Source organism: Chrysoperla carnea, chromosome 5 (assembly GCF_905475395.1).
Source record: "Chrysoperla carnea chromosome 5, inChrCarn1.1, whole genome shotgun sequence".
Taxonomy (NCBI): domain Eukaryota; kingdom Metazoa; phylum Arthropoda; class Insecta; order Neuroptera; family Chrysopidae; genus Chrysoperla; species Chrysoperla carnea.
Genome location: NC_058341.1, coordinates 69,836,898 through 69,908,986, shown reverse-complemented (window position 1 = coordinate 69,908,986; position 72,089 = coordinate 69,836,898). Strand labels below are relative to the sequence as shown.

General features: G+C 28.9%; 3 protein-coding genes across 3 annotated transcripts; 2 read left to right on the top strand and 1 right to left on the bottom strand.

Moving 5' to 3' along the window:
* The first annotated feature begins 5,669 nt into the window (after nt 1–5,669).
* LOC123301363 (vanin-like protein 1) lies at nt 5,670–13,152 on the top strand. Its single transcript, XM_044884100.1, has 6 exons — nt 5,670–5,746; nt 9,358–9,477; nt 9,538–9,672; nt 10,096–10,283; nt 12,033–12,256; nt 12,581–13,152. Exons 1-6 carry the CDS (start codon nt 5,678–5,680, stop codon nt 13,150–13,152), a joined length of 1,308 nt encoding a protein of 435 aa, XP_044740035.1. The 5' UTR covers nt 5,670–5,677.
* Nucleotides 13,153–29,196: 16,044 nt separating this feature from the next.
* On the top strand, nt 29,197–40,928 carry LOC123301362 (vanin-like protein 2). The gene is made up of 8 exons (XM_044884099.1): nt 29,197–29,255; nt 29,557–29,670; nt 29,731–29,865; nt 30,564–30,751; nt 37,722–37,945; nt 38,894–39,467; nt 40,149–40,455; nt 40,812–40,928. The coding sequence occupies exons 1-8, from the start codon at nt 29,247–29,249 to the stop codon at nt 40,926–40,928; spliced, it is 1,668 nt and encodes a 555-aa protein (XP_044740034.1). The 5' UTR covers nt 29,197–29,246.
* Nucleotides 40,929–44,956: 4,028 nt separating this feature from the next.
* LOC123301448 (muscarinic acetylcholine receptor M4) lies at nt 44,957–67,436 on the bottom strand. Its single transcript, XM_044884186.1, has 2 exons — nt 66,989–67,436; nt 44,957–47,488 (listed from the first exon to the last, which is right to left on the bottom strand). Exons 1-2 carry the CDS (start codon nt 67,132–67,134, stop codon nt 45,622–45,624), a joined length of 2,013 nt encoding a protein of 670 aa, XP_044740121.1. The 5' UTR covers nt 67,135–67,436; the 3' UTR covers nt 44,957–45,621.
* Between the last annotated feature and the right edge of the window lie 4,653 nt (nt 67,437–72,089).

Genomic DNA, 72,089 nt, shown 5'->3' with positions numbered 1-72,089 from the left:
TAAAATATTTTTCCCAGCAAAGTGTTTTTTTTTCCTCAAAAATTAATATTTAATGAAAAGCGATTAAAATTACATTTTCTTATGTCCAACAAAAAAACACATTTGCAATACTACCTGTTTGATGTAATTTCATTTATCATATGTCTGGCCCCGGGAATATAAAACTATATTTTTCAAATATATTACTTGTCACATTTAGTTGTAAAGCAATAAAGCAATAAATATTTCATGTTAAAACGAATCAATAAAGGTTAAAATTTATCTAAATGGTCAATTACAATTGTAAATGATTCAAAAATCTCCTACTATTTAAAAAATATTTGTATATGGGTAAGCCCTTATGTATGTAAACTACGCCTCCTTAAAACACGTGATGTACCAGTTTTACAGATTAACCCTGTATAAGTTTTTAAAATTTTTAAGTCATATTTTGTTAAATATTAGTAAATTATTCAAAATTTGTTTAGTTTTGTCATGATTATTGAATAATACATATCTATCAGAGAAACTGATATAGTCTCTGTATCTATTTATGTATATTTTATATTACTTTAATTATATGTTCTAGAATACTTGGTTACTTATACCAATACAGTTGAAATTAAAATTTTAAATCTGATGCAAATATACTTCCTAATAATCAAAGAATAATAAGGGTCCCCCTAATAATAATACAATGCAAAGCTTCCTGATTTTCTGGTAATTTGTTGTTGTTAATTTTGATTTTTAATCCTATTGTATTTTGTAAAATTTCGCTTATAAATTTACAAAATCTAAATTAATCAAATTCGTTAAATTAATTATATACTGTGATATTACCATAATATCACAGTATATAATTTTTAAAAATTTACTTTTGTTTAGCTTTAGATAGTTGAAATACGTACCTACCATAGTAAGTATAGATATTTTTCAAATTTTTGGTACTTAATCCCTATCCTTATCCCTATATATTATAAATGTGAAAGTAAGCATGGTTGTATGTTAATGAAAATGTACAGCAATATAACTGTACATTTAATGAAACTGTACAACAATATATTTTTAAAAAAATTAAAAAATTAAATTTGACCATTTTTTTAATTTTTACAGCAATCTTTAATTTATGGTTCAAAATTATGATTATAGATAGAGCAGATCTATGATCATGGTTTTGAACCGTAAATTAAAGAATTTTGTAAAAATTTTAAATAGTAAATGTCAAACAAACCATGGAAAACTATTTTAATATACTCAAAGAACTATGACTAGTTTACATTTAAAAAAATGGAAAACTGTGTATATCAAGAGAGGGTGGAGGCTGTAAAGCGGTCGTTTTTACTTTTAAGCCCAGTGAAGCGGGCGGGTATCAAGGAGTAAGTTACGAAATTATCGAAAAATAATAAAATATAATAACTATATGGGAATCCCTAATGTTTGTAGTTTCTCAAAGCACATGAACATTGGTATTTGTTTCGGCTTTCGTCAGTCGTCAACGAACACTATTTAGACCTAGGTTCGAGAAAATAGATATGTATCATAACATTTACTTCTAGATTATGACGAATGCTAATAGATGGTACTGATTAAATGATACAAAATAAAAAATTAATCGCGTATAATAAATTTTTCTTCGTACACTGTAACTTGCAAGTATTATGACAATGTCTATGAATATATATGGTTGATCGAGCCCTAGATTTGCAGCCCCACTATGCATATCGCCCTCGTGCGCCTTGTACGCCTAGCACGCCCGCTAACGGCGGCTTTGCATGGTCCCAATGCTACACCAATGCCATCTTAATTTAATACAATTTTAAAGTTTTTTTTAACACAGAGATTGTATTTCTTATCTCTACATTCCATAAGTTCCTAGTACTAGTCAAATTGATTCATACAAATTAATTTTTTTTTCTTCTAAAAAATAGCTACTAGGTTTAACTTATAAATTATTATTGTCCTTATATTTTATAAATGTGAAAGTAAGATTCTTTATTTGTTTGTTTGTGTGCTTGTTACGATTTCAAGCAAAAACTACTGAATGGATTTGAATGAAACTCTATAATAATAAAGTTCATATAAAGATATATAAAAAAATTAAACTTATTCATTGACATTTCATTGCACCATCTATGAACATCATTTTAAATTAAAAATAAAGAACAAATTATGAATATATATATTTTTTTAAATTGAAAACTGTACAACAGGGTGTTATGGAAGGGGGATAAGTGAGAGCAAGAAAGATGCTATCAAGCTAGTAAATTATATACACCTATTACGGAAAAAATTATATAATAAATTGAATAAATAATTATTACGGACTTGTCTAGAATGACAGTATAAATATGAAATTTTCAATTTTTTTTTTAAATTCATGATTTATATTATGCGATAACGTAAATGGTATTTCCTTATTAATGTAATTAATGTAATATTAAAAAATTTAATTACCTACACGTGGTCTAATAAAAGTACCAATTCATTTAAATCCTTATATATTATAACTAGCTGTGAACTACCCGCTTTGCTGGGCAACATCCCCACTTGTACCCCTCCCTCCACATTTCCTTGCGTGGGATAACAGTTTTGTAATATACAGGTCATGCTCTTTTATTTGATACCCCACTTAGGTATATTTGTAAATACACCTTTCTACCCTCCGAAGGTTAAAAGTAGATAAAAACAATAGATCTTTGAAGCTGGTTGTATATCGTGTCAATATTTGAGCTTAATCGATGCACAACTTTTTTAGTTTTTGAAACGTATCCCTTTCAACCCCTATTTCAACCCCTTACTCTACTATAATATGGATGTATTATACATAAAAACCTTCCTCTTGAATCACTCTATCTAACAAAAAAAACCGCATCAAAATCCGTTTCGTAGTTTCAAAGATTTAAGCGTACAAAGGGACATAGGGACATAGGGACAGAAAAAGCGACTTTGTTTTATAATATGTAGTGATAATGATTGTGAAATTTTTACCCGACTGAGCAACGCAAAGGAGTCGTAAAGTGTTTATCGGCTATATATATGTATTCCTATCTGTCTCACTAGAGACCAAATGGCAGTCATGAAAATTTAATGTGACAACCACCAGACGCCATATTGTGAAATGTGTGTTCCTATGTGGCTGACTAGAGACTAAACGCGTGTTTCGATTTTGATGATTCAGACGTCAATCGATTTGTCTTAACTTTGTGAGTGCTACTGAAGATATGGCAGTCATGAAAATCACATATATCGACCACCAGACGTCATATTGTGAAAAGAATGTATGTGGCGCAATTGAGACCACACGCGTGTTTCGATTTTGATGATTCTGACTTCAATCGATTTCTCTTAACCTTGTAAGTGCTACTGAAAACACGACAGGAATGAAAATTCAATATGGCGACCACCAGACGTCATATTGTGAAAAAGAAAGTATGCGTGTTTCTATCTGTCTCACTAGAGACCAAACGCGTTGGCCGATTTTGATGATTCAGACGTCAATCGATTTTTCTCAACCTTGGGAGAGCTATATGGTAGTCATGAAAATTCAATGTGGCGACAACCAGACGCCATATTGAGAAAATAGGTGTTTCTAGATGGATTACTAGAGACCAAACGCAGAGGCCGTATTGTGAAAATGTGTGTTTCTATATATCGATTTGTTTTAACTTTGTAATTGCTACTGAAGATATCGCAGCCATGAAAATTTTATATGGCGACCACCAGACGTCACATTGTGAAAGGAATGTTTTTTTATGTCAATCGATTTGTCTTAACTTTGTGAGTGCTACTGAAGGTATAGCAGTACCTAATGAAAATGCAATATGACGATCAACAGACGCCATATTGTAAAAGGAATGCATGTGTGTTCCTATGTGGCGCACTAGATGCCAAACGCGCGGGCCGAATTTGATTGCCGACGAACTATGTCAAGTAGTGTATCATGGAATAGCTGCTAAGTAGACTATTCGACTGACGTTATACTCATCAAGAAAAATAAAACTGAAAGGAAAAGAACTTATTATAAATGGCTTATACTGTATAGTCGTTTGTATAGTAGTGACTTTAACAATCGTAATCGATTAAAATCTAGACCGGCTGAAATCATTCCAAGAATGGGTCGTGACTCTTATTACAGGGAATGTGTTTATAAGCCAATATGTATACATGTAATTAATTGAGGGAGCTTCACTTTATGGAACTCCATAATTAGGATTTTAAGAAATTAAACTTCCAAAACTGCCTCAGGCTGTTTATGTAGAATTTGGTGTCAAAATTATTAAAGAAAATGTACCTGGAGTAGGAGATGTACCTGAAGCAGAATCGAACCATCGACGACAGAATATGATGTACTTCGTTGCCAGGGCAGAATATTGTGTTGGAGTTTTACTGTACATAAATTAGAAGGAACTACTTTAGATCAACGTGTAGTTGATTTAAGTTCACGTATTTGTGCGAATGGTCAAGCTTATGTAGCGTTGAACCGATGAGATATCTAGATGGAATAATCAGTAGTTTAGATCATCGTAAGTTACTTAATAAACCCAATGGTATTAACTCTCTCAATGAAATGATAAGATTGCGAAATTTACCGCCTTATAATCATAACTAAAAAGGGTAAAATAAATAAATAAATTTAAAAATCAAAAAACCCGACTGAGTAAAATGTAAACCAAACTTCATAAAAAATGAACTGAAAAGAAAAAATCAAAAAACCCGACTGAGTAAAGAGTAAACCAAACTTCATAAAAAATGAACTAAAAAGAAAAAATCAAGTCCAGCAGTTTACATAGCGACTTTAACAGTCGGGACCTCAAATCTTCCTAATAATGGATTCCGACTGTTATCGCGAGTCGCTATGTAAACTGCTGGACTTGATTTTTTCTTTTCAGTTCATTTTTTAAGAAGTTTGGTTTCCTCTTTTAATATTATGAGCGAAAATCAATAATTTTACCAAAAAACCACCTTTTTTCAAGATTTTTCAAAAAACCTGGCAAAAAGGTCGTTCCATTAAGAACTCATCCCCCCTTGGTAACGAAGTGTATATCTCAAAAAAGCTAACCTTGTTTTTTTTGGCTCATAGGGGGCTGAACTACTCTCATATTATCTGTTAATACTACTCTTTTGAAGTTCAACCACCTGCCTGTCATATACTGTCACTCTAATGTTTCTCGGCCAGAAAATGAAGAAATAATATCTTCAGGAAATTCATCTGCTGTGGACTTTCTCTTTCCTACCCTCTTTGTGTCCTTTTCATATTCTTTGACTATTGTTCCAAGTTTAAAGTTCCTTGCTATTTTTTTTTATTATAATTTTGCCTTTGCGCAAATTATATGTCATAACTTTACAAAAATGTCAACTTGCACAATTAATTTTATATTTGCTTAAAAGCTTTCACACTCGCACCCTTTTGTAGCCACGTGCCTGTAGAGACTTTGCCTCTGCTTAGCAAATAATTTTATGCTATAAAACTTACTAAAAAACTGGTACAAGTTGTAATCATAAAATCATTAATTTTAATCTTAAAATGTTATTAATCGTCATAAAGACATATTCATTCACAAAGAGTTAATTCATTCATTAATCGTCATAAAGATAGGCATAACCAACAGAACGAATAATTGTTTTATTGAAATGAAAAATTAAGAAACATTCTTTCGAGTTTAAGATAATTGTTACCTAAAGTAAAAAACGCGAATACATGTTTAGAAAAATTATGAATTTTAATAATTTATTAATTTTGATTTGTTTGTCATGTTTTTATCTTCAGGTATGTACAATGTTATAATTAGTGTTTATAAAAATCAAATCAAATGTATATTTGTTGATAAACCGACTGGAAACAATCTTTCATACTAATAGTGAAAACGTACTTTTTTTAACAAAAAAATTCGTTACAGCTGAATGTTTGACGGTGAAGAGGGGTGGCGGTTTAAAGGTTTTTTGCGATTTGTGGCGTAAATACTCGCCATATCAAAAAAAGTTAAATGTAATAGTTCTCAACAATAATAAAATTCTTCAAACATTCAGCTGTTGGATTTTTTACCCAACATTTGTAGCCCCTTTACCAACCATTTCCCGCTGAGTGTGCCCTGTAACGAATTATTTAGTAAATTGACTACTTTTTCAGGTAGTACGCTTAGTCTATAAATAAACACTTTGCGGTGCGTTTTTAGTAGCCAAAATAATATTAGCTATTTTTTAAGAAAAACTCAAACCACTGAATACAAAAATCATAATAAAATTTTTACGTCATATTATTATTTTTTTTAAATTTTTTCATTGTTTTAATTTTTTATAGTTAAAAGCTACATAAAAATAATTTTTTCAAATTTTTTACTCATAAACAATGTATTTGTTTATAACAATTTTTTAAAAAACAATTGTAAAAAATTTGAAAAAATTATTTATATGTAGCTTTTAACTATAAAAATTAAAACAATTATAAAATTTAAAAAAAATAATAATATTTCTTAATATTAATAATTAGTAGCTAAAAGAGATTGTTAATTAACAAACGCGTTTTTAAGCAACAAATAAATTTTTATAAGAAAAAATTTTTTTATTTTAAATCATAATTTGTGTTAATGAACATATTGCAAAAAAAAAATTTCGATTTACTCATAAACAATGTATTTGTTTATAACAATTTTTTAAACAACAATTGTAAAAAATTTTATAAAATTATTTTTATGTAGCTTTTAATTATAAAAAATTAAAACAATAAAAAAATTTAAAAAAAATATTTGTTTTCATTACTTTTTTTCATTTTTTAATATTCAAATGTTAATAACAAATTGAAAAATCAAAATTTTAAAATTTTATAAACGGTAATTTATTTGTAAGCTTAATAAGAATAACTTCACGGAGGGAAAAAAATTCTGGGGTTTTAATTTAATAATTATCGGAGATTTTATGTTAACATTCTATATAGAAAAAATTGTTAGTTAACAATTACATAACTAATTCAAAAATTAGGAAAAAAATTTCTCAACCACGGATTATTGTTTATTCATGTATCTCAAAACTACATTAATTTTTTTATTTATTAATATTCATATTTTATATGTTTAAATAATTTTTTTTGTTAGTATGTCTCAAAGACAGAACGCGCGCGAGAGCCAAACTTGTCATATTTTGCGCTATTTTCAAGGCTCTGTAAAAATTATAAATATTAGATTACTTACTCACTTAATTGTTTATAACTTTTGCAATTTTTTTTAGCGCCATTTCATTTTTTTCAGTAAACTTTCTACATAAAATTACGAATCGAATGACACCTATTTCGTAATATTCGGAGAATATACAAAAAAGTTAGAAAAAATCGTGGATGTTAACTAGACTATTATATGTGTGCACTCATATGTGTGAGTCATACGTGTGTGCGTTCGTATAAATACAATAAAATGCCACTGGCACATAAGAACGCATAGAAAGACTAACTTAAGACAGTGTCTTTTAAAACACGACAAACTACGAGATTTACCGAAGCAGCTTCGTTTCTTATTCATTTAACACTACAAGTATTTTATTGATCAGTTGTGAATTGATCTCTTTTATTTATAACGCTTAGTGATGTACGCACATAAACCACTATATCTTTTTCGGCTTATTGCTTTTATACTGAGTCGAGTCCAATATTGATTGTTTTGATTTGTTTGTGGTAATATTATCAGGTGTTTAAGATTTTAACTTTGATAATAGAGGAAATGTATAATATTCACTGCCAAACTTGTTCAGATGATGTGTGCATAGAAAACAAATTATGCGTTTTCAAGACGTATCTTTCGATGAAAAAAACAAATGATCGTGAAAGGCCGATGTACACCGGATTTGAAATTAATACAAACTAAAGATAAAGTGAATCGCAAATTCAACACAAAACGATCTGATTCATAATGTTGGCTGACAGGTTGCAAAGACAGCAATCGGTTGTTTTGTTTCCCTTGTCTACTATTTGCCAACAATAAAACCATCTGGGACGATACCGGTTACACGATCAATCTGAAATGCATTTAGAAGCTTCCCTTAAGTGTCACATCTTTGGAAAAAATCCGTATACTCACACTACCATCTTTTAACTACTATTATTTTATTATAATCTTTAAAGATCAGCCAATCTATGGATATTTGTGGTAACAAACACGCCTTTCCATCGATTTGCTTTTGTTTCGGACAGTTGTCAAAAAACTATTCAACTAAAGAAAATATATATTTCATCTTTATCATACAACGCTTTTTGACTAGGATAGAAGATACGTGATACGTCTTTACTTGATTGAAATTTGTCCGAAACAAAAAATAATCATTTTGTAAATGAAAGCCTTATACCTACATCGTTATTTACTCACCACGACGATGAACCAAAAAAGTCCATAGAAAACCGGTATTTTGAGTTCAGTGCTGGATTAAGTAAGCACAAGGCCCGCACTAAATTCTGTCGATGCGAATAGAATTTACTACGAAGATTGAAGTACTCTTTAACTACTAAAAATTTTACTCGCATTATAAATCCACTATAAGTTTTAATAATTATCACCTGAAAGCGTGCTGGTTGATACGCTTATTTATTAGATAATTTTTTGTTTCATTTCCGTAATTTCAAATTTAAACTTGCAGTAACCATAGATAATAAATATTTATATTATACTATAATTTATTGTCTATGGCAGTAACTATGTCAAATCTGTATTTAGATAAATTTTCTGATACAAAACATGTTTTAAAATTAATAATCCATTCAAATCTGTTAAAAAAATAAAAGGAGTGCCATTTAAGAAAAGCTAAGTTGTATCCCGTACGGGCGTACCCCAAAGATTACAAACTTAAAATTTTCAGAGAATAAATATTTCGATACTTTCGTTAACAATTCATTCCTAACAGTTGTAATTGTTCTTTAACGAAATTATTTAAATACACTCCTACATATATTGGGAGCAATTTTTTGAACCGTTTCTCTTATTATCTGTTTAAAGCAGTTTACATTCCTAAGCGACCATTAACATTCCTATTGAACTTTCTCAATTTGTGGAAACTCGTATATTCGATGTCTAAAGTGAATAGCTGAATGTTAATATTTTTGAAAGCAGAGCTTTTTATAAAGAATACATTTTTTTTTTCGTAAACCTTATAATAAAAAAATTTTCCATATGTTTCCATACAGGGTTGCCAACTTAGTTAGGCACCCTGTATATCACTTATTGTACCTACGGTAATACCCATGGTCCAATTGACCTATGCTGCTTGTTTAAAAATTGTGTTTGTACCATCAAAATTTCTAAGCGCTACAAACTTTGACTTACTGCACTTAAAATACTCCCAATTTTTTACATAAACACAGGGCATAAAAATTTGGATAAGATATGGATAAAATTGTTTTAGGTGTATTCAACATATATTGCTGGAGTTTACGAACAGCATTTGGATGATCAATGGATCAATAGATCCGTGGAGTATAATTTAAAAACATATAATTCGGTTGCATCTGACGCTAAGAAATTGGTGAGTTGTAAAGCGCATGTAAATTGGAAATTTTAATATAAAATATCTGAATTAATTTAGGGAGTGGATATATTAGTATTCCCTGAAGAGGGAATATATCCAGATCCAGATCGAAAAGCACTTACTAATTTTTCATTGTACGTTCCAAATCCAGTTCAGAAAATTAGTCCATGTTATTACAATAATTTTTCTAGCGTAAGTGTTCCATTTCTTATTTAAGAGCAGTTTTTACTTTGCGTATTTTTAATTTCTTGATAGAAAATATGTACTACCATATTTCTGCCTAAGTCAAAAATAATGCAATCGAAAAAATGTAAAAATTGTAATTCCGAGATTTATTCAGCACTCTAATTTTCTGATGTGAATTCCGTACCTTTGGTCCAAGGCTCCGAATGAATGTGACCCCATCAAATTTTATGGTCAGCACCCATATTTTTTTTTTTTTATATATAAATAAAATTACAGGACGAACGTAAGATCATAAAGTTTTTTATTTCGATATCTGAGGAAGTTAAAGCAAGTTGATAGTGCTATCAATATAAACATAAAACTATAGTTATTTAAATAGTTTTAAGGATATTTAATTTTCAATAAATTATTTTGACATGTTTTTTACAGGTGTTGAAAAATTTATCGTGCTTAGCGAAACAGTATGAAATGTATATCGTGGTTAATGTTAATGAAATATTTGATTGTAACAATATCACACAAAAAGAGTTAAATGATACTCGTGATTGTGGCTTAGATAAAGTATACTTTTTTAACACAAATATTGCTTTTGATAGAAATGGAACAGTCATCGCAAGGTATCTTTGAATATTTACTATGAAACTGTTAACAGAGTGAGATAATAAATAAGAGAGCGTGGTTATTAATGCACATGTCTTAATATACAATTAAATATACTGGCGCGTATTTACAGCACAATAATTGCCATTTAATAAATATTATTTACTAATTAAACTTTACTAATCTATGATATATGTCTGATTTAAAACATTCCTTGCAAATAAAACAATATCTAACCATTTTTTAGAACTTTTATACAGAATTAATTAAACAAACAGTAACTATTGAAGCAGTTAACTTCCATCAATACGATCATGCGCATTGAATACCATTATCTCTTATTGTGTTTCTTTGTCAGTTGTTTGAATATTGTATTGTTGTCTTTGTTAATCTTCTCTGTGAAGCAAAAATGTACATACTTGGTACAAGTTGGGCCTATCTAGTAAAAATATATGGTCAAAGCAAGGTATGTATGTAGAAGTAAGGCAATTTCCAAAACAAGTTAGAAGAGTTGCATTGCGTTTTACAAATCACAAGAGAGTTGATGACAATTTCGGATTAAAAATTTTACTTTTTTTGTATATAAAGTTGGACTAAGTCTAAATCAATTCTGAAAATTTTAGGGGGCTTACTCGATTATTTAAATAAATTATTTCAAAAGTAGGCATATTTAACATTGGTCTTATGGGAATACGATAGATGGATATGTTACCATAGATTTCTATTAACTATTTAAAAAAAACTAAAAAAACTATTTAAATTAAAGTAAAAACCGTTGTGCCTGTCTTATTAAAAATGTATGTGCACGGTAGTGAGGACACAAATTAAAAAATTTTTTTTTTTTCAATTTTAACTAATGGTGAAATATGTTATAACTTGACAACAAGACAAAAAGTAAAAATAAAAATTTTCGATATCTGGAGTAATTTTCAAAATATCGAAAATTGAAAATTTTGATTGATTATTTAGTTTTCGATATTTCGAAAACTAAGGAAGATATCGAAAAATTTTATTCTTACGTCTACATTCATAAAGTTATTAGAAAATTCATCATCGAAGTTGAAAATAAGGTGCAATTAATTTCAATCACAAGTCTAAACTTGCCTCGTACTACCTTAAACACAAAAATAACTAAATTTGAAGGTAGTACCTATATGGCAGTATCGAAGATCTTTCAGAGAAAAAGATTGATCTCTCTTGATTGTCTTTGTTCTGCAGTTTTACCGGAAATGGTTTATGTATGCAAAATTGGCATTGTTCATTTATAGTAAAAAATATCTTGATGTATCAAATAGCAAAAAAAACGAATTTTTGTTGAATTTCAACATGATTTACCGTATATTTTTTTAAAAATTAACAATATTTACTTGGCGTTTGTCTTTGTTTTTCCTTCTACAGTCATATTATAAGTTTTTGGACTCTGCTAGAAGACTTTTTCAGAATTAATCAGACATTTTATGAAAATTTAGCTCAAGTATGAGCAAGATTTTGTCGACTAAGAGTAAAATTTAAGCCACTTCATATTTTCGAAAAATTAATTACTGTAGGTTTTATCATATTTAATACTGATCAAATAATGTTGTAATCAAATGTGCTGATCAAATAATGTTGATCTCAACCGGTAAAAATATAAGGTGAAGTGTTTCGCTTGTTTTGGCGTTGTGCCTAACGTACTAATATCTAAACAAGATAATTTTCTTTGTAATTATATTTTTTATAAACAACTCTTTATAAATACTATTTCTGAAAGCCATATTAAATTCTAGATACCGCAAGCATAATTTATTTGGAGAATATGGAGAAGTTCTATTGAATTCAACAATTGTTCCTACAATTTCTATATTCAACACTGATTTTAATGTCAGCTTTGGACTGTTCACTTGTTTTGACATTCTATTCGATAAACCAACGCTAACGTTAGTTAAAAATTATAATATCAGACATTTTATATTTCCAGCAAGATGGATGTCAGAACTTCCATTTTTAACAGGTAAGTTTTTGAAGTGAAGTTTTGAAGTGTGAATAAAAATTCACACAACCAATTTATTAAAGGAACAAAATTTTTACACAAAATTTTACCTAAATTTCAAACAGCTGAATCTCCGCGAAAAATAATCGAATTTGGATTAGTGCACGCCTTTGTTTCATAATATAAATATTATTACTTAATCGAACAGATTGTTGATATTAAGGTTTCGTCTTCAAACATTTAGTACACTAACAGATAATAAGTTTAAAAATATTAATTTTATTTTTAATTATTCTTAAATAGAAATTCCCTTCGTTGATAGTGATTCTGATATATTTGTTTCAGCCTTACAAATTCAAGATGGATGGGCGTACGTAAATAATGCAACTCTGTTAGCCTCAAATGTAAATGATCCTAAATATGGATCAACTGGTTCTGGAATTTTTCAAGCCCGTACAAAGAACAATGTTTATTATGCAACAGAAAAAGAAGAATCGACATTGATTATTTCAGAAGTATCAAAAGATAATCGTTATCTTCCACACTCAAAATATATTTATAAAATTTATCCTAAATTTGGAGAATCCATTTTATACGAGAATAAACATCCACCTGCTAATAATAACGAATCAATTTCAATACAAACGGTTCCGTATCAAATGAATAATTATAGTTTTAAGCCGTTGCCATTAAATAAAGATAAAATACATGAGACAGTTTGCCAAAATACTGTTTGTTGTGAATTTAATGTTAGCCTAAGTCGAAATACGAGGCTTATGAATTTAAATTCGACTAATTATAAGTATCAATTCGCAATAGGGGATGGAGTTCGATCATTTAGTAGTATGACTAACGGAGGAATACAATCGTGTGGAATTGTTGCCTGTACTACAAATAATACTAGTGGATTAAGGTAATAATTAGCCAATTAATGAAATGAGCTTTTAATGCTAAGACGTCAGCGCTACGAGTAAAAATAATAAACTTATAAAAAGTAAACTTATTTTGTTTGACTCAACTAATTTTTTATGATAAATATACCTACTTAATTCTTACACTCTGGTACACACACTTCGAAATTATTTTATTCAAACTTGCCTTTTGTTAAACATTATACTCAACTTTTTTTCTTGCTAATTACACTTTGGGAATTTATGAAAACTGAAATCTTCACATTGGGACACCAAAACGATTTTTAAACGACATAATGATCCAAATTAAAATAAAATCAATTATTTTAATGTTATAATTCTAGAACAAAATTTTTTGTAGTGAAAAATTATTACATTAACCTATTTTATATATTTATCTATGGTATGTAATATATACAACATTGAAAACAACGATCCTGTTACATATTGTATATCTACGAGAGCAAACAATATTAGTTCATTTTTCTATTCCTAGATAGCGCGTCTTCTTAACATTAAAATTCCTTAGGAATGTAAAGGATAGGTCAGAGTTAAGACCGGATCATTTTTTAAAGAGTGTCACACTCTCTTTTACTTAATAAAAATCATCGGAACAAATTGCCATCAGGCAATATATAATTATAATACATTATTGTATAATTCTATGCCGTATAAATTTTTAATTACAGATTTCCAGATTATAATAAAATTGATTGGCCAATTACATTTGAAAACATCACAATTCGAGCAAATTTTCCAGGGAAGAAAAATTTAATACATTTTCCAAATACACTTAATGCATCAATAATGCCAATATTATCATCGTCTTGGTCTTGGGAACGGAAAGATACGAACACAATTGTATATAAATTAAACAAACCACAAAATTATTTACTCACATTTGGTATATTTGGTAGAAATTTTGATTTTGATAGCAGTCCAAGAGAACTACTCTCAAACATTTCAGATAACAATAGTTTAGGATTTGCTTTAAAAGCTTGTGGTGTTTTATTGTTTGCAACAATAATTTTCCAGTATTTTTATTTAGATATTATTGTATTTTAATTTTAATTTTTTTATACGTTAATAGTCGTGTCAAAATATATTTAAATAATGAATATCGATTTTGAGGCAGGATTGGCGAATCGACTTGATTTTTTTAATACATTTGTTAATCCAAAATGTGTAACCTTAAAAAGCGCACTTTTCCAAATTCAAAATCACGGATCCATAATGATAATGATAACAATTGTTAAAGGGAAATTGCTATTTTAAACATCGCTCGCCTCTTAGACTGTTATATAGTCGCTTTGAAGAGAAACCAGAGAGGGAATGATTTCTTCGCTCTGAAAAGAAAACAGTGTGATTGTAAATTTCCATATACAATCCTCGCACATGAGGTATGTCGAAGTCACGTTTATATATACTATGAAACAAATGTTCAATCACTCAGGTTTATCTTCAGAGTAAATAAATACGTCAGAAAACTTTAAATAATTCTTTTTACAGCCGCACAAATTTTTATTACTATCACTTTTTATAAGTAAAATCAAAAGTTATTCCGAGTTTATAAGACTTTTTCAAACTTTTTAAGAAAAAAGAAAAATTTAAGAACTATTATTCGGAGTTATTTTTAGTTTTGGCAGAGAAATTTTCCACAAGGGCATTATTGCGTAAATGACCTCAAATTTGATTATCCTTTTACATCCCTGGTGGAAAAAATATTTGAAAAAAGAATAAGTCTTAATAAGTCTTAGAAAACTCTGAAAAAGTCCTAGAAACTTTAAAAAAGTATTAAGAACTCTGAATAACTCTGAATTAGACTAGTCCGAAAACGTTGAGAAATTCAAAGTTCCTAAGACTTTTTTTAGAATTTCTTATTCTTTCTTCAAATATTTTTTCCACCAGGGATTCCTTTATTTCAGCAGATACAATTAAATTATTTAGCTTAATTTAGCAGTCAGAATTGTAATCTACGATCTCAGAAACTCATTATTGGCAATTTTATTTGACGATTATTTGTATTAAAACCACAGTTTCTCTTTATCAGGCTATTTTGGATCCGCCATTTTGAATATTGAAAAGTAACTTTTCAAGAACCTGCTTGCAGATGGCAAGCATCCTGTAACAATGAGTGTTTCCGAATGCTTACTAAAAGAATAAAGTGCCATTCGTCGTCTTAGTCGTAACAGAAGTACTATTTGGGTACCACCATAATTATAAATAATTATTATTTACTGTAGAAAAAACAGAATTAATTTTAACAATGGTTTATTCACACATATGGGCATGATGGGCATGCCCATCACCTACATAGACATGCTTTAGGTAATAAAATGAAATTTAAAAAAAAGAAAACAGTGAATCGCTTCAAATAGTTAGTCTATTGTTCCTAATTTTTTTGTCTAAAAATTGGTTTCAAAGCATGCAGACTCACAAAATCGAAAACAAATCGTAGCGAAATCGGTAGAAGAGTATTTTGTGAAATCAATTGTATACCCCTATTAGATTCCGTTATCACTGATTTGGGGCAAAGATTGTCTCCGCAGGTACTAGATCAATTTCAATTGTGAATTTTACTACCTGAACCGAATTTTGGTGTCAAGTACTTGAATATCGATATCCAGGCAGTTAAAAAAGTGGTTAAAATGTACCGGCGATTTGTTTATGATGGGGAATTAACTGTTATAAATGAATCCAGGCTCTGGATGACCAAGTGGAAAACAGAATCAGAAAACAATTCCGATATAGAGTCGGTAGCTCATCTCATTGAAGCATGCGACCAAGATTTGACCGCCATAATACAGGGTTGGGCAAAGAAGTATGGGTGATTTGAAATAACAGAAACTCAAAATTTATTTTTTTTAATGTGTATGGATGTTGCCATTATAAAAATTAAAGAGCAAAAAATTAAAACATTCATTACGTACGAAAAATAACATCTGTTAAATGCTGTCCGTTTTTGTCCATACAGTTGATAATGAGTGACAAAGCCCATTTTCATTTGTCAGGAGTGGTAAACAAGCAGAACTTTAGGTGTTGGGCTTCTGAAAATCCACGTCAATTCCATGAAAAACCTCTACACAGCGACAAATTGACTGTTTGGTGTGGCATTAGTCAAAACTTCATTATTGGCCCTTACTTTTTCTAAGAAAACGGTCGAACCGTCACTGTCAATACAGATCGTTACCTAACGATGCTGCGTGAGTTTTTTCTGCCACAATTGAGAAAACGACGCATCAACCTCAAGACAGTATGATTTCAACAAGATGGGGCGACATGCCATTCATAAAGAGCAGCTATGAATTTTTTGAGGCAGACCTTCCATAGGCGTCTTATTTCGTTACGTGGAGATGTGGAGTGGCCTCCTCGGTCACCGGACCTGTCGCCTTGTGACTATTTTTTATGGGGCTACCTAAAAGCACGTGTATACATAAACAAACCACGAACACTTGAAGCCCTGAGTGAAACAATAACACAAGAAATTCGAGCGGTACCACGTGCAATGAGTGTGGACAACTTCTCACAACGTCTACAGGAGTATATGGACAAAAACTGACACCATTTAACAAATGTTATTTTTCGTACTCAATCCATGTTTTAATTGTTTGCTTTTTAATTTTTATAATGGCAACATCTAAGGTACACATTAAAAAAACAAAATTTGAGTTTCGTTTAAAAATGAGTGTGTAACTGTTATTTCAAATCATCCATACCTCCCTGCCCAACCCTGTATAAAAATGTTCTTACAAGTACTGGGACAGAAAAATTATACGGGCTAGCTCTCCTAACATTTGGATATCAATGATATTATCAACACTTTCGCGAAAAAAAACAAAAGCTTGAATTTGTTATTTAAGTTTAATTTAATTTGAAGCTGCAAAAATTTCATCAAAATTGGTTCAGCAGTTTAGAGTCTAAATGCGTGACACTGTGATGTCCAAACAAACACACATTTACTTTTGTAATTTTTGTGAGCGAATAAACTAACATTTTACAGTTTTATTAATAATTAAAAGTGTTCCCGCCACGGCTTTGCCCACGTGGGCAAATACACTGTACATAATCTTGATCAGAATATATTTTGTAAACATCTCCTTTGTAGGAATGTATTCTATCGATCAAGAGCGAATTCATACTTCGATTCGCATTTGGCCGATTTTCAAGTGGCTGTGCCGTGCCCATAATCTATTTTGAGGGCTGGATCCGCGCCTGAAATTTTAATTAATATTTAGCGTCTAATCAATAACTGGATAAATCGTTGTACAATAGGGGTGAGGTTGTATCATATCATAAGTAAATAAAAATCTTTTTAATATTTAAATATGACTTGGTTATTTTGCATACCATTATGTCTGACCTAAAGTTAACCATTGTTAAATAAGTGAAAACAAACAATTAACTGAGTTAATTGTTGAAATACCATGTATAGACAATGTTGATGACGCAATCGTTTGGTTTTTGACATCACGTAAATAAAAAAATATATCCACTTTTAAATAGCCACACACACAACTGATATTCCCATATTAATAGAAACTATAAAATTTGCATCTAATTAGCGCCCTCGTGGGTAAACAGTGATGTTTAAAAAAAATGGTTCAAACAAAAGTTGTTAATTTTTTTATGAGGATCATTTTTTACACTTAAACTTCTCTAATGGTTTACAAGATGGGTCCTACGGACCCAATACCCAATTGACCCATATTGCTCATTAACGACCTCGACCTCACTTTTTACATCCTGAGTACGCTATAAAAATTTCAGCTTGATATTTCTTTTCGTTTTTGAGCTATCGTGTTGACAGACACTGTCTGTATCGTGTCCGGACAGACAACCGGAAATGGTTTAATTAGGTGATTCTATGAACACCTATACCAAATTTTTTTTCGTGTCATTAATATTTTTAAGCGTTAAAAACTTGGGACTAAACTTAATATACTATGTACAGTTCATATATACATGGTATAAAAATAGTGGGATTTAGATATTATTGAATCCTTTCCATTAATTTTTTTGTATATAAGTATTTTTGTTATGTGCTGTAACTTAGCAGGGTGATTTGCGAATTTAAAAAAAATAAAAATTGTGCTAGAATGTGCTAAAGTTGTGCTACAATGTGCCGTCGAGAATATTGAAAAATTCAGAAAAATAGAGAAACGGCGGCCAAAAATTAAATTTTTCGTTAGCAGGGTGATTTTGTTTTTTCGAAAAAAAAAGTATTGGATATAACAACTGTGCAAGAGTTGTGCTGCAATGTGCCGTCGAGAAAATTGGAAAATTCGGAAAAATACAGGAATGGTAGCTAAAAATAGTTTTTATTTCAGCAGGTTGATTTCGTTTTTTCGAAAAAAAATATTGGATACAATTGTGCTAGGGTTAAGCTGCAATGTGCCGTCGAGAAAATTGGGAAATTCTGAAAAATACAGGAATGGCAGCCAAAAATAGTTTTTTTGTCAGCAGGGTGATTTCGTTTTTTCAAAAAAAATATATTGGATAAAATTGTGCTAGGGTTGTGCTACAATGTGCCGTCGAGAAAATTGAAAAATTCACAAAAATACTGAAATGGGAGCCAAAAATAAAATTTTTTTTGCGGAACTTAGCAGGGTGATTTTTGAATTTAAAAAAATCAAAAGTTGTGCTAAATTTTGCTAGAGTTGTGCTACAATGTACCGTCGAGAAAATTGAAAAATTCGGAAAAATACAGGAATGGGAGCCAAAAATAGAATTTTTTTTGGCGGAACTTAGCAGGGTGATTTTCGAATTTAAAAAATCAAAAGTTATGCTAAAATGTGCTAGAGTTGTGCTACAATGTGCCGTCGAGAAAATTGAAAAATTCGGAGAATTACAGGAATGGGAGCCAAAATAAATTTTTTTCTGGCGGAAGTTAGCAGGGTGATTTTCGAATTTTTAAAAATCAAAAGTTTTGCTGCAATGTGTTAAAGTTGTGCTACAATATGCCGTTGAGAAAATTGGAAAATTCGGAAAAATATAAAATTGGCAGCCAAAAACAAATTTTGCGTCAAAATTTCGTTTTTTCGAAAAAATAAAAGTTGTGCTCTCTCTGTGCTACAATGTGCCGTTTAAAAAATCTAATTACTTTAAAAATTCCTAAAGTTATAAGCGAAAATGTACTTTGCTTAAATGCAATGTATTGTCATTTTTCGCAGAATTGTACGTTTGTTTGTTTTAACGCTATTTAGACCTAGGTTCGAGTAAATAGGTATCATAATATATACTTCTAGATTATGATTAATGCTAATAGACGGCGGTAATGATTAAATGATACAAAATAAAATATTAATCGCATATAATAAACATTTCTTCGTATACTGTAACCTATAAGTATTATGACAATGTCTATGAATATATTTGATCGATTGATCCCTCGATTTGTAGCCCCTCTATGCGTGCCACCCGGGTGTGGTGCGCGCCCGCTTACGGCAGATACGGATGTACTGCATGGTACCAATTCTACACCAATGCCATCTTAATTTAATACAATTTTAGAGTCATTTTTTGTTCATTAGGTTTTGTTATCGTCCATAACTTCCTAGTACTAGTCAAACTAATTCATATAAATAAATTTTTATTTTTTTTTTATTTAAAAAATAGCTATTAGGTTTAACTTATAAATTATTATTATTCCTATATATTATAAATTTGAAACTAAAATTCTTTATTTGTTTGTTTGTGTGCTTGTTACGATTTCACGCAAACACTACTGAATGGATTTGAATGAAACTCGAGCTATAATAATAAAGCTCATACATCAGAATAGCACAAAAGCTATAATTTATAAAGATATATAAAAAAATAAAATTTATTCATTGACATTTCATTGCGCCATTTATGAACATTTTAAAGTAAAAATAAAGATTTCTGTAAAAATAAAGAACAAATTATATTTTATTTTAAATTGAAAACTGTACAACAGTGTTATGAAAGGGGGATAAGTGAGAGCATGGAATATGAAGATTATAACGCGGTGATCTTTACTTTTAAATCAAGCCTAGCGGGCAGATATCAAGCAAGTAAATTATAAACACATATTACGGGAAAAATTATATAATAGATTGAAAAAATAATTATTTCGGACTTGCCTAGAATGACGGTATCGACTTCGATACTACCATACTACCTTAAGTATCAATAAAATATGAAATTTTCAGTTTTTTAAAATTCATGATTTATATTATGCGATAACGTAAATGGTATTTCCTTATTAATGTAATTAATGTAATATTAATAAAATTTAATTACCTACACGTGGTCCAATAAAAGTACCAATTCATTTAAATCCTTATATATTATAATTAAGGATGTACAGAGACTAATTACAATTGCTTACGCATATACAGTGCAACCTCGATATAACGAATCTGAAGGGAACCAGTAAATATTCGTTATATCAAGTAATTCGTTAAACTGAGGTTTGTTATATTGAGGTTAAGTTGGTCTAAAATTCGTTATAAAGAGGAAAAAAGTGTCGGAACCTCTCGCGACATGAATTACATACTATGGAGTATACTAACTGTCATATATTGGTGGGACTTTATACGTTATATAAAGGTTTTGAATTGACGAATTTCGTTATATAGAGGTATTTAAATTTTTTATGTAGTTGAAAATTCGTTATATAGAGGCTGTTCGCAAAAAATATTCGTAATGTAGAGGTATATTTTATATTGACTCTTATGGACAATTCAAGGGGATTGCGAAAAATTCGTTAAATCGAGGAATTCGTTATATTGAGGTTCGTTATATTAAGGTTGCACTGTATATTTAAACGTACCGGAACATCTCACCTTTGAGAGTTACAAATCCATTAGTTTTTTTAACCTGTATAATACAGATTAAATAATAGAATTTTAAGAGCCAATGAGATGACTGCTTGCTCTCAATGCTATTTGAATAGGGAAATAATAATATCTTTAAAATAAACTAAAATATATGTCTATTATATTTCATCAAATATCGATCAATTATAAATTAATATTATATAAATGATTATTTTATCTATTTGTCACAATCGGTGTAAGATTATATACAAATATATTTTATTATTAGTAGTACCACTAGCAGATACCCGCCCGGTTTGCTGGGCAATTTCAACTTCAAAAAAGACTGCCGTGTTATAGCCCTCACTTTCATTGACCTCACTTATCCTCTCTTTTGTTCACAATTTAATGGATTATTATTTTTCGGTGCGGAAACCTAATTTTAAAAAAAAATTTGCCCATGATACTCGCTGATAATGTAACTTTCTACCGGTGGTAATTTTTAAAATTGGTTATACTTCACAGCCTTAACTACAGAGCCTTTTTTCTGATTTAAATTCCAGGAGTTATTTTTTATTTGCATAGATTCAGTATCACGTACTGAATGTAAATGCACAAAATTTTTACCAAAATAGGCGGGGGGAGTGCCTCCATTATAAGGAAAACCGTTTTAGCCTTATCTTCATAACCGTGTACTTTAGACCAAAAATGGTAAGAGTTTTTATTGTAGAAAATAAAATTTCCTATCCTTTTTGTACAATAATTTTTTTTTGTATCACAAACCGTTTATGATTTATACGACTAAGGCGACTTACTTATTAGGCGAGCGAAGCGAGCCTCTACTAGGTTAAAATGTAACTTTTTGGTGGTAAACTTTACAAAAGATTTAGACATGAAATAAAATGTTGTAGTTCCATATTTATGTCTAGATGTGTTATCAATCATTATTTTTAGAAAAATTTATATGATAATAAATAATAAATAATAAAAAACAACAGTATTTTTTATTTATTACAATGTAAATGTCAATATATATGCAGAGACAGTGGCACCATCTATGAGCTACATCTATTACTGAAATATAATTGACTACATATAATATTAATTGTTATTGAGTGGCCATATGTAGATTCTTTCAAGTATTAAAAAACGTCATCATGAAAAATACAAGAAACTTGATAACAAAACATAAAAAATTAATTTTTGCAGTTCTACAGTAGAATAACTAAAAAAATTAAATGATTAATACAAGTAATGAAAAAATTTTAATTATAGTTATTATCATTTAAAAGTTATTAATTAATTGTTATTAAAGCAATTAAATGACACGACGTCGTACGTTGACGGGTCGTAAAGAGGGTGATCGTAATCGATCATTAATGGGTGATGATCAGAATCGACGAAAACAAGATCAAGAAGAATTATATCTTTATCGAGATGATAGTAATTTTAAAATGTATGCAGAAAATTTTGAGATTGCTCAAAAGAACTTGAATTTTGAAGTATGTAATGTATGTCATCGTCGTTGGTTTGATTTACAAATTAATAAAGATGGGTTTTGTTGTATTTCTCATAAATTTAAAATAAACAAGTGAAAACAAACAATTGACTAAGTTAATTGTTGAAATACCATGTATAGACAGTGTTGATTACTCTGTCACATTACACATATACCACCTATACATGTCGCATACGCATAACTGATATACTCATATAATACTGCAATTTGCGCATAATATTCGCTTTCACGGATAAACAGTGATGTTTACGAAAAAAGTTTTCAAACAAAAGTTGTTTAATTTTTTATAAGGAACATTTTTTTCATTTACACTTTTGTTCTATTTCTAACGGTTCATGAAATGGGTCCTACGGACCCAAGACCCCCGTGACCTATGTTGCTCATTTACGAACTCGACCTCACTTTTTATGTCCTCAGCACGCTATAATTTCAGCTTGATATCATTTTTCGTTTTTGAGTAATCGTGATTTTATGAACACCTATACCAAAATTTTGTTCATGGCATCAATATTTTTAAGGGTTACAAACTAGAGACTAAATTAAAAATTAAAGTGAGACTAAACTTAATATACCATGTATATTTCATATACATGGTATAAAAATGAATTGAATATTTTCACAGCGGATAATAACTTGGATCCTGATTTACAACCTGATCTTTTAAAGAAATTAACGTTTGTTGAGGAACAATTCAATTAAAAATATTTGTCAATAATTGAAGTATAATTTTATTATAGAAATATATATTTTATATGATACCATTCGCGAGCCATTACAAAGTTATACTTTTAGCTAGTTGATTATTTAGCCTATATCCCTTCTTATATTTGTTTAAGTACAAGAAAATCGTAAGAAGTTAACTTTTAAATCTACAAATTTTCTAAAACTTTTACTTCTAAAACTTTTCTTTCTAAAATTAATATTAATGGATTTATAACGCGTTCAATGACGCATTACAGCTATAAATAATTGAGAATTTTTTCTTGCACTAATTTACAGGAGTTATTTTTTTCTAAAAATAGGTTTATTATCACGTACTGAATGTAAATGCACAAAAACCGTTACAAATTTGGAAGGCGGAAGTGCCGCCATTTTGAAAATAAACCATTACGGCCTATAACCCCGTAACCGTGCAGTTTAGACCAAAAATGGTAACAATCTTTTTTGTAGATAATTAAAAAAAAATCAAGGGCGATTGTAACTTTCTACCAAAGGAATCACGTTGTCCCATACAAACTTTGCCCTCGTTTTTCATTTCCATTTAGAGGTATATCAGCTATAAATAATTGGATTAATAATTTCGGGAAATAGATCGGATGCATACGACATACAAAAAACACACCCTCCAAGTTTCAGGTCTCTATAATCAGCTTTTTAGGCTGTGTGTTGATTCGTCAGTCAGTCCGTCAATCATTAGTTCAGGACAAAGCATTTTATATTCATAGATTATTATTATTATTATTATTATGAATGATTTTTTTTTCAAAATTGCCAAAATTGACTAAAAATATTAAAAATACGTAGGAGAAACTGAACATAAGAAATGTATTCCAATCATTTTCGTACTTGGGTAAAAGAAATGGTCTTTGATTGTTTAAATTTAAATTCTGTAGTTAAATAAAAATTGTGAAAAATTCTTACGGCTTATCATATGAGAGGGAGGGGAGGGGGTTAACGATTTTCTAATTTTCTTCCATAAAGGTAGGGTGAGCGAGTCAGAACTTACTCAATAAGTTTATATGATTATTGTTTTTCGAACAAATTTCTCTGTACGAGATTTCACAACTTTTGTGGACTGACGTAAGGGAGCTAATCAGGATTCTGAGAACCACGGCATGTTATACATTTATACTTTTGGTTGGATAAAACTATAGATAATAGTCTATAGTTCAGACCCCCTATTTGGAGGCCAACTTTTTTGAGGCACACACTTCGTAGGCATGGGGAATGAGTTCGTAACAAAAACCCAAAAAAGTAGTACAAAACTTTTCTCCGGAACGATCTTTTTTGGTGGGCTTTCTGGAAAATTTTGAAAAATGGCAGTTTTTGGGTTCTTTGGGTAAAACTATCGATTTTTGCTGATATCATTAAATAATAAAGTTGAAGATAATAAAAAATACGTATTTTGAGCTAAGAGTCAACATTGTATCTTTATCCGTTCTCTAGTTCTAATTAATTGAAGCTTTGAAATTGACAATATTTTTTTCGGAGACGGCGTAGGGGGGTAATAATAGTATGAAAAGGTGGTACTTTTTATGTACTATTTATGATATTTTTTTCGAATTTGTATTAATAATAAAAACGGACATATACCTGTTCGTTTTTGAAAATTGATGGACCGCCGCTGAAGATTGAGGGAGTTGACAACCAAAATGAACCCCCTGAGGTGTAAGTATTGCTAAATATCTACAAAATATAAAAAAAATAAACTTTTTTTATTAACTTGTTGCAGTTTTCGAAGAATTAACATTTTGAGTTATCTTTAAATTTCTCTTTTAATATTATCAGCGAAAATCAATAGGTTTTCCAAAAAACGTACTTTTTTCAAAATTTTTCAAAAAACCTGTCTTTTTTTGATAACATTAAGAACCCATCCCCAATGGTCACGAAGTGTATATCTTAAAAAAGGTAATCTCGTTTTTTTTTTTGGCTCATAGGGGGACTGAACTACTCTCATATGATCTGTTAATATTACTCTTTTGAAGTTCAACCACCTGCCTGTCATATACTGTCACTCTAATGTTTATCGACCAGAAAATGAAGAAGTAATATCTTCGGGAGATTCATCTGCTGTGGGCTTTCTCTTTCCTATCCTGTTTGTGTCCTTTTCATATTCTTTGGCTATTAATAGTTCCAAGTTCCAAGTACCTTGCTATTTATTTTTATTAAAATTTTGCCTTTCTGTACAAATAATATGTCATACTTTTGAATAACTTTACAAAAATGTCAACTTACACAATTAATTTTATATTTGTTTTAAAAGCTTTCACACTTGCACCCTTTTGTAGCCACGTGCCTGTAGAGACTTTGCCTCTGCTTAGCAAATAATTTTATGTTATAAAACTTACTAAAAAACTGGTACAAGTTGCAATCATAAAATCATTAATTTTAATCTTATAATGTTATTAATCGTCATAAAGACATATTCATTCATAAGAAGTTAATTCATTCATTAATCGTCATAAAGATAGACGTAACCAACAGAACGAATAATTGTTTTATTGAATGAAAATTTAAGAAATATTCTTTCGAGTTTAAGATAATTAATTGTTACCTAAAGTAAAAAACGCGAATACTTAGTAATTAGAGTAATTATGAATATTAATAATTTATTAATTTTGATTTGTTTGTCATGCTTTTATCTTCAGGTATGTACAATGTTATTATTAGTGATTATAAAAATCAAATCAAATGTATTTTTTTGATAAACCGACTGGAAACCATCTTTTATACTAATAGTGTAAGCGTACAATTTATTTTTTAACCAAAAAATTAGTTACAGGAAAAACTCACCGGGAAAGGGTCAAAAAAGGAGTTACACAATATATTGGGTAAAAAAGCCCACAGGTGAATGTTTGACGGTGAAGAGCGGTGGCGGTTTAAAGGAGTGGCAAACGGTTTTTTGCGATTTGCGGCGTAAATACTCGCCCAATCAAAAAAGTTTAATGACATAGTTCTCGACAATAAAAAAATTCTTCAAACATTCAGCTGTTGGATTTTTTACCCAACATTTGTAACCCCTTTATCTGCCCTTTCCCGCTGAGTTTGCCCTGTAACGAATTATTTAGTAAATTGACTACCTTTTTCAGGTAGTATGCTTAGTTTATAAATAAACACTGTGCGATGCGTTTTTAGTAGCCCAAATAATATTAGCTATTTTTAAGAAAAACTCAAACCACTGAATACGTAACACATGGTCGCTAGAATGTCTTTACAACGCTCTACCACATATAGCTTAGCTCAGAATAATTCGATTATGCTAAACATGCCCTTTTAAAAATTGGAGCTATACGCTTGAAGTTGCTATTATGAAATCGTTTTTGTTCCATAACTTTATATCGGATAGCGCGATTTTGATAAAATTTCTTGAAGTGATACTGTTTTTCATGCAAAACAACTCATATTAATCCTATAAGTAATATCAATTCATGAGCGTAAAATGTGGGGTTTTTGATAGCTTACCACCTCCGCCTCAAAATAATTTATATCTGCGCTTTCTTTAAAGTTTTGTGATGATGTCCTCGTAAATTGTCCACCACCTTTCACTGACTTAAATCCTTTGGATTATTGATAGGGAATAGTGGTCTAAAATAATCCTCCCTAAGAAAAAATGTAATTTATAGCCAAACTATTCGACATATTCACAACGTAGAAATATTTTGGAGTTCTTTATTCAAATGTTACAATATTGGTATGTAAATTTCTTTTAATCTGTTCAAATTTTTAGAACTATTCAATATTTTTCAAAAGGGATCGGTTTGACCGACCTTGTAAGGATAGTGGGTAAAATGATCCCATTGCATTTTTTATCAAACAGTTCACATAAAATAATAACTGTTCTTTTACATTGCATCAACGTTTAGTATGAAAACAAAAATCACTGGTAAATTCATCTAAATCAACACATTCAAGACCCGTAACATTTTACACACAAAATAGGTATCATTTTAGCCTATATAAAGGGAATAATTTTACCCGTAACGGCATATTTGAATTTCGTCATAAAATAATAATAATACCCCCAGTAGAAAGACACTGCCTACCCTACATAATTAAGACCAGGGCCGGATTAACGCTCAACGGGGCCCTAGGCAACCATCAATTTGGGGACCCTTTTTCACTACCGTTCTCTTCTTTTTTCTCGTAAAAATCTTTCGTAAAAATTTTATTGTCACAATGTAATAATATCAATAAAATTTCTATCTATATTTTAAACATATCGTTTTCTTATAAATATTATCGAAGATAATAAATGAGAACCAAGTAGTCATCATCAGTAAGAATTAGCTATAGTGATTACTCTTATTATGAATGTTACTCTTTATTTTCGGCAAATTCATCAATTATATCATCAATATATTATTAATTTGAGATAATTCTTTTTTATTATTCAATATACTCTCCTTTCACTTCGATACACTTCTTTGCACGCTCATACAATTTGTCAAATGAGTCGGAAATGTCCTTTTTAGGAACCTTGTCTAGTTCGCCACTCGTCGCCTTTTGAATGCGGTCAATTGAGTTTTATTTATTTAAGTAAAATTTATTTTCAGTTCTGATTATATATTTCTTTCACTAACTAGAATTTTATGTTTGTAAGAAAATTTCAGAAGTCTTTTTCATTTTTCGGAGGCCCCCTAAAATCGGGAGCCTCAGGTAACTGCCTATTCTGGCTACTTGTTAATCCACCCTGCTTAAGACAGTGTCTTTTTCAACACGACAAACTACGACATTGACCAAAGCAGCTTCGTTTCTTATTCATTTAAATACACCCACACTACAAGTATTTGATTGATCAGTTGTGAGTTGATCTCTTTAATCTATAACGATTAGTGATCCTTGCATATAAAGCATTATTACTTTTTCGTCTCATTGCTTTTATACTGAATCGGGTAAAATATTGATTGTTTTGGTTTGTTTGTGGTTATATTTTCAGGTGTTTAAGATTTTAACGTTGGTAATAGAGAAAATTGGATAATATTCACTGCCAAACTTGTTCAGATGGTGTGTATATAGAAAAAAAATTATACGTTTTCAAAACTATCTTTCGATGGCAAAAAACAAGTGATCGTGAAAGGTCGTTGTACACGGAATTTGAAATTAATACAAACTAAAGATAAAGTCAATCGTAAATTCAACACAAAACGATCTGATTCATATTATTGGCCGGCAGTTTGCAAACAGAGCAATCGGTTGTTTTGTTTCCCTTGTCGACTATTTGCCAACAATAAAACCATCTGCAACAATTTGACTAGGATAGAAGATATGTGATACGTCTTTACTTGAAATCTCTCCGAAAGAAAAAAGAATCATTTTGTAAATGAAAAGCCCTATACCTACATCATTGTTTACTCACCATGACGATGAACCAAAAAAGTCCATACAAAACCGGTATTTTGAGTTCATTGCCGGATTAAGTAAGCACAAGGCCCGTACTAAATTCTGTCGATGTGAATATAATTTACTACGAAGAAAGAAAGACTCTTTAATTACTAAAAATTTTACTCGTACCTATTATAAATCCACAATAAGTTTTAATAATATACGCTTATTTATTATATAATTTTTTATTTAATGTCCGTAATTTCAAATTCAAACTTGCAGTAACTTTGTCAAATCTGTACCTATTTAGATAAATTTTCTTATACAATGCATGTTTTAAAATTAATAATCAATTTAAATCTGTAAAAAAATAAATGGAGTGCCATTTAACAAAAGGTAAGTTGTATCCCGTCCGCGCGTACCCCAAGGATTACAAACTTAAAAATTTCAGAGAACATGTATTTCGATAATCCCTTTCATGCCCCGAAAGATGATGACTGGTTAATTTGGATAACAGATAACGTATTTTGTAAATAGGATTTGCAAAATTCGATTTTAAATTGAAGTGGCCAAAACATTTCTTTCGTTAAAAATTCTTTCCTAAACAGTTATCTTTAGTTAATCATTTTTCTGCCTCAATGTTTATATAAGATAAATAAACTCCTACATATTTTGAAGGTGATTTACTAGTCTACATTTCTACACGACCATTAACATTCCTATTGAACTTTCTCAATTTGTGGAAACCTGTATATTCGATGTCTAAAGTGAGTAGCTGATGTTAATATTTTTTAAAGCAGAGCTTTTTATAAAGAATACATTTTTTTTGTGTAAACCTTATAATAAAAAAGTTTTCCATATGTTACCAACTTAGCTAGACACCCTGTATATTGTCCCTACGGTAATACCCATGGTCCAATTGACCCATGTTACTTATTTAAAAACTCTGTTTGTACCATTAAAATTTCTAAGTGCTACAAACTTTGACTTACACTTAGAATACTCCTAATTTTTTACATAATCACAGGGCATAAAAATTTGGATGAGATATGAATAAAAATATTTTAGGTGTATTCAACATATATTGCTGGAGTTTACGAACAGCATTTGGATGACCAAGGGAAATTTGTGGAGTATAACTTAAAAACATATAATTCGGTTGCATCTGACGCTAAGAAATTGGTGAGTTTTAAAGCGCATGTAAATTGGAAATTTTTATATAAAATATCTGAATTCATTTAGGGAGTGGATATATTAGTATTCCCTGAAGAGGGGATATATCCAGATCCAGATCTAAAAGCACCTACCAATTTTTCATTGTACGTTCCAAATCCAGTTCAGAAAATTAGTCCATGTTATTATAATAATTTTTCTAGCGTAAGTGTTTCATTTCTTATTTAAAAAACAGTTTTTACTTTGGGTATTTTTAATTTCTTGATAGAAAATACTACCATATCTCTCTCTATGTCAAAAATAATGCAAACGAAAAAATGTAAAAATTGTAATTCCGAGCGATTGCAGATTTACTCAACACTCTAATGTTCCGATGTGGATCCCGTACCTTTGGTTCATGGCCCCGAATGAATAAGATCCCATCAAATTTTACAGGCAACACCCATATTGTTTTTTTAACACGGTCGTATATACAGGTCTGTTAACTTCATATACCATTCCATAGAGCATAGAGTGAAGCGTGATCGATATAGTTGAACCGTAAAGTAGTTCCCGCGTGGAACACTGGTGGCGCATGAGTAGTCGTTTGCACTTTATTTCGTATTGATAACGCAAACTTCGACAAGCACGCCATCTGCAGTCTAGATCAAGAAGCTCCAGTAGCGATACGCGTATCGCTCACAGGTTTGGGCAACGAGTTGTCAGACCTGTATATACGACCGTGTTTTTTAAGTAGAGTCAAAGTACATGTCAAACGTAAGATTATAAAGTTTTTTATTTCGGTATCTGAGGAAGTTAAAGAAAGTTGATAATGCTTTCAATATAAACATAAAACTATAATTATTTAAATAGTTTTAAGGATATTTAATTTTCAATAAATTATTTTGACATGTTTTTTACAGGTGATGAAAAATTTGTCGTGCTTAGCAAAACAGTATGAAATGTATATCGTGGCTAATGTTAATGAAATATTTGATTGTAACAATATCACACAAAAAGAGTTAAATGATACTCGTGATTGTGGCTTAGATAAAGTATACTTTTTTAACACAAATATTGCTTTTGATAGAAATGGAACAGTCATCGCAAGGTATGTTTGAATATTTACTATGAAACTGTTAACGGAGTGAGATAATAAATAAGAGAGCGTGGTTATTAATGCACATGTCTTACCCTGACATGTATTTACAGCACAATAATTGCCATTTAATAAATATTATTTAATAATTAAACTTTACTAACCTCTGATACACGTCTGATTTAAAATATTCCTTGCAAATAAAACAATATTTAACCATTTTTTAGAACTTTTATACAGAATTTATTAAACAAACAGAAACTATTGAAGCAGTGGACTTCCGTCAATACGATCATGCGCATTGAATACCATTATCTCTTATTGTGTTTCTCTGTCAGTTGTTTGAATATTGTATTGTTGTGTCTGTTAATCTTCTCTGTGAAGCGAAAATGTACAAACTTAGTACAAGTTGGGCCTATCTAGTAACAAGTAAAAACAAACAAGTGACTGAGTTAATTGAATGCCATATATAGAACCCCAGAGCAATTTCTCCTCAAAAGTTTAAATCATTTCTTAAAATTTTAGGGGGCTTGCTCGATTATTTAAATAAATTAATTATTTCGAATACGGGAATACGATAGATGGATAAGTTTTCATAGATTTCTCCAAAACTAGTCGGTGGAAATTAAAAAAACTATTTAAAATAAAGTTGAAACGTTAATAAATTACTGAAAAAAAAAACAGTTTTGCCCGACTAATTAAGAATGTATGAGCACGGTAGTGAGGACACAAATTTAAAAAAAAATTTTTTCTTCAATTTTACCAAATGGTGAATTATGTTGTAACTTGACAACAAGACAAAAAGTGAAAATAAAAATTTTCGATATCTAGAGTAATTTTGAAAATCGAATTTTGAATATCGAAAATTGAAAATTTTGATTATTTATTTTTTTAAACTGTCAAAAACGCGGGCATCCAATTTGATGACGTAATATGGGTATCATTATACGAAATAACACAAATAAGTTTGACAGGTAGATTCATAGACATCTGATTATAATAAATATAAATAGTTATTATCTATATGTATTATAACCAGCTGTCTACACTGAACTAACTAAGGGTCTATGACTCATACCGCTATGCCATCACAGCAGGACTTACCTGCGTTTTAGATCCCGTGATATACAGTTTTAAAAATACGATTTTTAATTTTAATATTTTAAAAGAAAAATATGCTTTTATGACTCGAAATCAGAATATTTAAGTATATTTTTACATAAATTTTAACTTTTTTCAAATTTCATGATTTATTTTTGACTAACGATAATACTCTATTAGTTTTTAAAATGATAGACGTCACTCATGCTAGTATTGATTATTCTATTCAACTATAAACTATTGTCTGTTAAATGCATTGATCATTGAATGAAATGTGGAATGAAATTATACTTGTACACACTTGGTACAGCTAATGGTTGAATCTGAATGCTAGATGATAAACTTTGTAAAATTGTCTTGTGAAATGCAAAGTCACTTCTATTAATTTCTTTAATTAATTTTAAGTTTTAATTGATTAATTTTAAGTTTTAATTATTTACGTTTCTTTAATTAATTTAAATTGAAAAAACATTTCACTTTAAAGTTGCATTGAGTGTTTAATCTTAAACAAAAATTAAATTTCTAAAACTGTCTTGAGTGTTGTAAAAACTTGAATTTAGGTATTCTTGTATTTTGTGCTACTACTTCATCAGCTGTAAAAACCAACTAAAATATCGTGTTAATACGAAATAAGTAAACATTAACATTACGTTGTTTTACTATTGTGGTTTTGATTTTGCCCTGAAAGGAAGAAATAAAAAACATGTTCATACAGATTAAAGAAGAAATAAAAGAAACTAACGAGAATTTAAACTCCAAATTAGATTTCCTAATTTCAGACTATCACTAAATTAAAATCACCATTGCTAATCAGCAGAGAAAATTAGACTATATTGATAACGAACTGCGGAAAAGAAACCTAATCTTCTTTGGAGTAGAAGAATCAGACAAAAATTACAGCAAGTTAAAAGATATTATTGTGACGATATCATTAGCAACGTAATTAGAGTCAATTTCAAAGCCGGTGACATCGATTTTATTAACAGATTAGGTCGTAGACCTGAAAATCGAATCAGACCGATATTAGTAGGCATAATAACATAACGGAAAAAATTACTTGTCTTAAAAAATAAAAGTTATCTAACGCAATACAATATCTTAGTTAAGGGAGATTATTCAAGAGAAGTTTTGGAAGCTAGAAAAAAACAGCAACTAAAACTTGAACAGTTACGAAAAGAAGGGAAGAATACGGTTCTCAGATACTACAGACTAGTTGATCTTGGCGAACTTAAACCACGCAATCAATCAGACAAGAATAGGCAACAGTCAAAATCCCCTGAAATGATTCCCACGCAGAGTGTAGCTCAACAACAGAGGGAAAAACCACTACTACAAAATCCAAGATTGAACTTCGCAGACAAAAAATCAAGTACATATATCACAAATTATCTGAAACTGAGATCTACGATTGCTTCATCTTCCAAACAATTTACTGAGCAAAGCGAATCTTTTCTACAACCGGAACAAGTCATAAAAAAGTAGCAAGCAATAGTAAAATCACAATACAAACAAAAGTCGACCCCCAAGATACGAATACGGAATACGACGATAAAACATTAAATAACTCACAGCCCAAATATAGAGACCGACATCAGTCAATTATCCAATAAAAAAATTAAGTACTGTAACAAGTTGCTACCAAGCCGTTTGGTCAACGTGGGAGAGAAAGACCATAACCCCCCAAATACCCAAAGCATCAAGGCCACGCAAAGAAAAGATAAGTATTTCTCGCTCGGTACATTGAACGTAAGATTTCTGTGTCATGAGAGTCAACTTGTTGAGCTGGAGAATAGTATTAAAATGATTAAATGGGATGTAATTGGATTATGCGAAGTGCGACGAAAAGGAGAATATATAGAAGAGAAAAATGGTAGAATATTTTATTACTTTGGAGAACGGCAAGGTTCTTTAGGAGTCGGCTTTCTTGTAAAAGATATCTGGAGAAACAGTTTCCTGAATTTAAAGGCTTGAATGACAGAATGTGTTTGCTTCATAGTGATACTCGAAGTACATGCGCCAACAGAAAGTCACTCAGAAGAAGAAATTGACCGTTTTTATTCTACATTGAGTACAATAATAGAATCTCTCAAAAAAAGGTATTTGTTGCTTGTAATAGGCGTAGTGACAAGTCTAAATTTTTCCTCGGATCTTAGACTTTTGAGATGCAAATTTAAATTCTTCGTTACCAAAAAATCGAGGAAAATGTTCAATGGTAGTTCCACTGTATATCTATCAGAAGACAACATAAAAGACTACCAAAAGGATCTATCCATCAACTTAAAGACTCTTCAGGTGTATAGTGACAAAATACAGGAGAACTACGATTCACTAATTAATATAATTACGGATGCTGCTAAAGCCAGTTTGCTCAAAGCAGATACCCAAAGTAAGCAAAATAAAATATCAGCCAATACCAAAAAACTGATTGAAGATCGTAGGAACCTCCGAGTGATACACAATAAATCCCCTTCACAACGAATTGAATTAATCGAACTTAAAAAACTGGTTAAAAAGAAAATACGAGAATATATTCGTTCAAGCAATAATAATATTATTAAATCAATATTAGAAAACAGTAACGCTGTTAAAAAAACACAAAAAATGCTTGACGGTGGTAAGAATTGGATGCCTTCACTAGAAAACAAAAAGGAACAAAAATAACAAATCGTAAAGAAATATTAAATATTGCCACATCCTTCTATAGCAACTTGTACATAAGCCAAATGACAAGAGCGGAGCAAATGGCATTAACACCTGTATTGGAAAATATTAAAAACGTTCCAGCAATTTTAAAAAGCGAAGTAACCTCGGTTGTAAATAACCTAAAAAGTGAAAAAAATTTTGGTTGTGACAATATAAAAACTGAATTTGTAAAATGTGGTGGCCTGTGTTTAGTGGAAGTGTTAACTAATGTATTTAACAATGTGCTTCAAAGTGCATGCTTCCCTCAACAATGGATGCACGCATCAATATCTTTAATATACAAGAAAGGCGGGGCGTCATCAATTAATAACTACAGACCAATTTGTATCACGTCAAACATATACAATCTTTTCTCTCAAATTTTGCTGAAAAGAATTGAAAAAACTTTGGATTTTCATCAGCCGATAGAACAAGCTGGTTTCCACCGAGGCTTTTCTACAATGGACCACCTACAAACACTGAACCAACTAATCGAACAGTGCAATAAATACCAAAAACCCCTGTTCTTGTTATTTATCGACCATACCAAAGCATTTGATTCCATCGAACACGCATACATCTGGTAGTCGCTTAAATGTTTTGGTGTTGATGACAAATACATACGCGTTATTAAAGCAGTGTATGACATTAACATAGCGCAAATAAAATTAAAACGCTTGGGACCAATATTTCCAGTCAAAAGAGGATTGAAACAGGGAAAGCCACTGTCGCCAAAGTTGTTCACTGCTGTCCTCGAACATATCTTCCATCTAATGAATCTTGAAGATGTTGGCATTAGAATTGACGATGAAAAATTGTTTTATTAACTTACGTTTTGCAGACGACATTGTTTTATTCTCCGAGGATATCACATCACTCCAAACTTCACTCGATAAACTAAATACTTATAGTAACCTAGTCGGGCTATACATAAATATCGACAAGACTAGAATAATGTCCAATACAGGAGAACACTCAATTATCATCCTCAATGGTCAAATAATCGAAAATGTAACCAGCTACAAATACTTAGGACAGCTGGTATCTTTCAAGAATAGCACATCTATGGAGGCTCGGCAAAGAACAACTAATGCGTGGCGAAAGTATTGGTCCTTGAAGTACATCTTCAAGATCAATTTACCTTTGGTCCTGAAACGCAAAATATTTGACAGTTGCATTCTCCCAATCCTCACATACGGCGCTCAGACCCTAGCTTACAATACCTCTGATTTTAAAAAACTAAGAACCTGTCAGCGAAGCATGAAGAGGAGCATGTGCCAAATAAAACTAAGGGACAAAATAATATCGTTAACTATACGCAGCAAAACCAAACTAAATGACGTTATGGTTTGCGCAAACAAATTAAAGTGGAAATGGGCTGGGCACATAGCTAGACTGGTAGACGATCGCTGGACAGTGCGCACCACAAATTGGACGCCATACAATTGCAAAAAAAGGAATGGACGCCAGATTAAACGATGGAGGCATAGTCTTGTGAGCTACTCAAGAGGAATGTAAAAAAGACTCGCCACTGATCGTAACAAGTGGAGGAATTTGGGGGAGGCCTTTGCACTGCAGTGGGCTCAATAGTTAATAGGCTTAGTTATTATTATAATCTTATGTTATATTTCAGTATGTAAACCCGAAATGGAGTCAGCATAAAGAGAGATGGACTAGGAAAATTAGACTATTGGCAGAAAAATATTTCCACCAGGGTGGTTAGCGCGCTGAATTGAAATTCTCAAAATTCAACTTCACTTCAGTTGTTGTTTTATAAATCGTCTATTTCTTCTTATTTAAGTCATATTCTCCATTGAAAAATACATTTTGAATGTCCGTGACTATTATATACAGCGTGTCTACTTAAGTTGGCTTCATATGGAAAAATTGTAATTGTTCATTCACAAAATTTTTTCAATTCACTCCTACATGGCTTGGGAGTGATTTTTTTAACTGTTTCCCTTATTATCGGTTCTAAATGGTCTAGATTTCTAAACGACCATTAACATCGACCTATCAAACTTTTTCAGTTTGTTGACACTCAATTTTATAAAGAATATTTTTTTTTCGTAAACCTTATAATAAAAAAGTTATACATATGAAGCCAACTGAAGTAGACACGCAGACACGCTGTACATTTGGACCTAGGTTGGTACAAAACCTGGACCTAGATTGGTACAAAACCTGGACCTAAGTTGCTTATTTAGGAACTCGACCTCACTTTTTACGTCCTTAGCACGCTGTGTCTTTTCGTTTTTGAATTATCATGTTGTTAGTCAGACAGGCAGACAAACAACCGAAATTGGACTAATTAGGTGATTTTATGACCACCTACACCAAAGTTTTTTTCGTAGCATCAATATTTTTAAGCGTTACAAACTTGGAACTACATTTAGTATACCTTGATATATATTATATATTATATATATATATATTATATATATGTATATATATATATATATATATATATATATATATATATATATATATATATATATATATATATATATATATAATATATATATATATATATATATATATATATATATATATATATATATATATATATATATATACATGGTATAACAAAGACTACCACGATATAGCCTTCACTTCACCTGCCCTCACTTGTCTTTCCCTTTTGTTCACAATAGCTCATTATATTTGCTAACAATTTAGCATTCTAAAGTAAAAATTTTTTTAAATTTATTAAAGTAGTAGTATTTTTCAAAATAATGTACTTTCATAAAAAATGTTACCTCCTTGCCCCCCGCAGGGAGAAAAAAACTAATGGCCACCATATCTTAACTCATAGTTTCTTTTTTTTTTTGTCAAATATCTCTGTTTTTGTTTAGTAATCATAAAATAGTAAAATTTTTCAGAGGAAATAAGAATCGGGATAGGAAAAATGCTGTAGGGTAATCTTTATATTGATTAAAACGATCCACACTGTAAATACGTCACGTTGTCCAAAATATGAGTTCGATATATTTTGAGAAATATCTAACTAATAAAAGTGGGAGGGGGGAGGTCTACTGAGCAAATAATATTGATCTCAACCGGTAAAAATATAAGGTGAAGTGTTTCGCTTGTTTTGGCGTTGTGCCTAACGTACTAATATCTAAACAAGATAATTTTCTTTGTAATTATATTACAACTCTTTATAAACAATGTTCCTGAAAGCCATATTAAATTCTAGATACCGCAAACATAATTTATATGGAGAATATGGAGAAGTTCTATTGAATTCAACAATTGTTCCTACAATTTCTATATTCAACACTGATTTTAATGTCAGCTTTGGATTGTTCACATGTTTTGACATTCTATTCGATAAACCAACGCTAATGTTAGTTAAAAATTATAATATCAGACATGTTATATTTCCAACAAGATGGATGTCAGAACTTCCATTTTTAACAGGTAAGTTTTTGAATTTTTATATACACAACCAATTTATTAAAGGAACAAAATTTTACCTAAATTTCAAACAGCTGTATCTCCGCGAATCATCGAATTTGGATTAGTGCACGCCTTTGTTTCATAATATATGTATATTATTAATTGTACTTAATCGAACAGATTGCAGTTGATATTTAAGATACAAACAGATAATAAGATTAAAAATAGTAATTTTATTTTTAATTTTTCTTAAATAGAAATTCGCTTCGTTATGGCACGCCATTTTACTATTTAATAGACTAATTTTTATCGAGAAAAAAATTAATTAATTATTTTTTTTCAATCAGAAATTTTATATTTTATATTTTATATTTTGTAAAATAAATCCTAGTAAAAGAGAGATTGATATAAGATAAGATGAGAAAAGAGAGATGAGAATTAAAATTATGATGATAACATAATAATACATTTTTATTATGTTATCATCATAATAAAAATGTATTATTATTATGATGATACATAATAATAAATCAGTTAATTTTATTTGAATTAGATTAAAAAAAAATAATTGAATTAAAATTATGTACATAATGGAAATAGAGAATTAAAATTATGTACATAATAAAAATGATTGAATTAAAATTATGTACATAATGGAAATAGAGAATTAAAATTATGTACATAATAAAAATGATTGAATTAAAATTATGTACATAATGGAAATATAGCGCACGCCGTTTTACTATTTAATATGAATTAAAATTATGTACATAATAAAAATGATTGAATTAAAATTATGTACATAATAAAAATGATTGAATTAAAATTATGTACATAATGAAAATGATTATTATTATGATGTTAACATAATAATAATGTATTATTATTACGATCATTTTTTTTCGGACATTAAATAGTAAAATGGCGTGCCATACTTCGTTGACACTGATTCTGATATATTTGTTTCAGCCTTACAAATTCAAGAAGGGTGGGCGTACGTAAATAGTGCAACTCTGTTGGCCTCAAATGTAAATGATCCTAAATATGGATCAACTGGTTCTGGAATTTATCAAGCCCGTACAAAGAACAATGTTTATTATGCAACAGGAAAAGAAGAATCGACATTGATTATTTCAGAAGTATCAAAAGATAATCGTTATCTTCCACACTCAAAATATATTTATAAAATTTATCCTAAAGTTGGAGAATCCATTTTATACGAGAATAAACATCCACCTGCTAATAACAACGAATCAATTTCAATACAAATGCTTCCGTGTCAAATGAATAATTATAGTTTTAAGCCGTTGCCATTAAATAAAGATAAAATTCATGAGACAGTTTGCCAAAATACTGTTTGTTGTGAATTTAATGTTAGCCTAAGTCGAAATACGACGCTTATGAATTTAAATTCGACTTATTATAAGTATCAATTTGTAATACGGGACGGAGTTCGATCGTTTAGTAGCATGGCTAACGGAGGAATACAATTATGTGGAATTGTTGCCTGTACTACAAATAATACCAGTTCTTGTGGATTAAGGTAATAATTAATTAATCAATAATGAAATGAGCTTTTAATGCTAAGACGTCAGCGCTACGAGTGAAAATAACAAACTTATAAAACTAATTTTTTTATTGAATTAAAAGATAAATATACCTACTTTATTCTTACACTCTAGTGCACACACTTCGAAATTATTTTATTCAAACTTGTCTTTTGTTAAACATTATACTCCCCTTTTTTACTTGCTCACTACACTTCGGGAATTTATGAAAACTGAAATCGCCACATTGGGACACCAAAACGATTTTTAAACGACATAATGATCCAAATTAAAATAAAATCAATTATTTTAATGTTTTATATAATTCTATAACAAAATTTATTTTAGTGAAAAATTAGTTCATTAACCTATTTTATATATTTATTTATGGTATGCAATATACAGCATTGAAAACAACGCTCTTGTTACACATTGTATATCTATGAGAGCAAAAAATATTAATTAATTTTTCTATTACTAAATAGAGCCTTCTTAACATTAAAATTCCATAGGAATGTAAAGGATAGGTCAGAGACTGGATCAAGACCGGATCAGTTTTTAAAAAGTGTCACACTCTCTTTTACTTAAAAAAATCATCGGAACAAATTGTTATCAGGCAATATATAATTACAATACATTTTTGTATAATTCTATGCCGTATAAATTTTTAATTACAGATTTCCAGATTATAATAAAATTGATTGGCCAATTACATTTGAAAACATCACAATTCGAGCAAATTTTCCAGAGAAGAAAACTTTAATACATTTTCCAAATACACTTAATGCATCAATAATGCCAATATTACCATCGTCTTGGTCTTGGGAACGGAAAGATACGAATACAATTGTATATAAATTAAACAAACCACAAAATTATTTACTCACATTTGGTATATTTGGTAGAAATTTTGATTTTGATAGCAGTCCAAGAGAACTACTCTCACAAATTTCAGATAACAACAGTTTAGGTTTTGCTTTAAAAGTTTGTGGTGTTTTATTGTTTGCAACAATAATCTTCCAGTATTTTTATTTAGATATTATTGTATGTATTTCAATTTTAATGTTTTTATACGTTAATAGTCGTGCCAAAATATATTGAAATACTGAATACCGATTTTGAGGCAGAATTGACGAATCGACTTGATTTTTTTAAATACATTTGCTAATCCAAAATCTATAACCTTGAAAAGTTCACTTTTCCGAATTCAAAATGATGGATCCACAATGATAATGATAACAACTGTTATTGAGAAGTTGCTATTTTAAACGTAAGAGAAACTAAAAAGCGCACGTAGAATAAAATAGCCAATCATAAGGTTCACGATCATGATCTTCAAGGCCGCTGATTACGATTCTGATATGAAAATTGGGAAGGTACAAAATGGCGGATCCAAAAAGGCTGCCTTAATACAAAACATTAAGGATTTAAATAAGGAAAATGATCCAAAAATTTGACTCGTTTTTGAACATGGTGATCACAATTGTGAAAATTGGAAAATCAAAATGGCTTATCCCACATGCCAGACTGCAAACATGAAATAGATATTTATTATATTGTTATTTGTTAACCGACTTCAAACCAAAAAAAAAGGAGGTTCTCAATTCGACTGTATTTTTTTTTTATCAACTATATTCCGTTCAGATTATTTAACCTCACTCTTGTGGAAAAATTTTTCTGTCAAAACTGAATAAAAGTCAGAACAGTTTTTAAATTTTTACTTTTACTTAAAAAGTTTGAAAAAGTCTTATAAACTCGGAATAACTTTTAATTTGACGTATAAAGACCAAGTAATGCCAAGATTTCGAACTTTTCCAGAATAGTTACTCAAAATCAATTTAACTTACTAAAAGAGTTGCTAAGAATTCTTAATAGTTTAAAAAAATTGTTTATGAAAATTTGTGCGTCTGTAAAAAGCGCTATTTAGAATTTTTCTGACTTATAGTAGGAGAGATAATTGCAAAAATTGCAAAGCATTTTCTAAAGGCTGATTTTATAATATTTACTATATATTGATAGAGCAGAGAAATAGCCTGTTGTCAGTCAGCCGGTTTCTTCTGCGTTAGGCGCGGGGGCGGCTTTAACTCAGCAAAAAACGTGCAAATACTTTGTAAAATCTGAAAACTTGTGTATTGTTGTAAAATATTATTATAAGCATAAAAAATTTAGTCAGTCGGCATATTGCTGGAAACAGAGAGTGTTAGTCACGCGTTAAACTTGTCACCTTTAATCGGCGACTGACACTCTCTCTTACAGAAATGTACTTCATGACTATACAAACTTTCAAAGTTTAGAACGTACTTGCCCGTTTTTTTTTAAAGTTACAGTCGCCTCTACGCCAAACGCTACAGAAATCGGCTGACTGACGAGAGGCTATTTCTCTACTACCTCAATATAACGTAAAAATTACAAAGTCAGCCTTCAGAAAATGCTTGCAATATTTTGCCGCTCACCTTCTAGACTAGTATATAGTCGCTTTGAAGAGAAACCAGGGAGCGGACGATTTCTTCGTTCTGAAGAGAAACCAGTGTGATTGTACATTTCCATATAAAATCCTCACACATGAGGTATGTCAAAGTCATGTTTAAATATACTATCAAAAAAATTACAATCACTCTGGTTTCTCTTCAGAGCAAATAAATACGTCATAAAAACTCTAAATAATTCTTTTTACAGCCGCACAAATTTTTATTACTGACTTTTTATATGTTAAATTAAAAGTTATTCCGAGTTATTACAAGACTTTTTCAAACTTTTTAAGAAAAAAAAAAAATTTCAGAACTGTTATTCGGAGTTATTTTTAGTTTTGACAGAGAAATTTTCCACAAGGGCATTATTGCGTACATGACCTCAAATTTGATTATCATTTTATACTCCTTTATTTCAGCATAATTAAATAATTTAGTTAAATGGGCAGTCAAATTAGAACCGCCAATTTGAATTTTCTAATTTTCACACAATAATTGTAATCTACGATCTCAGAAACTCCTTATTGGCAATTTTATTTATTTCACGATTATTTGTATTAAAACTACAGTTTTTTTTTTAATCAGGCTATATTGGATCCGCCATTTTAAATATTGAAAAGTAATTTTCAAAGGACCTAATCGACAGTTTTTTTGAATATATTTTTTCAAGCCCTTCAGAAATTGTGGTCTTTTCTTTCAATACGCGCATAAACGCTTAAAGAAAAGAGTATTATCGTGGCATACTTTTGGGCCTGTTCGTGTGCTTCCGTAGTTTGAATGCATCTTGTCTGCCCGATAGGAGCCGTTTACGAATTGATTTGTAAAAAAACAAATTGTGATTATTTTTTAAATTTATTACCTACCAATGACATTAGAGAACTCTATAAGTATGTACACTTTAATGTATGTATCAGTATATTATAGTGGATACAGCCTATCCTGATTTTTCCTGATCCTACCCTGTTTACACAGCCTGGCTACGGCCCTTCTGTCATATAATCTGAAGTGGGAAGGTTTATGCTAAAAAAAAATAGAAATAAAACTCAGTAATATATTAAAAAAACGTATAAATATATTTGGCAAATTTAATATTTAATACAAAGTAGTAGACTTTTTGTTTAATAAATTAATTACTTTTATATACATAATTATTATAAAAAAAATACATCTTTGGTCAAAACATTTTTGTTTAGTATATCAAATATATTTTTTATTCATATTTACAAACATTTTCACTAATTACAGAATATTATCAAACTGTTTATTAATAAAATATTATTAATAATATAATACATCAATAATTATCCATGCAATCAATACAAATTGGCCAATAAGGGTCTATTTATGTACATGTTCTGTTGCATGAAATAAAAATTTGCATCACAAGTGGAAATAAGTAATACAGTTGTTCTTAAAATTACCTTCGTCTTTCGAAGAAAACAAAAAATCTACCAGAAAAACTTGTGATGCTTAGTTACCCGAGATTATATTTGTATCGCATATTTTTCTATGACAATTCTTAGCCAACATACAAATCTATACGAGAAAATTTCTTTAATATATTGTCATGTGATTCGCTAATCAAAATTGGAAAACGGTCGTTCGTTTTACTTTATGCTTTCGATATATTTTGGAAGTTCAAAAACATTTTCAATTATTAGAATTCCTTCAAGCAACTTTTCTAACTTATTCCGTTAATCTATATTCACGTTTACTTTGAAATATAACAATTGCAATACAAAACTGAAAGTACTTAATGAATGGCGTATGAGTTAGTCACTTTAGTTCAAGCCCGTGCGCACGCAGGGGGTTTGGGGGCCTAACTTCCGCCCACCATTAAGAATCTATCTACATAAATTCGAACTAAGAATATAGTCCTATAAATGCAATCATTTATGAAACGCATTTCTACTGATTAGTTAGCTATTCAAGCTTTTTCGACATTTGTTGAAATTTATTATATGTACAGACTGGGTTGAAGATTATTTTCGGATTCATCTACATATCGTACATGGATTTGTTTTTGACAAACTGACAGGATCGATTTTTGAATCATCGCAATATTTTGCCAAATTTTGCTTTCGTTTAGCCCAACAAAATGCAAAATTTGGACGTAGACTTGAATTTGAAAAAGGGTAATCATACATGACCTTTTTCTTAGTAGCTAGTCTTATCAAAAAGTGTTGAATTGTTTAAAATGGCGATCAAGTTAATTTTACGAATCCAAATAAGTTCTTGTATGATTATTTAATGTTTGAAGTAAACGAGAATTGGAATAATCGAAGTTATCTAGGATTCTTTTTTGAAAAAAATTCTAGAACTTGATATAAGTTGCATCAGGAACAGAGACTTGATAAACTCTTTAACTGAAAATACACCACTCAAGGATTCAAAAACTATTTTTGGGATAAATAATTGTTTAAAAAAATAAAAGCATTACGTAAAGCTACTTCCATAATATATCGTGCTTTGGCTTAATTATCATCAAAGAAAAATTTTTTATTAAAATCACAACGAAATAATGTTCTAAGTACAAAATATACGTAATTTGAAAAATGGCATTTAATTGAACTGACTAGTACAGATATTTTTTAAAGAACATTTACACATAAATGCAATAGACTTATATGTCCTAATAAAAAATATAAAATGGATTTTGAAAGTAAACACAATTCCAAAATGTGTAATGTATTGTCAAAATATATTATAAAGGTTCCTACATTAAATCTGCAACATCCACATTTAGAATTTCGAGTTACTTTCAAGAACCAGACCATGAAATAATAAATCGATATAATGAAGTATATATATTAATTGAACAAATTATTATTTTTAATCCCATATACATTCATTCCATTGACGAATAAAACATAATAGTTTAATAATTAAAATTAAAAAGTTTCATAGTCCAATAAAATTATTTAAAAAATCATGATAATAAAGAAAAATATGTTACATCTTTAAAATTTTGCACAGTTGTTTATTTGGCTGTAACAAAAAAAACTATGCAACAAATAAAAGTTGTAGCTAAACTAATTTTGCACATTTTCTGAAGTAATTTTGCACAATTAAGACGCTGTTCTAAACTGTGATACATTTTAATAAAATTATTACAAACTTTTATTTTCATCAGATGTTTTAAATATTAATGGAATGATATGGTCCTCCTATCTTTTTTAATTTTTTGCTTTTCGTCGAATGCTAAGCAATTTTTCGGCAATTACGGGAATGCTAAGTTAAGAAAACGTTCAAGTATTACATTAAATAAAAAAAAATGTGTTTACCTATAGTTCGTTTAAAAATAATGATTTTATTTTCAATATTTCAATGAAAAGTTTGCAGCAAGCTATTTAAATGTTAAGAAATCTTGAATTGAAAATGAACTAGTGACTTTTTTACTAGGTGGTTTTATTCTTGTGGGTAGTATACATGTAAAAATAAGCTTGTGTAGTGTCACCATCTCATAAATCGACGGTGAGCCAACCAGGTTTCCGTACCTAGCACTTGAACGTTTTCTTAATTAAGATAAAAAAAGTTTTCTGAAGTTTTCTAACAGAATTATTATTTCATGATAAGTAAAATGTGAAACTCAATATGAGTAAGGAATAAAAATGAATTAAATTGAACTAAATTAAAAACGAAAGATAAATTAAAAATAAATATTTAAAAAATGAATTGAACGTTAACTATCTGTACTGACAGTTGACATTTGTGTACTACTATTTTGACTTGAAAACGAACTACGACATTCTGTATTTGGTTGATCCGCTACAATACTAGGAACTGTCATAAAATTACATGTTTTCTTAGTTGTATTCCACATTTTAGTTTTATCACAAACACGTTTTAAAATACTTTTACATTCGTCATCAACCAATGGTATTAAATGACCATTTTGTTGGCAATTACAACATTGATTACAATTTACATTTATATTGTTTTTACTACTAAAATGTTCATTGTTTATTGTTAAAAATGTTGTATTTTTAACATTTGGTGTTGTGATTTGTGTCACATTATTACCAAATTGTCGTATTGTATTTTTATTCACTTTTGATTTTAATTTTTGTAAATCAGCATCCAATTTTGTTGGATGAAATATTTTACGTATTTCACGTTTTATACGTCGATTACGTAACGCAAATAAAAATGGTGATATTACACTTGAGAATACTAAATGTATTAACGATATTGAATCGAATATCGTTAAAGCTGATGAAGTTTGTAAGTTTGTTATATGTAATATTAGTGCAATACCATATGGGATGTAACATATTAATACCATCACAATAACAATAACACTAATTTTAGCAGCACGGGTTTCTTCACGATATCGAAAAAGTGAAGCATTCGAAATTCGACATTTTAATGTATTCATAAAACTATGTGTTGATTTTAAACTACCCGCTCGTTGTTTTGGTGTGCCAATCGGTGTAATCGGCATCGATGATGTATCTGATTGTGTTGACTTTCGACGAAAATAATTTGTATCAAATATTGATAATTTACGTAAATTTGTTGAGCTTGATTTATTTACAAATATTGCGGGTATATTTTCAATAGTTGGTGATTTAATTGGTGTTAAAGATGCTTCGATTGTATTGAAAATCGGTACGGAGTGAACTTTTTTCATTTCACCGCCTATATTTACATCATTATCATCCCAATTTTCGACGGTAACTTGAGGTGTTTCCGCTAATGTTTCTAAAGATTGTTTATGTAAATAATTAGCTTGTTCATCTAATTTTAACATTAAACCTTCTTCAGTTATATCACTTTTTGCATCCTCGTCGCCATTATTACCATTCATTGGAACTGGAACATATGCTTCTAGATTAATTGTAATCGAACCAGAGTTTGTATGTCGCATACGTTCTGAATTACGATGTGCCGCTGAGTAAATACATAAATATATCACACATATTGCTAAGAAAGGCACTAATATCACCAGGAAAAAGTATAAAACTGTGTATGCGATTCGTAAATATGAACTAAAATTGTTTATTGGTACTTCAACATCCGTTTGTCTACAAAAATTCCATAAACTATCATCTTTACTTGGTGTTACCGCACCAATTATACCAAATACAATCGATGTAATCCATGATGTTGCAATTAAAACTAATGATTTACATTGATCGATACGCATATGGTAGCGAAGCGGATGTACAACAGCAAAATATTGATCAACAGCTATTAATAGAATACTTAATATTGATGCTGTGCACACTAAGCTGGTAAATCCTTCGGCAATATAACATAATGGTGAACAGCTTGACCACCATACATTTGTAAAATTTGTTGTTGAATTGGTCTCGGAGAATGTAGAGAATTCATTTTGTATTATATAATCTTCAATAGAATCTGTAAGCAGAATGTCATCGTTGATAATATCGTCAATTGATTCGGTATTGATTTCTGTTGATTGTGTCGTCGAAATGATGCTTGTTGATTCATCATCAACGCGTTTGGTGATTTCATCGGCGAGTAATAATGGAATTAAAATTGTACTTGATATAAGATTTGTGACAAGTAAATTTAATACGAATCTGAAACAAATAAGAACACAATAATTAATCAATGAACCATAATTAATAATATTTTTTTTGTATACCATGTATACAGGGTGTCTAGCAAAGTTGGCTAAAAATGGAGAACTTCTTTAATATAAGGTTAACAAAAAAAATTTATTCTTTATAAATAGCTCTGCTTTCAAAAATATTAACATTCAGCTATTCACTGTTAACATAGAAATTGTGTGTCTACAAATTGAGAAAGTTCGATAGGAACGTTAATGGTCGTTCAGAAATGTAGGCCATTTTGAACAAATAATAAGGGAAACGGTTCAAGAAATCACTCCCGAGATATGTACGAGTGTAAACAATTTTGTAAAAGAACAATTACATGTATGGAACGTGAAGGTGTTATTTTCTTCAACGCACAAGAATAAAGAGTATATGATAGGCTTACAATTACGATCCGAGATTTCGTCACTTACGCTCATTTTGTCTATGCAAATGAAATGCTGATTTAAGGTATTTCCAGCATGAATGCACTTGTCAAGAGGTTCGACAATTTTTTTTCAAATGTTCAAAATAATTTTAGTTGTGAGATTTCGAAGTTGCTGAATTTTTGGTCGCGAGATAATCAGCTGCAAAGTTTGTGATTTTCCCATTCAAAGCATGTAAAACTCACTGTCCTCCGAGTTATTTTTTACGATATTAAAAAATTCTATCGACAGAATTGAAAAAAAAGTAAGATAGTGGAAAGAAATGTTTTTAGAATAAAATATTTAAAAAAATGTTTACATATTAATCTTCGTTTTCGAGATAATAATTTTAACTTAAATTAATCAAAATTGAGAACATAGGCATAATTATCTCGTGTTTTTAACGGTCAAAATTTTTGAAACTTTGGAATTTAAGTTCTTAAATTTAATTTCTCGTTTAATTTTGTCGAAACAAATTTTTACCATAGCTTTAGCATAGGAACTGCAAATATTATGCAGGAAATACCTTAAGTTTCATACTAAATGTACTCAAAAATACACGTGTTAAGTCCCATGTGCAAACAAATGATAATACTTATTTTCTAAACAATTATTTAAATTATTTCGTCCAACAATTTTAACCTTGGAACATGCATTAATAAGAAAGTGGAAATGTCATGAATTTATACATAAAAAACTCATATTTATTTCTATTTTTGCCCTTTTCATAGAACAATAATTCATGATAATAATATATATATAAAGAATAAAAGCACATGTTAATTTTTATATAAATTAAAGAATCACGTTGAAGTAATTAAACAATTGCTATTTGTATTTATTTATTTTTAATCAGTAATAAGAAATTTAATTACTTTTGTATAATTTACACGGCAATGACACAACGAAAAAAAAAAATTATAATTATAATCATTTAATATAACCACTTCAATTAGCTTAAAATTAAAAATATTTTGATAATTTTTTTTTCTGTTGTGTGCATTTATTAGTCAACTCAGCAAAACTGTTATAATGGTTTATCAATTTGGTTTCTTCTGATTATATCAAGGAAATTTGTTTTTTCAAGACAAAATAAATATTTTGTCTGATTTTTCAAAACTGATCAGGTTTTTCTAGCCAGCCTTTTTTATACTTATAGAAATTCAAATTTAATATACTTGGGTCTAAACTTAGTAAATCTTGAACTTTATAGTTTATATAGCCGTATGACGTAATAATATGGCGGCACAATTTCAAAACATCAATATTTTTAAGCATAACAAACTTGGATCTAAATTTAGAAAAAAAAATTTAAAAAATACAGGGTATAAAAATATCGTTAATAGAAATAAGAAGATAATTGTAAGATAAAAAAACATTTATTTTGACGTTTAAGGATGTACGGGCGTCGGGGAAATTTTAAATAAAAAGTTTGATTGATTTTTTAAATGAAGTTGGCCTAAGTCTAAATCAATTTTGAAAATTTTAGGGTGGTTGCCCAATTATTTAAATAAATAAATGACTCCAAAAGTAAGCATATTTAATATTGGTTTTATAGTAAAACAGTAGATGAGATGTTTTCATAGATTTCTCCAAAACTAGTCGGTAGAAATTAAAAAAAAACTATTTAAATTAACGTTAAAACCTCAATAGATTATTGAAAACCAAAAAAACCTGATTGGCCCGACTAAGTAAGTATGTATGAGTACGTTAGTGGGACACAAATTTACAAAAATGAATATTTTCAATTTTGATGGTGAATTAATTATGTTATAACTCGACAACAGAAGACGAAAAGTAAGAATAAAATTTTTCGATATCTAAAGTAATTTTCGAAATATCGAAAATTGAAAATTTTGTATAATTATTTAGCTTTGAATATTTCGATAACCAAGGCAGATATCGAAAATTTTATTTTGATTTTTCGTCTACATTCATTGAAGTTATAACAAAAATCATCATCAAAGTTGAAAATAAGGTACAAATAATTTCAACCCTAAATATAAAATTGCCTTTTTGCTCGTACTACCTTAAGTTGCATGAAAAAAGCATCTGTATTTAATAATATTCGAGTGTCAATATCTTCTAGCATGCAATTTATTACGGCCGTAAGGTGTAGTTTAGTCAACTGAGTATCCCACTCAAGAAGTGGAAAGACCGTGGAGATTTGAGTCTTGACGTCGGGTGAGAAGAATTTTAAATTTTTCATTTATTTTTTTTACGACATTATTATTTAAATTCTATCATTTTGTCATGTAAAATGTAAATAGTTTAAACATAACTTCATAACTTTAAAAGTCATATTTGAATACAAACGTTGCCGTACGTGAGTAACATAGCGTATTTAATGTGCGTTCGATTATATCGATAGTATTTATTTTGGAAAGAGTAATCAGTTTATTTATATTCATTTTTAGAATTAAAAATTTTTCTGGAACTTATTCAATATTTTCTTTGTCTAAATTGTCAATGCGTTTTGACACGTTGTCTGATAATTCTGACGTTAAAATAAGACATGTGGTGGTGTAAACATTTCTATCTTATCGAAAATTTTGATCTTGAACAGTTTCGAGTGCACACGGTACTATAAAGTGGGCGCTATCTAGATTTGAGTATACAAAAGCTAGTGAACGATTAACGAAACCATTTTCGATTAGACTTTAGGTTGTGTACCTATAGGTCATTTCTTCCACCGTCTTTTCACCGTTAAATATATATTAGGAATTTTTGTTTTTAACTTATCATGATTACAGACAGACAAACAGACAATCGGAAATGGACTAATTAGGTTTTAACTCATTAGTCCAAACACATATACCAAAAATTTGTTCGTAGCATCAATATTTTTGAACGTTACAAACTTGGGACTAAACTTAGTATACCTTGATATATATTACATATATACAGAGTATAAAAAGTAATTGCTGTAGGTGATCTGGAGAAAGTAAATTTTTGCCCTCTGTTAAAATATTTCCAGCTCGTGAAAATAACCTCCCGGAAGACGCCGACGTTCCAACCACGATTGACGATTTCACTAAGTGTAGGATAAGCCATTTTATATTAGTTCGACTAATAGAAAAGCGGATTTTCTTTCAAATTTATTAAATTCGCCTATAGGCGTCACTAATTTATTCTTAGCATGACGGATCCATACATAGAATCGATACAAAATATCGATTTTTTAGACCTAATTAATCGATCTTGGACGAATCGATTCGAAATCGCCCATTCCTACCGCGAGCGAATTTCGCTAATAATGCGTGTTTTTTCCTCAGTATTTATACTTATTATAAATAAAACACAATAATTTTTTCATAATAAAGGAAAAACTCAGATATGTAATTTTGTGTAAACAAACATTTCAAAGCGTACTTGAGATATTTATTATCATGACATGGAATAGAGAAGCCATTTCCTAATTTCATGTATACAATAATATTTATGATAAAATCTACAAAAACACTTTAGATATTTATCTTAACTCCATATTATCGATTATTCAGAACAAAACTTTTATTTTTTAACATAGCCCATCCTGTGCTTGAGGAAAATTGAAAAGGTTTTAGATTTTATATGTAGCATAAACCTTTTGTTGATATTACTTATAGCACTTTACTTGATTGACAAAAATTTGGAAAAAAATTTTGTTGTTGACAAAAATAGACAAATCGCATATAAATTTTATAGTAAATATAATTTGACAGTTACATACTGTTTTAAAAAATTTTGCAAGAAGTTTTTTTTTTAAATTTTAGATTTAGTAATTTTATTTTAAGAGGTTTGTATATTCAGTTAAAATTAACAGTTTGGTTAATTATTCAGCAGATGGAGTTACAGTAAACCGGTAAGTTTTATATCAGAAACATTTTGATTTATGAATACAAAATTCCAATCATATATAATACCGAAGGGAAAATCGACGAGAACAAATTTTTAAAATTATATGAATTTTAATATAAATCAGCTAAAATAAAATAGATGGAGGAGCAGTAACTCTGTGTTTAAGAGAACATCAATTAACATATAAGTGAAAGTTAATATTTTTATAGGCTTTTGTAATTTAACATTTACTACATCACGAACATAGCACCCTGTGCCTAAATAACGTTTATAATCTGTGAATTCTTTTGTATATTTTATTAATTTTATTCGAAGTTCAACATTAATTATAATAAAGAATTGAAATAAAATATTTAAAAGAATTGATGATTATTTTGCATTCAACAATCCATAATTGCGAATACAACACACAACTAGTTGTAAATTTGTTGTATATTTTTATAATTTTCATAATAAAATTTTGTTTAAACATAATTAAATTTATTATTATTGAGTGATAAAATGTATAATATAATTTTATAAAAATGTACGTATCTACCTACGTACAACTTTTACGTAAGGTTTTTTTTTTTGTCATCATAACGATAACATTGTATTTGTAATTTACGTTTATTAATTATTGTTAGACAGAATTCCGTACCAGAAATTCATATAAACAAGAGAATTTTCCAGCCAAAAGTGGTTCTATTCAGCACATAATAAAAATAGTTTGAATTAATATAAGATTTTTTCGATGGCAAGGCAAATTTGTGTGCGACCCTTATGATCCACACGATCAACTGCTCAGATAATGAAAATATATTTCCATATCTGTAAATATTAGTTTTTACAGAAGATATGAACAGATGGAAAAATTTTTCTTTTATTAATTTTCTAGAACTCGAATAATTATTAAAATTTTCAGTTTCTTAATATTAAAAGAAAAATTTCAACTTTTATTTTCCTCCCCACCCCAACACACCAATTTCGATACCCCTTTTGGTCAATTTTTTCCAACATATCTTGATATTACTACGCAACGATTGGCACAAATCTGAAATCACCTTTCATTTGCGATAAATCATTTTACAAGAAATTTCTGTGGGAAGTTAATAACTAAATATTTGAATAGATCAAATTACTAAATGCTCGAAATTTTGATTCAAAAGAAAAAATCTTCGAAGATATTTACTATGTGCTTTACAAGATTATGTCTTGGGCGTGTATCATCGTCATAAATTTTATTTAAAATAAGCAGTGAACTTAGTTTATCTATTTTTAGAAAAAAACCACGCAGTTAATCCAGATAAATCTGATAAATCTGAAAAAATTATATAGAATGGAACTTGGTTAAGTGGGACCTGGATAAGTGAGAAACCTCCATAAATGGAACTCATGCTGAGGCCCAACACTTTGGCACTAAATTACCTCTGTACGTGGAATGAAGCAAACCTCTATATCTGCAGGGATTCCTTCTTTCGATTTCGTCATCATAGTTACCTCTATAACTGATACAGCGAGTGAATTTTATATGCATTATCTCTGTAACTGAGAACTGAGACCATATCATTTTGTTTGTTTCATTATTATTCTTATTCTGAATTTTGAGACTCAATGACTTTCAGTTTTAGTTTTGCTTTACTATCATATCGATTTTCGTTATCAGTACGTCAAAAACTAAAGTTAATATCTGTTACTGAAAGTGGTAAGACAAGCGATGAAGTCTGTGTCGAATTAAATGTGCCAAAATCTACTCTTTGTGGGATAATTAAGAATAAAGATAAAATTCAATCACAATGTTCAGAAGGACAATTAAAACTAAAACGTGTACGTTTATCAAAATATCTTGAACAGTGTTTGTTAACATGGGTCAAGCCTCTTCGTAACAAAAACGTTCCGGTAAAGGGACCGATGATTAAAGAAAAGCCACAATATTTCGCGCGAAGGCTCGGTATTCATAATTTTCAATTATTATTGTTGATTTAGTTCAAACCGCATCTCTATAACTGAAATAATCTGTATTCTGACCTCTATTAATGGAACGCTTTGTAAATGAGACAGATATTTATTTATATCTGGATATCTGAGACACTGGGTAAGTGGAATACGGAATACCTCTATAGGTGAGAAAAATTTGCAGGTTCCTTTATGTCTTACTTAAGCAGTTTTTACAAGTCTACAAAACTTATTTTTTTGAATGTATTAACTATTAATATGCAATTATTGCAGCTAAATGTCAGAGGCACTGTGGCAGGATGTAAATTAAAAGATTAAAGGTGTAGAAATTTCGCACGAGTTAACTAGTTAATATTATTGCATTACGAACCAACATTTTTTATTTCATAAGAATGAAATTGCATAAATACAAATACAAATTTAATTTTATATGAATAAATATAATAAAAATAAATATATTTAAATTTAAATACATACAAATTGAACTATTTATAGTATAAAATATTAATATATATTTATTTTATTATGTTATTAGATACTAAATATTTATAAATATATATTTTATTTTATTTAAAAAAATATATAAATAAATAAATAAAACTAACCTTTGTTATTATCATAATTATTTTGTATTGTATGACTAAATATTTAAATATTAGTACTAGTAATGTAAGTATGTGATAATTAGATCTATAAAATTATTATTTATTTGAAAATCATATGATCAAATAATAATATTTGTATGTTTAATTAATGAATATTAATTCTAGAGGAATCTTTAAGAATGATTCATCATTAATGTAGGTAGGTAGATCTTTAATATGATGCTGTACAAATTTTAAAAATTACTATTTCTTGGGAGCAGAACAGAACAAACTTTAAAAATACACAAATAAGTAGTAATTCCGTTTTATCTATAAATATAAAAGAAGAAATTGACTGATCGATCAACGCACAGCTGAAACCACTGGCTCTAGAAGCATGACATTTTGTACACACGTTCCTTAAATGACGTAGAAGATATTTTTGGAAATTAATCTTCTAAGGGATTAAAAAGTGAATTAAATTTTGTATAAGGAAAAACCCATGTAAATAATTTTATAGACAAATATATATCAACGTTTGCTATAATGTCTGTGATTTTTTTTAACTCCATGTGGTTTATAATATTTACAAAAGAGAATTTTAATTATTCTTCTCACAAGCAGTATGTTAAGAATGTTTCTTTATAAATCGAAAAATATGAAACAATGATTATAAAGCTTTATTTATAAAGTTCGAACCGGCAGAAAAAATCGAAGGCAAAAGCATTGAAGATTGAAACTTGATTTTTCAAACAAAATCAAATATTATAGAATGAATACAGAATTACTAATAGTTATTGTTCTATGAAATATATATTAAATTTTTTCTTTCCCTATTATGAACATATGCTTTCCTATTCATATTTCAAGAATCAAAATTGGTATCCAATTTCTGTTTATAAAAAAAAAATGACTACTCAAAAAACGACAATTAATCACTCCAGTTGTTTATATACATTATCTGCACGTCCAGTGTAGCGGTTGTGAAAATGATATATTATATATTATTATACAGTCAAAATTCCTTCTGGAGCTAGGACCATGTAAATTTGCATGTAGAAAATTTAAAGATGAGCCTAAGGGAGGATTTTTGAAAATTTATTTAGTGTATTTGCTGCTAGTTTTAAAATATAAGCAATATTATTACCTAAATGAAGTTTTGAGCAGAAAGGCACAGCAGCTATTCTTACTAGAAAATTTAATTTCTAATATGAAAAATTTATACGTAAAATTTTTTGTATTTTCAACAAAAAAACAAATTTTTCGATTATTTTCTATTTCACGGAATTAATTTTTTCTTTTAAGGTTGTCTGTTAACAATTAGTCAGACTTCGTATTCCGTAGTTTAAATATGAAATGTTAAATATGCCTAATTTTGAATTCATTTATTCAAAAAATCGGGCAAACCCCTCTAAAATTTTCAGAATTGATTTAAATTTAGTCTAACTTTATATAAAAAAAAAATTAATCTTTTTATTTAAAATTGCCTTGGTGCTCGTACATCCTTAATAGGTCCGGATATAATAGGAGTCAACTTCTTTGTTTTTCTTCCAAGATTATTTCTAAATTATTAAAAATTATGTATTTGATTATCAAAATTTTTTCGAATTTCCCAAAAACAGAATTCATTTCTTTACTCTATACATTCGTGATTGAATCACCTAAATCAATAGATATAAAATTATGTGTAGCTAATTTTTAACTTTTTGGTCAGTCATGTTACCCGTTATCCTTTTTTAATTGGAAGGCGGAATCTTAATGAATCTTAACACGTAATGATGAACTTGAATTACGTGCAACTTTGAAGATTTTCAAACGGAATAAATTTTCTCACACATTAAACAATCAAACATTTACCACAAGCCAAACAGATTTGAAAGGAAATGACGCTTAAAATTAACCACTTATCAACCAAAAATATTAAATAATAGATAGATACACGTGTTTTGATTGATTAAGTATATGATTAATAAATAATTATTAATAATTAATTTCAATAATTCACTCAAAAATAATAACATTTAAATAGTTGCACGTGATTTTTAATTTAAATGCTTTAATTATTTAATTGAATAGAATATGTCTGTGGCAATTCATCATGGCATCATATCGTGTTAGTGCTTTATTAAGATAAAATTCGAATAAAATTTCTAATTGTAAATTGTAGGTTGTAGATATTGATTAGTTTTATTAATATAATATAATATTTATAGAGCCCCTTTGGGTCTCCTATCAATTATATTACTTTAAATTATTAATATCTAATAAAATGAGACAGACAATGTTATTTAATTAGTGCTGATTGAGTCTATTCATCATACACGCGTTTACAATGAACGTTTTCTAAATTAGTCAAGAGAATTATATAGTTTTTCGATATTAGGAACATAATAAATCTATGAAGAAGAGTAATAATTATTGTTGTGTTTTGGGGGGTTATGTAGTCAATCTGTTTGGAAACAAATACTCTTGTAAAAAATTTTTGATCCCAAAAAATTTGCCCAATACAAATAAATTAAAACCAAAAGATATTTGGTGGGACTTTTTTCTCATTGATTACATCGAATTGAAACTGAAAGGACTGAAACTAGTTTTAACTTCTATTTGAATTATTTTTTTGTTGTCACTGTATTGGAAAGCTAGCATTCGATATGTTTAGTCCAGTATAGGCAGGGACCCAGTTTAGCATAAATAATTTTCGGATGGAAAAAAAAGTTAAAAGTTGCTTTTCAAAAAGTTGCTTTTCAAAGCGAGGAATTAAAATATTTGCTTAAAACATGAAAATAAAACTTTTTTTCTATCATCTATTCATATTTAAAAATCTACTTTATAAATAAATATATCGACATTTATAAATTAAATAAATAACCTGAAAATTTTTAACCCAAAAAAGTATACTTGACCACAATTCTATAATTGATATTAATTTTTAGTTAATGTTAAGGTCATATCAGTATAATTAATTTTTTTATTTTGGGCTATATAAATGTGGTTTTTTATTGTTATTTATTTTAGAATATTCATAAAGAATTGAACAGTTTAAAATCTATTAATTAGATAAATATGGAGAAAATTTGTTGGCGATGATAAGTAGTCAAAAATATTTGAAGGATACCTAAGTATCTTTTTTAGAAATAAATTGATCTAAACAGATTACTAATTAATACCATTATGCTAATTATATTTTATAATGTTCGTTTAATAATTACATAAACAAAAATTAAGTAAGGTTATGATTTAATTACATAATCAAAATGAATTTTTTGTCTTGTGTTGTGGAAAATCACATTTAATGTGAAAAAAAGAGTAGGTAATAAATATATTTGTAAAGTAATTAAATAATTAATTACTAGAAAAAATTAATTAAATTACTATTATTATCAGTTGATTATTGTAAAATTACCGGTTTTTTTATGGAAATATATACATTATCAAGATTTCAAAATAATTTCAAATTTTAATTTTTATTTCTACTTTCAACATCAGACGTATCGATTTCTGCAAAAAAAGTCCTTTCGTTTCTATCGTTCTTTCAACCGTTTTTCTGACGACAACTTCGGTACAAAATATTTTCCATAAGAAATGGCTTACGTTGTGTTGTCATGATTCAACTCTTAATTGTAAGATTTACACGTTTAATTAGAAATCAATTATTTTTTTCTCAAACTTTATTTTTTTAACTCGTCAGCGCTCGCGTTATAGAAATTTTTATGCTCGATTTAAAACATAAATAACTTTTATTTTTCAGCCATTTTTGTTTCTGTCACATTTACAGGATTGGTTTTTGAATCATCGCCATATTTTATCAAATTTTGCTTGTTTCTATTCCAAGAAAATGAAAAATTTTGATGAAGACTCTGACGCTCAACTTTTTAAACCGTATTCATCAATTTTACACAAAAATTCTGTGAAATATTCTTTGGCGCAAACGCCCGGCAATGGCAGAACGTCAAAAACCCACTCGATATTTGCAATGAATACCCAATGCTCGTGCTCTAGCAGTTTTACCTGTGATAACAGCGACCAATGAACGCTCCATTTCAACTTTCGTCTCAAAACATATCTTATATCGGCTAAACGGTTTAGCTTCGCTCAATATACACCGCAGTGTAGAGGTTCAACGCACATGGTTTTAGAAAAAAATTTTCTGTACCTAGCAGAATTAACTTAGAAACTGAGCTACAAGAGTTGGTTTCGATATAAGTTTTACTAAATAAAGATTTGCAAAATTTCAAAATTTGCGATTTTTTCGTATTTTAATAAGCCAAAATAAACTTATAATTTGTTAAAGAATGATAATAAGTAGACAGCGGAAAATTCTAGCGCATTTTTTATCTAAATTTTCTACTTGAATGATTACAAGATATTTCAGGATTAGTAGGTAGCAACACTTTGCTAATAAAATAAATGAATGCCACAAAGCAAGTAGTCATAATAATATATGAGTTTTAAAATAAAATCGTATGCAAATATTTCACTAAAATAATAATAAAATATTTACGATAGAGTTTTCTTCCATCAGAGTCAGACAGTAACATTTTAATTTATTATTGGTTTATAAGTTTAGTTCAATAAACTATATTTGCATTCTGATAAATAATTTATGCATATTATTATAATTATTATGATAATATTTATGACTTTACAAATAATTTTATTGAAAGTAAACACTTCAATAATGTGAACTTCAGTTAAAAGACCTTTTATGTATTGTACACATATAAGGAAATTTAATAATATCATCCTTGTTTTTTTATTGTTCATTATTTTCACGTAGGCAATGCTTTTTGCTTTTTTGTTTTAACACTTGCATATCATTGTATTTTATAGGAGAGTGGTCACTAAAAAATATATTACTGAAAGTTTCAAGGTTGTATGAGCATGGCAACAATAATTGATTTAAAGGCTCAAAATTTTTTATAGGTAGACTTTTACTCAAATATTATGTGGTAAAATTTCAGCTTAGGTATCCATGCAAATTTTTAAGAAAAATATCATGGAAAATCGATATAAAATACATTGCTCTTATGGAGAAATCTTAAAAAATAACATAATTTGAAAGTTTTTGACAATTTTCACTTGGAATGAATGAAAACATATACATAAAAAAAAAATTTCTCCATCCATATAAGGGATGTACGAGCAGGGTAGATTTAGGGTTGGAATTATTTTTATCTTATTTTCAACTTTGATGATGATTTTTAGTTAATCTTCTACCTCAAATTTATCGAAAGTTGAATAATTAAACAAAATTTGCAATTTTCGATATTTTGAAAAATACGAGAGATATCGAAAAATTATATTCTAAAATCTCCCCATACCGTGCTCATACATCCTTAAAAACGAAAATTTATGAATAGACTTAAGAAATAGGTTTTTCTTGTGAATGGATAAATTTTTCTAGGTTTGAAAAACAAAACATATGTCACAAATTTTTCAATAATTTCTTTGTCTCGATATAATTAAAATGAACAACAGCCATTTAGAATAAACATAAACTATTTGAAATTTTCATGAGTATTTACTATTTCCTATAAATCAATTTTATACACGCATTTAAGAAGACAACCTCAGAAATATCTATTTGAAATTTTGGACAGTCATACAGAGTGACTTATTGTAATACATACATTAGAGCTAACTGACCAGCTCTGTTTTCACATTTAACTGACTGACTGACAAAACTGTTATTTATATGCAATATACAATTTGTATAGCAATTTTCAGCATTAGTAAATTCATTTAAATACTACGGCAATCATAACCGTTTTGATAGTATACAATCTGATCCCTGTTCTATCGTTCGCTTGACTGACCGCAGTATATGTGTGTACGCAACTACTATAACGAATCCTAAAATGATCAGCTTTAGTAAATTCAGAGAATTTAGTTCTTAACCACGATCATAAGTGGTTAAGAACTATTTTCGGATCCGTATTTTGCATAGTTTTAAAATGAAAGCTAACAAAAATCAAGTTGGAACATTTTTTAAGCGATAATTCTAGTATCTAAGTAGTAACAATATGAGATCACTTTTCTACCAGAGCAGTATCATTGATTTGGTTTCGTTTGATTAATTTAATGATAAAATGTTATTTCTATAATTTGTTCAATCAATAGATAAAACCAATAAGTCTTCTCTTAACAGTGGTTAAGCAAACTCAATGTTAATTGAATGTGGTTTCAAATTAATGCCATTCTCATGGGCGATTGATTTTATTATTTGATTTTATGAGGTCAAATTATTTTGTGCACTCTTACAGAAATTTATTCCAGGATATCCTATTTCGTCTTAACTAGTTACCTACTTTTAAACAATTTAAAAATTAATTTAGTAGAGTACAGTAAGTTTTACAGGCCTGTGCTAACGAGGAGGGGGGTTTAGGAATGAACTCTCTTTTTTAACTTTGCATCTTCTCAAAACATTCCTTAGATCGACAATGTCTGAGGATCGGATAAACGGTTCAGCCTCGCTGTAGGTCGATGCAGTTTTGGAAAAGATTCTTTTTTTTTACCTCGTCTTCGAAATACATAGTGAGTAGGACTTATGGTCCCGCAGACAAAGTACTAGTAACGGTATTTTACCTGCCCTGGGACTATAGTTTTTTATTCTACTGTACCTGGATGTGAATAATGAAAATTGGGAAAATTAACAGGATTTTCGAAAAATAAAGTACCCAAGGCAGGTAGAATATGATTACCTATAACATATCCAAATATAAAATCAACAGAGTAAAGTGTATAATCGCAGGGGTTGAAATTCAATTGTATCGTTAATCATTGTTATCTAGAAAACCGCTTTTCTTAATAAGTTTGTTTTTTCGCCAATGAATATTTAAGAGGATTCTTACAAAAATTATAAAGTTTCACGCAAATAAAAAATTTGTACATAACAGCTTTAAGTAAGAGTAATCATTCTGTAATACCTTGTATATTACAATAATTTTATACTTTATTATAAAATTATTGTACCAATCCGATACGATAGATAAAACACAACCTTCAATGAATTATTATTGGTGTAATACAATTTTAAAGTAATTAAATTTGTTAGATAAATTTATTTCATTTAAATATTAGAGTTGCAGTTGTAAGAACACGGCTGAGATACTTTTTTTTTTATTAGTGATTCTTTTTGAATACATTATTACAAAATAGGAAATTTAATAATCAATATAAGTAGTTATTTCACTAATTATATAACATACAAACAATATCGTTTTTGTATAAAGATACGTGTATTTTTGTAAACATTGTTATATATTATATATTTATTAAAATTACAATCACATAACATAATATACCTTGTTATTTTATTTATATCAGGCTGATAGTTAAGAAGTATGTGATTATTTTCGAATATACATAAGAGATACTTTCTTTTACGGTAGTCGGTCAAGTGGTAATTGAATTTTATAAGGATCCGTACCGAAATCTTATCATATACCAGTGGCGCAGTTCGCTTTGGAGAGGATTTGTATCAATATTAGTTGGGGTGTCCAAAAGAAGTATAAAGAATTCTCAGAAAAGAAAGAAAAATGCTTGCATTATATTTTAAATAAATATTTATTGATTATAAGTTATCACTTCCTCCTAGAAATTGAGCTAGACAAACAATTCAAATTAACTATACTTTTCTTGCTTTTTTTTTCGGCAAATTGATTTATTAAATCATCTATAACAACACAATTTCAGTTGTTCTAAAATTTTGCCTCTATAGACAATAGTGACAAGTCTCATAGCCGTTCCTGTCCCATCAAAGTCCTTAGAGGCTATTCATTAATTAAGTTAGCCTTTTTTAAAGGCTAAAAGTTAGCCTTTTTAAAAAAAAAAAAAAAAAAAAAAAAAAAAAAAAAATTAAAATTACTTTTCCTTAAAAATGGAGGAGAGGCCCATACCCACTTAGTAGGTCCAGTGGCTAATTATTATTATTATTATTATTTTTAAAGGGGGGAGGTTTAAATCATTCTTACGTATGTTTTTATGAGTTGAGATTTTATGAGTATGCACATCGCGAACTAGTCTTTGTGCTAAAGAATAAAAATCATTAATTTACGTTAAACTGTGAGTTTTAGTGTAACTGATCCTTTTCTAACAATATTTTATTATTCGACAAAACGAGATTAAATCTTACGTAATAAAGGGGAGAGAGAAGTTCGAGAAGGGTGGGGGGAGATACATTAGGGCTGATCCGGCTGATATGGAGATAGCTACGCCCCTGTTATGTATAATAGTATCTTAGACAGTATAGTCTAGTTGACAAGTTGAAAATGATGAAAAATAGAGATAATGCTTGCTCTTAAAAATATATGCGATAACTCATTGAATTCGGAATGGTCTCTAGAAAAATGTGCCATAAACTATTAATATTTGTGAAATTAAAAAAAAAAATTATATTCTTAAAGGGGAGGAAAGTTCCAATAAAATATCCCACTCCTGGAAATCTATCTCCATTATAATTTTAATGTAACGCTGAAAATAGGTCTTTTTGCGTCATTTGTAGATTCTCTCACTAAATAATTTTTTTTAAGTATTTAATATTAATTAAAAAATTTGTAAAAAATTATGGTATATTTTAAACATTTTAAAGAATTTATTCCCGTTGAAAATTTATCTTAAAGTTAGACAATTGTTAATAAACAATTTCTCGAATTTTAGTCTGTATTATATATACGAAAAAAATTTTTTAAATAATTGGCGTAAAATTTTTTTTGCTTTGTGGAGCCCTTCTTATATATATACTTAACAAAACCCTATCAAAAGAGTTAAACAAATTTCAATACTTTGTTTATAATAATTTTTTTAAGTTAATAAAAAATGCATGATTTTTCATTTGTTATACATTTGATATTAACTTAAAAAAATTATTATAAAGTATTAAGTATTAAAGTTTTTTAAACTCTTTTGAGATTGTGATCTGAGAGTACCAAAAAAATTTACGCCTATAAATGCAATAACATTTAATCAAGACAGAGTAAGTAATTACTTGAAAATTAATCAATGTTTATGAATTTCACTTATATCTTCCTAATTGCGCTGATGGTTTCTAACTAACCGTACTTTCTCATGAAAACCTCCATTTCCACATTTACTTAAAATGATAACCGAAATGAATGTAAAAATAGTAATTGATAAATATAAAAATAGTCATGGGGACTGCCGCCAGAAGTAAAAACTTTGGAATAAATGTGTTTTTTTGTTTGTTCGAATTTTTTAATGAATTATAATATTACTGATTAAAATTTCAAAATTTGTAAATTGAAATTATTAACGTGGGTATAAAAAACTATTAAAAATTTCTGAAATGAATTGATACACATTGATCCGTCAAGCAGGTTGAATTTAGATTACATTTTCAAACGATTTCAGTGCATTTTCTTCATTTTAAAAAGGGCCCAACGCGCCTAAAGATGTTTTCACTTGAAAAAGCAATAAAATCTACTTCATCCTTATTTGGCATTTTAGCTCCTCAACGTATAAAAGATGATGTCAAAAGTGATTCCTGTCACTAAGCTAATATTAAATAAGTCCGTCTAGAAAATGATATAAAACTATATTTATGAAAACATTGTATATGATACGGAATACTAACAAATATTGGGTTTAGAAAGAAGGAAGTTAATTGTAATTTTCCTCGTATTTAATATATATTTTTATAAATAAAATACTATATTATAATCATAACACATACATACATACATACATATTAAACTCATTTAATTTACTTGTTGGAGTAAAAATAATTAAATACATTTATTATTACATATTATATTTATTATTTATATGCTTCTATACTAGACTATACTATATTATATTATACTGTAGTGTACTGTACGTATATTGTATTGAATTCAAGGTTATGTAATCATTCACAAATCAATGACTTGTTGGTTAGTTCATTATGTAATTGAAAATTACTGCTTTAAAAAAATATACCATGCGTTTAATTTATAACTTGGCAAAGGCAGCTCCCACGAGTATAACAGAGTACATACGTTAAGCAATGCATACAAGAAAGAGGTCTTATATGTTTCTTGCAAGTGTTTTGGATTCGGTTCTTTTTAGCTGTACGATTGCTGCTGTGTTTCCAACGCATATCGAAGCTAAATTCAACTCAGAGCAAGAACATATTCCCTATCACAAATCATTCTTGTACGCATTGCTTAATGTATACATACGTAGTCTCTAATATTCGTGGGAAATGTACTATTCGTTGTGTGCGTAGTCATGGTAGGGAAAATAAAAATTTTGGCGATAAAGGAGGCTGTTATGACTAATTTGCGATTCTATACATGTTAATGTTATAGAAAATGTCAAATTAAAAATATTGAAAAACACAAATTAATTAAACTTAATGTATTAAAAATTGTGAAAATAAGAAATAAAAATGGCACAAATAATATTTTTCAAATGTAAATTATCGTAATTATTTATTTAAATTTGTGAAACAATAATATTCAATTTTCAATGTAAGTCATAAATGCAATCCATACAATTATATATGCATCCATACAATTCTATAATTAAAGTAGTGTATCGTTACGATGGAAACGCCTACATTAAAACTCACACACGGTGCGAATACCAAGATGTAAATTAAACAACCAGTATATTATAATATGATATAATATGTTTAAATGCTTGTCAATCAATAGAGTCCACTTTGTTATTTTTAATCATTTTACATAAATCTGATGAGAACACCATGTTTACTACTTTACTATATATTTAGGGTAAACTTTCTAGCACAGAAATTTAAAAATTTTCTAAACAAATTTTCTAAATATAAAAACTTATTTTCAGATATTTTCAAAAAACTAACTGAACATTGATGTATTTGTTCTGCGTTAAAAAAAAAAAAACCAAAACTATTGACCGTTTCATTATTGAGATATAATTACTCAAAGATCATCAATTTTATTGTTGAATAGAAACGAATATAGTGAGAGTATAGGTAGTTGAAGAGAGATATCTAGACTTGATTACGAAAATACACATTAATTAATATGAGAATATCTCGTAACATTTGAGTTACAGAAAAACTGATTTCAACAATTTAATTTTTGACTTGTCTTAGCGAGCGGAAAATAGGCATAGCTGTATTTCACATAATATTAGTAACAATGATAAAATGATCCGGCTAGTTTAAAAAAATTTACTTAGCTTAACAATTCTGAGACAGTAGACCTCAACTATAACTTATAAAAGAATATCATATGCGTCAACTTTTAACTCGTACCATTCAGGTCACGAGAATTTCGCGTAAGTTACTTGAAGTATTAGGCCTGAGAGTGTATCACGACTACTGCAAGAGCTGTCACAGTGGTGAAGAGGAAGAAACAATGTCTCATTTTCTCTGTCACTGCCCAGTTCCTTGTCCCTCCTGCTGTTCTTAAACAGCTCCAAATAGTTCATGGAGTAGTGGCCGGGGATGGTCCAACCCTTTTACGGTATCACAACGGACCCTATGGTCTAAGTGTCCCACCCCGGGTCAGCCACTCTAACCTAACCCAACCTACTTGAAGTATAGGTTGAACTAATTTAATTTATTGGATTTACCGAATATTTTAATAAAATTTAATTTAATATCGACTGCAATATTTGTTCATGTTATACATCACGTTAGAGTTTCTATATAGAGGTAAACGAATTGTACTATTCGTTTGAAGCGAGAAAATCAAACCAGAGACAGGCGAATCAATATATTTAAATAACTGTCAATCAATTCATGTATAATAAAAGAGAGAGAGATTTAATATCTATTTTAATCAAATCATGTGTAAAAAAAAGTTCCTTGTTCCTGGTTCAAAATTATTTTTGCCCGCAGGGTTTTTTCTGACAAGAAGTTGAATATATTTACATAAATATTAAAAATTATTTGAAATTTAAGCATTTAGCTTTCTTTCTTATTAGTGGTTGCGGAAAGTTTAAGCAATTTCAACAATTTTTGCAACAATCAAAATAGCCATTATTTCTTATTGCTAGAATATTAGTACAATGAAAAAGGTTTTGCATTTTTGAAATTTTCCACAGTTCTTTATTAAGTTGTAAAAACGTCGTACCAAAACAATGGCCACCCAGGAGGCCACTCAAACAAGAGTTGCTTATTCTTTTATGAGGAAAAACTTTACATTAAAACTTTTGTTCTATCTCTAAAGGTTTACAAGATAAATCTTTTTTCATTTTATTGAATGAGCAAGAAATGCACCATTTTAAAATTGACATATTTCGGTCAAATTTGAAGCTAGAAAGTCGAAAAAAAATATGCAGAGTTAAATCAGCTAAACCTTTTAGTTGAACTTTGTTTTTACTTGATGCTTACTTTTTTTGTAATTTAAAAAAAACTGACTAAACTTTGTTTCTCTATGAACGCACCTAACAAAACAGGTTGGTGAATGAACGTCCTTAAAAGAATTTAACTAGTTACAGAAAGTAAAGTCAGTATTATAGTGACAGTTAGTATTTATTTTGATTATTTAATCAAAAATTAAAAATATTACGGGGTAAAATTTTATTAAAAATTATCAATTTTCATAAATTTGGCTACAAATTTTTTCAGCAAAAACTTTTTTAATTGAAATGAAAATTTGCATTTTAAAACTAATGTATTTCGCTGAACTTTACCATATTTTGTAAATCTATTGTATTTATTAAAGAATCTTAGACACACGAGTATTAAAAACAAAATTGAAAATATTTACCTGTTTGAAACTGTACGTAATCCAGGTCGCCGTATAAACACAAATATCACCAATAAATTAACAACAATCGCTAAACAACTGGCTGTTGCTAAAGCTGTCTGAACAAACCAGCCACTGTTGTTTGTAGTCACTGCTGGTGTAGCCATGGAGTGTTGTAGGAGCCGTAGCCGATGCAGTCAGTCAATGTTCAAATAAGTTTTATTTTCAGTCAACAATAAAATCATCAATTTATTTGATAAATTATTGCTCTACTGTTGTGCGTCCAACTAATCATATGAACGTCATTCATTCATAAAAAAGTTTTCAATAAAACTGAGGAGTATCTTCTCAATTTTCGACAAATATGTTGTTTATCAATATTTTTTATCATTATCATTATTATTATTATTATTCTATGAAATTTTTGGAATTACTGATGCACAATGAATGAACGATACTGATTGGTACAATTGATTCCATGAATTATTGATATATCTGTAAAAACAAATAAAATTTACGTTAGAAGTTTGTTATCAAAAACCTAATAAAAATAGGGCGTTCAATTATTATTATTTACATTGTAAATCAAACAAAACAAATTTAATAGTTTTCTCATCCTCCTCCGGCATCAAATCGATTTAAAGAAATTTCCGGAATTTTTTCGAATGATAATATTATTTGAGACAGGATATAAACGTTGGAATTTTGTAAATTAAAATACCAAAATATTTTAATTGAATTTATTTATATACAGGGTGTCTAGCTAAGTTGGCTACATATGGAAAACTTTTTTATTATAAGGTTTACGAAAAAAATATATTCTTTATAAAAAGCTCTGCTTTCAAAAATATTAACATTCAGTTATTCACTTTTGACATCAATTATACAGGGTGACTACAAATTAAGAAAGTTCGTTAGGAATTTTAATGGTCGTTTAGAAATGTAGACCATTTTGAACAGATAATAAAAGAAACGTTTCAAGAAATCACTCCTGAAATATGTAGGAGTGTATTTAAACAATTTTGTAAAATAACAATTACAAGTATGGAACACGAAGGTGGAGGCGTTGAGGCAAAAACGAACTGAATAATGTTTAGGAATGAATTGTTAACGAATTAAATTTTGCAACCTTCATATAAAACATGTTATCTGTTATCCAAATTAACCAGTCATCGTAATTAAAATGTTTATTTGCTAATTTGAAATATTTATAACAATTAATACAGAACATTTATTTTTCATACATTACGTTACAATTATTATTGTTGACGTAAAGTAACAACATGTAATTGTTCTTTTACAAAATTGTTTAAATACAATCATAGATATTTCGGGAATGATTTCTTGAACCCTTTCTCTTATTATCTCTTCAAAATGGTCTATATTTCTAAACTTCCATTAACATTCCTATCGAACTTTCTTAGTTAGTCACCCTGTATATTATATAAAATTTTACATGTTATTAATAATGTGACAAGTCTAAGTTTGTTTGGTCGTAAGTTAGAAGTAATTCTGGGAAAGTTGGAAAAAATCAAAGACTAGAAAAAAATTGCCGATGGAAATGGAGCTATTGCTTTCGATTACTGATGATAGAATTTTGAAAAAAATTCTTCAAATGTTCACCGATACTACCAAATAGATGTCAAAAATGACATATCTATACGATTATGTGTGTGTAAACTCTTTAGCAGTAACAATTTAAGTTCTATTCCAATAAAATTTGGTATCCAGAAGGGGTTTGTTATTTGAAAGGTCAAGTTTGTTAATGAGAAAAATCGACAGATAAAAGGGGTGGGGAGATGTGCAATCAGTTTTAAGCAAAAAAAAAAGTATTGTGATTTTTTTTCCAGGCGCTTATTTTTCGAAATAAAAATTCTTGGAAAACTAAAAATGCAAAATTCGATTTTAAGAAAAATGTACTATTTTAATTAGAAAGTTGATCCTTTATTTATTAAATTAAATCGAAAGAAAACACGCTAGTTACAAAAACCTTCGCCAGCCAAAAGTTGCCAAGGGCAGTAGGGGAGGACAATCGTTAGCTCTCGGAGGAAATGCTTAAAACTTAAAAATATGTCATTATTGCATTTAATCGAAAGAAAACACTCAAAAATTTTTAAGACAAAAGTTTTCTAGAATTTAAAGGCCATTCGTCTGTTTTAATAACTTTTAAATCCAGATAAATTTCCAAAACCTTGAAACTAGAAACTAGAACTAGGTCAAAGTTATAGACACCGACGAAAGTCCTTTATTGCCCTTGATTAAATGTCATAATGACATATTTTTCCGAAAGCTAACGATTTTCGAACAAATGTTTTAAATTAAAAATTTTTTTTTATGAGAATCAACTTTCTAATTTAAAGTATTATTCTATCTTAGACCATGTAAGATCTAAATTGACTATTTAAGCAACAAGAAAAACTAGGTCCAATCTGATTTTAGAACATGATATTCCCCATCAAAATCTGCAACTTTTGATTAAGTTATGTTTTGTTTTGGTTAACTATAAAATGAACTATTAGCCAAGAACTATTATAACAAGCCAAGAAAGAAATTGATATAAAGCATTGAAATTAATTTTCGATCTTAGATATTACAGAGAAAACCGTTAATACATGTTTACTTTAACAAGATTTTCTTAACCCACTTTCATAATTTAAAAATCCTTGTACTTTTTTAAGGACAAAAAACCATAAATTGAAAAAACAATTGAACTTTAATGTTATCTAGAAATTTATTACCTGATAATCATTCTTTATAGTCTGTGAGTTCTAAGACTATATTCACTTTATAGTGCGAAAGTACTTAGATAAAAAAAAATTCACTTTACAAAGCATCACATTCAACAAACATATAACTTACACAAAATTTTACAAACTAAATAATTACAAACTAATTTACATGCTAAAATCCATAGATCACACATATAGATCATTAAACCGGGTTTTCTGAAAGTCACCAGTTCGATTTCTTTAAGTAATAATATTTGAACCTCTGTCTACGATCACTAAAGTAAGACTGTTGATTGTGAACCTATCACATATACAACAGTATCGGTTGTTATCTTGACGTGGTAACAACGTCAGGTATGACTGTCATAAATATCGACATCTGTTACATCACTAATTTAGTGAATTTCTTTTAGTCCAGTACAAATCGGTGCATGAGTAAGTACAAATTATTCCATCGCAAATTTTTTTTTTTTTATACAATTCTCTTAAAATTGTTCTAATGATGATATAAATGCATGTTGCCAGGTCAGAAAAGTGATTGGAAAATTTTTAAACAATTTTCCTCAATAAAATTGCAAAAAAAATTGTTTATTATGCTACAGAAAAAAGTTGTTAAGATTATTTTTGGAGATATTAATTATTTATAGTTCAAAAAAATGCCAAAATGAGCACTTTCAATCCTGAAAAACCAAAAATTTTAATGTTGCCAAAGTTCTTAAACAATTTTCAAACATCCCACAACAAAGGATTTTTTTTTTAGGATTGAAAGTGTTTATTTTTGCATACTTGAAACTTTAAATAATGAATATTTCTGAAAATTTTAATTTTAGAGAAATTTTGTAGGTGACCTTTTTTGCTTTAACCTGTCCAAAATATATAAGAATTTTTTTCCCGAGGCATAATAAATAATTTTTGCAATTTTATTAATGAAAATTGTTAAAAAATTACTTAAGACTACTTTTCGACCTGGAAAAATGCATTTATATCATGAATAGCATAAATTAAGGTAGTTCGAATGCCAAGGCAAACTTATATTTATTCATGAAATTATTTGTACCTTATTTTCAACTTTGATGATAAATTTTGTTGATAAACTTCATGAATGTAGACGAAAAATGAGAATAACATTTTTCGACATCAGCCTTGGTTTTCGAAATGTCGAAAGCTAAATAATTAAAAAAAAAATTTTTATAAGTTGATAATTACTCCAGATATTGAACCGTGCTCATACATCCTTAATTAGAGTTGGATACAACGGGATATTTTTTTTTCAATAATTTATTAAGCTTTGTTTTTTAATTTCCACCGACTAGTTTTGGAGAAATATATATAAAAAACATGTTCCCATCCAACGTTTTGTCATAAGGGTCATGTTAAATATGCCTACTTTTGAAGACATTTATTTATTTATATAATTAGGCAGCCCCCCTAAAATTTTCATAACTAATTTGGACTTAGTCCAACTTCATATAAAATAAAAATCAAGCCTTTTATCCAAAATTGGTCTGGATCTCGTACACCCTTAAAGAGAATCGTATAAAACATTGAGGTGAAATAGGTTTTTGTAATTTAGTTTTGCGCCGATTTGTACTGGGCTATTTATGTTTAAAATCAATTTTAAATTTGCAATGTAAAATTTGAAATAAAATCTTCTTTTTTTTTTGGTGAAGTGAATTTAAATTTTTGTGCAGTGTGCATTTATTTATATTAAAATAACTATTTGTATTGTCTAATATAAATATTTTAAATACACACATCAATTTAATATTTATGAGAATTAGAAATATTTTCATTATTGCGTTCTATTGAAATGTGCATCCAATAAAATTTTTTACTATCTACTAAGTCTTAAATCAAATGGATATTCATAAAAAGGCTGTTTTACATTATACGCCAGTCAAATTCTACATTAAAATTCTCTTTTCGGTACAATTTCAGATAAAATATTTTCCTGTTTTCATACTTTTAAGACCGCGATTAAGTGTCGGGATTTTAGTTTTGGAACTTTATTTTAATTTAACCATTTTGAGGTTATAATTTCTTGAGAAAGTATAACAACATATATATATTTGGAAAGTGCTATCATAGCTTTCCCCTTCATGATAAAAGAATGATGTACACGAAAAATTGTTTATTTTTTTAGAAACATTTTTTATATTTACACTTTTGCTCATCTATAACGATTTAACATAAAGCAAAACTCAAAAATTTGACATTTCTGAAAACCATGTAAATTTTTCAAGCATCATATCTCAAAAACTATTAAACATACGGATCTGTAGGTTGGCTTCAAACTGATAGTGGCAAATAATGTCAAAAGCTCATAGTTTTAGAATGAAACTGCAAAAACTGAAAAGTCCGAAAATTTTACAGTTTTTCGCAGATTACGGTAC

Coding starts and splice junctions, on each gene's coding strand:
- LOC123301363 (XM_044884100.1), top strand. CDS start 5,678: ATGTTTAGAAAAATTATGAATTTTAATAATTTATTAATTTTGATTTGT. Junction 9,478..9,537: donor CATCTGACGCTAAGAAATTG/GTGAGTTGTAAA, acceptor GAATTAATTTAG/GGAGTGGATATATTAGTATT. Junction 9,673..10,095: donor ATTACAATAATTTTTCTAGC/GTAAGTGTTCCA, acceptor TGTTTTTTACAG/GTGTTGAAAAATTTATCGTG.
- LOC123301362 (XM_044884099.1), top strand. Junction 29,671..29,730: donor CATCTGACGCTAAGAAATTG/GTGAGTTTTAAA, acceptor GAATTCATTTAG/GGAGTGGATATATTAGTATT. Junction 39,468..40,148: donor ACCAGTTCTTGTGGATTAAG/GTAATAATTAAT, acceptor TTTTAATTACAG/ATTTCCAGATTATAATAAAA.
- LOC123301448 (XM_044884186.1), bottom strand. CDS start 67,134: ATGGCTACACCAGCAGTGACTACAAACAACAGTGGCTGGTTTGTTCAG. Junction 47,489..66,988: donor TTACGTACAGTTTCAAACAG/GTAAATATTTTC, acceptor TATTTGTTTCAG/ATTCGTATTAAATTTACTTG.